The sequence below is a fragment of the Pristiophorus japonicus genome, chromosome 6, assembly GCF_044704955.1.
Source record: "Pristiophorus japonicus isolate sPriJap1 chromosome 6, sPriJap1.hap1, whole genome shotgun sequence".
NCBI lineage: Eukaryota > Metazoa > Chordata > Chondrichthyes > Pristiophoridae > Pristiophorus > Pristiophorus japonicus.
The window spans coordinates 173,689,282-173,761,370 of NC_091982.1; the positions used below are offsets into that span (position 1 = coordinate 173,689,282).

The 72,089-nt window shown below is 48.8% G+C and overlaps 1 protein-coding gene across 2 annotated transcripts; it reads right to left on the reverse strand.

Annotated features, from left to right (window-relative positions):
- Positions 1-13,711: 13,711 nt before the first annotated feature.
- LOC139265300 (histone H2B 1.2-like) lies at positions 13,712-17,962 on the reverse strand. Of its 2 annotated transcripts, XM_070882265.1 has the most exons (2): positions 17,935-17,962; positions 13,712-14,064 (listed from the first exon to the last, which is right to left on the reverse strand). In XM_070882265.1, the coding sequence occupies exons 1-2, from the start codon at positions 17,960-17,962 to the stop codon at positions 13,712-13,714; spliced, it is 381 nt and encodes a 126-aa protein (XP_070738366.1). The 2 variants fall into 2 exon arrangements, with proteins under 2 accessions (XP_070738366.1, XP_070738367.1); XM_070882266.1 differs by lacking the exon at positions 17,935-17,962 and having other exon boundaries at positions 13,712-14,086.
- Between the last annotated feature and the right edge of the window lie 54,127 nt (positions 17,963-72,089).

The following is a 72,089-nucleotide window of genomic DNA, read 5'->3' on the forward strand; positions in this document are numbered from 1 at the left end:
AGAAATTGCCCCCCCTCCCGTTTCAATGGTTTTTTACCCCAGCTGTGGTTGAGGTCACCTCTTGAGTGAAATTCCGCTCTTTGTTGTTGTTTGTAATTCGGATCTGGATGTTGTTCTTAATGGGGGTGGTGACTACACGAGAGGGGCGGATATGCGGCAGTGGCAACGTCTGAGGGGCGAACCCGGGGGCATAATTGTCCGGCTGACATGGCAATCAGCAGACAAAAAAACATGGTGGCAGCGGCTGTGCATCCTACCCTTTAAGGGAAGCCGCACCACCATTGCAGAAGGCCACAGCCTCACCGGACAACCGGAAAAAAGCTTGTTTTGGCACTGCCAGGCAGGCCGAAAATTTTCAGAGGGGAATGTCACCGTCGGGGATGTAGATTGGCGGTGGCGGGGGAGCGGCGAGAGATTGTGGTGTAAGAGCCGTGAGAGATCGTGGCGGAGATGCGGCAGATGTTTGTGGCGGAGGAGCGGCAGATGTTTGTGGCAGAGGAGCGGCGAGAGATTGTGGCGGATGTGCAGCAAGTGAAGGCACGGGGCCCAGAAGAGCCGAGGGCCCGGGGCAGCATGGGCCTGCCCACACTGCGATATGTGTGCGCACTAGGTCCGTGCAGCAGAGCAGGTCTCCAGTTGTCCTGGTTTACCCTTGCCACTGGATAAAGGCCTAGCTCTGTCAAGCCTGTGTGGTGGTTGGTGTGCAACAGTCACCACACGTTAAAATAATCCATGCACAGGCATCTTCCACCCCTTCAATTGGAGTTCAGGACTGGAATATCGGTTCCTTCATTGAAACATCTGTGAACTCTTTTGGAAGCAAGTCATCCTTGTTTGAGGGACCGCCAATGATGAGATCGGCAGTGCGCACGGTGATGACACACTTAAGGCGGATCGGCAGTAGTGGAGCAGTAGGGGGGGGGATCAGTGCACCACCGGGAAACCTCAGACGGGCAATTGGGCTAGCAGCGGCCATTCCACGAAAAGTTGCCGGCCACTCTACTCTGCAGTGTGGTTGCCGATTTGCAGTAGTAACAGGCCTTGAGGGGAGAGGCAATTTTGGCCCCCAAATTTTTTAAAAGTTGAAAATCATTAGCGTATTGCGTTAACTTTATCAACTTTCAAAAGTTAGCGCCCCATTTCTCCCCCTTTTGCTCCAGAACTACTGCGCCACTAGCCATGCTGTTCCAGTACAGCTAGAACACTGGCATTTACCTGACAATGTGGAAAACTGCCCAGGTATGTCCTGTCCTCAAAAGGTAGGATAAATACAATCCAGCCAATTACTGCCTCACTAGTCAACTCTCAACCATCAGCAAAGTGTTGGAAGGTGCCGTTGACAGTGCTATCAAGTGGTACTTACTCACCAATAACCTGCTCACCAATACTCAGTTTGGGTTTTGCCAGGACCACTCGGCTTCAAACCTCATTACAGCCTTGGTCCAATCATGGATGAAAGAGTTAAATTCCAGAGGTCAGGTGAGAGTGACAACCCTTGACACCGAGGCAGCATTTCACTGAGTGTGGCATCAAGGAGTCCTAGTAAGATTGAAGTTAAGAGGAATCAGTGGGAAAACTCTCCACTGGCTGGAGTCATACCGAGCACAAAGGAAGCATGTTGTGGTTGTTGGAGCTCAATTATCTCAGCCCCAGGACATCACTGCAGGAGCTTCTCAGGGCAGTGTCCTAGGCCCAACCATCTTTAGTTGCTTCATCAATGACCTTCCCTCCATCATAAGGTCAGAAGTGGGAATGTTCGCTGATGATTGCACAATGTTCAGTTCTATTCGCAACTCCTCAGATAATGAAGCAGTTACGTTCAGAATAACTCCACAAGACTGTATATTGTAAGCTCAAACTGTTGTGACCTAGGTCTCTTTAATGTAACTCCAGAGTGAGGAAGCAGCATGGTAGCCTGCCTTTTATACCTGGTTGCCCAGGGTGTGCAAGTGACCCTTGGGTCTCCCACAGCTGCGCCCCCTGGTGGCAAGTCTGACACATTGGTAATGTTTACATACATGACATCATTCCCCCCAAAGTTTTAAATACAAGTTATTTATAAGTTGAGGCGATCCGGGGCTCTATGTTCCCGGTTTGATTGCCTGAGTTGAAGTCCTGGCATGGGTGAGTTGGTCGGATCATTGCTGCACTGCAGCACGGCTGGTGTGATCGGACTGTCGGGCATGGTGGGTTCATCCTCATGGTTGACCGTGAGGTCGATTGCTGGTTGGGTGTGTGGGTGGATCATTGATGGTAATGTCCTCTTCAAACTGTTCTTGGTTGTCAGTGAACCGCAGTTTGGTCTGATCCAAGTGCTTTCTGCAAGTTTGTCCATTCAAAAGTTTGACAACAAACACTCTATACCCCTCCTTGGCTAAAACAATGCCAGCAACCCATTTGGAACCATGACCGTAATTAAGAACAAACACAGGGTCATTAACCTCAATGTCACGTGATACAGCCACACAATCGTGGTACACATATGCCAGTGACGCCGGGTTTGTACATGATCATTGAGATCCGGGTGGACTAAGGAGAGCCTGGTTTTGAGCGCTCTCTTCATTAGCAATTCTGCAGGGGGAACCCCGGTAAGCGAGTGGGGTCGCGTGCGGTAGCTGAACAGGATCCGAGATAACTAGGTCTGCAGGGAATCGTCCGTCATGCATTTCAAGCTCTGCTTGATGGTTTGGACTGCCCATTCCGCCTGACCATTGGATGCGGGCTTAAGCTGCGCAGACCTGACATGCTTGATGCCATTGTGGGTCATGAATTCGTTGAATTCCGAGCTGGTGAAACATGGTCCATTGTCACTAACAAGGGCATCGGGCAAACCATGGGTGGCGAACATGGCCCGGAGGTTTTCAATGGTGGCAGTGGATGTACATGACATTATACATTCAATCCATTTAGCGTAAGCGTCCACTGCTACTAGGAACACCTTTCCTAGAAAGGGGCCAGCGAAATCTACATGGACCCTGGACCACGGTTTGAAGGGGCCATGACCACAGACTCAGTGGGGCCTCCTTTGGTGCATTGCTCAACTGTGAGCAAGTGTGTCATGTATCCTACATGGTTACTGTTTGTACTATTACAAGGTATGCCACCAGGGGGCACCTCAGTGAGAGACTTGTAGGTTACATGCACAGGTGTGCCAGGCCTAGTATAAAAGGCAGGCCACCAGGTGTGATCCTCACTCTGGAGTTACCAATAAAGGACTAAGGTCACTACAGTTCAAGTACAATGCATTGCCTCGTGGAGTCATTGTCAGAGCATCTAACATAACAAAGTGTTACATTGATGCATGCATGACTTCAATTCCGAGTCAATGCCGGGCCACCAAATGTGCGTCCTGGCGATAGCCTTCATCATGACTATGCCAGGGTGAGTACTGTGAAGGTCACGTATAAACGTTTCCCTGCCTTTTTTTGTCAAAACTACACGATTCCCCCGTAGGAGACAGTCCAAATGGATGGACATTTTATCCTTGCATCAGTGGAATGGCTTAATTTCGTCTTGCATTTCCCCGGGAACCGCTGACCAGCTCCCATTGAGGACACAGCTTTTTACTAGTGATAGCACAGGGTCCTGGCTAGTCCAGGTCCTGATCTGGCGAGCCTTGACGGGTGACCCTTCGTTCTCAAAAGAAGCAAGTCTGTGGGTTGCGCCATTTCCACCCCGGTGGTGGGCAATGGTACCCGACTGAGGGCATCAGCACAGTTCTCCGTGCCTGGTCTGTGACGGATTACATAGTCATACACAGATAACGTTAGTGCCCATCTTTGGATGCGGGATGAAACATTGGTGTTAATACCTTTGCTTTCTGAGAACAGCGAAATAAGTGGCTTGTGGTCGGTTTCGAGCTTGAACCGGAGTCCAAATAGGTATTGGTGCATTTTCTTAACCCCGTAAATGCATGCTAATGCTTCTTTCTCAACCATATTGTAGGCTCTTTCAGCCTTGGATAAGCATCTGGATGCATATGCAACCGGTTGCAGTTTGCCTGACATATTGGCTTGCTGTAACACACAACCGACCCTGTACGAAGATGCATCACAAGCTTGTACTAAACGTTTACATAGTTCATACAATACAAGTAACTTGTTAGAACATAGCAGGTTTTTGGCCTTGTTAAAGGCTGTCTCTTGAGATTTACCCCAAATCGTCACCTTTGCGTAGCAATAAATGCAAAGGCTCCAGCAAAGTGCTCAACCCCAGTAGAAAGTTACCAAAATAGTTGAGGAGTCTCAGGAACAACCACAGCTCTGTCACATTCTGTGGTCTGCGTGCATTCTTGATGGCCTCCGTGGGTCTGATGTTGTCCACCGCATTCTTTCTCCCCAGAAATTCGACCTCTGGCGCCAGGACAACACACTTTTCCTAGAGCATTTCATCCTGAGTCCCACTCTGTCCAGTCGCTTTAGAATCTCTTCCAGGTTGTGCAAGTGTTCGGTGATGTTGCGGCCAGTGATCAAGATTTCGTCTTGAAACACCACGGTGCGCAGAACCGATTTCAGCAGACTCTCCATGTTCTTCTGGAAGATGGATGCAGCCGAGCGAATCCAAAAGGGGCATCTGTGGTACATGAACAGTCCTTTTTCGAAGGTTCAGCCATGTGTCATGTAAGCAGAGGTTAGATCCAGCTTAGTGAATGACTTCCCCCCCCTGCTAGCGTTGCGAACATGTCATCCGCTTTGGGTAGTGGGTATTGGTCCTGTAACGAGACTCGGTTGATTGTTACCTTGAGGTCCCTGCAGATTCTGACCGTCCCATTGCTTTTCAACACTGGAACAATTGGACTGGCCCACTCATTGAACTCGACTGGCGATATGATCCCCTCTCGTTGAAGTCTGTCCAGCTCGATCTCGACTTTCTCTCGCATCATATATGAAACCGCTCAGGCCTTGTGATGAACGGATCATGCATCAGGGACTAGATGGATCTGCACTTTGGAGCCTGTGAAGTTGCCGATGTCTGGCTCGAATAACAACGGGAATTTGTTTAGTACTTGGGCGCACGAGACGTCATCCACCAAAGACAGCGCTTTGATGTTGTCCCAGTTCCATCGGATCTTTCCTAGCCAGCTTCTGCCGAACCGCGTTGGGCCATCGCCTGGTACAATCCATAGTGGTAAATCATGCACAGCTCCATCGTACGATACCTTCATTGCCACACTGCCAATGACTGGTATGAGTTCTTTGGTGTAAGTGCGCAGCTTGGTGTGAATCGGGCTTAGTTTTGGCCTTTGTGCCTTGTTGCCCCACAGTTTCTCAAAAGCCTTCTGGCTCATAATTAACTGATTCACCCCCGTGTCCAATTCCACGGAAACTGGAATGCCATTTAATTTGACTTTTAACATTATCAGAGGGCTTTTGGTGGTGAAGGTGTGTACCCCATACACTTCCTCTTCAGCCTCGGGTTGAGTTGCCTCTCTTACTCATTCAGCGTGATCCACGCCGGATCAGTCATCTTCTGCCGACTCTACCACATGGTGAGTCGCAGCATGTTTGCACATTCGCTGGAGGTGCCCCATTGTTCCACAGCCCTTGCACACGTAGAGCTTGAATCGATATTGATGGGCTCGATGATTATCCCCGCAGCACCAACATGGTGTTAATGGATTCGCATTCACGCCCCACAGCGGGCTCTGAGTCATCCTAGGTCTGACCTCTGTGGGCGTGTAGGCCCTGCCATGTACAGTTCTGCCTGCTGAAGGTCTTATTTTATGCACAGTACTTGCCGGTGAGCTTCGATGCTGCAATGATATCTGTTTAGTGTTATTGTTCGTGGACATGAAAGCCTGGGCTATTGTGATGGCCTTGCTCAGATCTAGGGATTCGGCAGACAGCAGTTTGCGAAGAATGACCTCGTGGCTGATTCCAAGCATGAAAAAGTCCAGCAACACTTCCCCCAAAAATCCAGCAAATACGCATGATCCCGTAAGGCGTCTTAGGTCGGCGACATAGCTCACCGCGTCCTGGCCCTCGGAGCGATGGTGCGTATAAAAGCGATACCTGCCCTTCAAGGTGCTCTCCTTCAGCTTGAGGTGTTCCCGAACAAGCGTGCACAACTCTTCATATGTGTTCTCCATTGGGTTTGTTAGTGCTAGCAGATTTTTGATGAGGCCATATATCGTGAACCCACAAACGGTGAGGAGAATCGCCCTGCGCTTGACCACGTTATGTCCGTATCCAGCTCGTTGGCCACGAAGTACTGGTCAAGACGCTCAACAAAGGCTTCCCAATCAACGCCCTCAACAAATCTCTCAAGAATACCAATGGCAGCCATAACCGCGTGGAAGTTCGTGATCTGTTGCTTGTCACCAATTGTTACATTCAGAATAACTCCACAAGACTGTATATTGTAAGCTCAAACTGTTGTGACCTTTGTCTCTTTAATGTAACCACAGAATGAGGAAGCAGCATGGTAGACAGCCTTTTATACCTGCTTGCCCGGGGTGTGCATGTGACCCTTGGGTGCACCCACTGGTGGGAAGTCTTACACATTGGTAATGTTTACATAGATAACAGAAGCAGTCCGATCCCCAACCCCAAAGCAGGGGTGTCTGATCCCTGACCTTGGGGAGGGGTGGGCCACCGGTGGGTGAGCTTGGGGGTCTGGGAGGAAGCACTCCTGCTCCTTTTGGCCCATAAGGCTTATTCCCTGCGGCTGTGCCCACCTCGCTGCAGTTACCAGGAATCACGAGGCTGGCACTGGCAGCACCATGCAAGGATTGGATTAACAGCCCTCACTGTCCAGGCCCATATGACAATTGCACAAGGTGTTGGAAGGCCACCGCTGCCTTTGTAATTGGGCCAAAGACCGCCCTAAGGGAAGGAGTTCCAGAGCTTAGGGCCTAGGCAGCTGAAGGCACGGCCACCGATGGTTGAGCAGTTATAATCAGGGATGCTCAAGAGGGCAGAATTTGAGGAGCGCAGACATCTTGGGGGGGGAGGGATTTGGGGGGGGGGGGGGAGGGATTTGGGGGTGGGGGGGGTGCAGAGGTTGAAAGAGATTACAGAAATCGGGAGGGGCAAGGCCATAGAGGGATATGTAAACAAGGATGAGAATTTTCAAATTGAGACGTTGCTTAACCAGGAGCCAATGTAGGTCAGCGAGCACAGGGGTGATGGCCGAGCGGGACTTGGTGCGAGTTAGAAACACGGGCTGCTGAGTTTTGGATGATCTCAAGTTTACGTAGGGTAGAATGTGGGAGGCCATCCAGGATCGTGGTGAAGTAGTCAAGTCCAGAGGTGACAAAAGGCAAGGATGGTGGAGAGTTTCAGCAGCAGAAGAGCTGAGGCAGGGGCGGAGACGGGCGATGTTACGGAGGTGGAAATAGATGGTTTTAGTTATGCTGCGGATATGTGACCTATAGCTCATTTCAGAGTCAAATATGACACCTAGGTTGCGAACAGTCTGATTGGGCTGTAGACAAATGCTAGGGAGAGGGATGGAGTCGGTGGCTAGGGAACGCAGTTTGTGGCAGGGACCAAAGACAATGGCTTCGGTCTTCCCAATATTTAATTGGAGGAAATTTCTGCTCATCCAGTACCGGATGTTGGACAAGCAGTCTGACAATTTAGAGACCATGGAGGAGTCGAGAGAAGTGGTTATGAGGCAGAGCTGGGTGTCGTCACGTACATGTGGAAACTGATGCCGTGTTTTTGAATGATATCGCCAAGGGGCGGGCAGCATATCGTTGAGAAATAGGAGGGGGCCAAGGACAGATCCTTGGGGACACCAGAGGTAATGATGTGGGAATGGGAAGAGTAACCATTGCATGTGATTTTCTGGCTATGATTAGATAGATAAAATTGGAACCAGGCGAGTGCAGTCCCACCCAACTAGACGATGGTGGAGAGGCGTTGGAGGAGGATGGAGTGGTCAACCGTGTCAAAAGAACATAAGAACATAAGAATTAGGAACAGGAGTAGGCCATCTAGCCCCTCGAGCCTGCTCCGCCATTCAATAAGATCATGGCTGATCTGGCTGTGGACTCAGCTCCACTTACCCGCCCGCTCCCCGTAACCCTTAATTCCCTTATTGGTTAAAAATCTATTTATCTGTGACTTGAATACATTCAATGAGCTAGCCTCAACTGCTTCCTTGGGCAGAGAATTCCACAGATTCACAACCCACTGGGAGAAGAAATTCCTTCTCAACTTGGTTTTAAATTGGCTCCCCCGTATTTTGAGGTTGTGCCCCCTAGTTCTAGTCTCCCCTGCCAGTGGAAACAACCTCTCTGCCTCTATCTTGTCTATCCCTTTCATGATTTTAAATGTTTCTATAAGATCACCCCTCATCCTTCTGAACTCCAACGAGTAAAGACCCAGTCTACTCAATCTATCATCATAAGGTAACCCCCTCATCTCCGGAATCAGCCTAGTGAATCGTCTCTGTAACCCCTCCAAAGCCAGTATATCCTTCCTTAAGTAAGGTGACCAAAACTGCATGCAGTACTCCAGGTGCGGCCTTACCAATACCCTATACAGTTGCAGCAGGACCTCCCTGCTTTTGTACTCCATCCCTCTCGCAATGAAGGCCAACATTCCATTCGCCTTCCTGATTACCTGCTGCACCTGCAAACTAACTTTTTGGGATTCATGCTCCCCAGGTCCCTCTGCACCTCAGCATGTTGTAATTTCTCCCCATTCAAATAATATTCCCTTTTACTGTTTTTTTTCCCCAAGGTGGATGACCTCACACTTTCCGATATTGTATTCCATCTGCCAAACCTTAGCCCATTCGCTTAACCTATCCAAATCTCTTTGCAGCCTCTCTGTGTCCTCTACACAACCCGCTTTCCCACTAATCTTAGTGTCATCTGAAAATTTTGTTGCATTACACTCTGTCTCCTCTTCCAGGTCATCTATGTATATTGTAAACAGTTGTGGTCCCAGCACCAATCCCTGTGGCACACCACTAACCACCGATTTCCAACCCGAAAAGGACCCATTTATCCCGACTCTCTGCTTTCTGTTCGCCAGCCAATTCTCTATCCATGCTAATACATTTCCTCTGATTCCGCGTACCTCTATCTTCTGCAGTAATCTTTTGTGTGGCACCTTATCGAATGCCTTTTGGAAATCTAAATGCACCACATCCATCGGTACAGCTTTATCCACCATGCTCGCTATATCCTCAAAGAATTCCAGTAAATTAGTTAAACATGATTTCCCTTTCATGAATCCATGTTGCGTCTGCTTGATTGCACTATTCCTATCTAGATGTCCCGCTATTTCTTCCTTAATGATAGCTTCAAGCATTTTCCCCACTACAGATGTTGAACTAACCGGCCTATAGTTACCTGCCTTTTGTCTGCCCCCTTTTTTAAACAGAGGCGTTACATTAGCTGCTTTCCAATCCGCTGGTACCTCCCCAGAGTCCAGAGAATTTTGGTAGATTATAACGAATGCATCTGCTATAACTTCCGCCATCTCTTTTAATACCCTGGGATGCATTTCATCAGGACCAGGGGACTTGTCTACCTTGAGTCCCATTAGCCTGTCCAGCACTACCCCCCTAGTGATAGTGATTGTCTCAAATTCCTCCCTTCCCACATTCCTGTGACCAGCAATTTTTGGCATGGTTTCTGTGTCTTCCACTGTGAAGACCGAAGCAAAATAATTGTTTAAGGTATCAGCCATTTCCACATTTCCCATTATTAAATCCCCCTTCTCATCTTCTAAGGGACCAACATTTACTTTAGTCACTCTTTTCCATTTTATATATCGGTAAAAGCTTTTACTATCTGTTTTTATGTTTTGCGCAAGTTTACCTTCGTAATCTATCTTCCCCTTCTTTATTGCTTTCTTAGTCATTGTTTGCTGTTGTTTAAAATTTTCTCAATCCTCTAGTTTCCCACTAACCTTGGCCACCTTATACGCAAAAGGCTGCAGATAGGTTAAGAAGGATGAGGAGTGATGGTTTACCTTTGTCACATTCACAAAGGATGTCATTTGTGACTTTGATGAGAGTTTCGGTACTATAGCAGGGGCGGAAACCAGATTGGAGGGATTCAAACTTGGAGTTCTGGGAAAGATGGGCACGGATTTGGGAGGCGACAACATGTTCAAGGACTTTGGAAAGGAAAAGGAGGTTAAAGATGGATCAATAGTTTGCAACCACAGTGGGGTCAAGGATTGTTATTTTGAGGAGAGGAGTGCTGACGGCAGATTTGAGGGAGAGGGGGACAGTACCTGAGGAGAGAGAACCGTTAACAATGTCAGCTAACTTTATTACTTCACTTAATTACTTCACTTAAAGGAGCCTTTGAGACTCCCACATCATGTGGTTGGGGTTGCCAACTCTGGTTGCAGGCGTTGGTGGAGATTTGATTACATCACCATATGACATCTGATCGTGTAATGCTTGATCATGTGACATCTGATCACATGACTTCTACCCATGTTATTGCATTTATCTTACAATGGTTGGGTCCCCCATGGTTGAGTATTTTTGCTTGTGGCTTCGTGCCAGCAGCTGTTATGCGACAAGTTCCAAGAACCAGGAAGCCACCCATGAGCAGTGGAGGATGGGAAACTGAAGGCAGGGAAGAGAGAAAACCGAGGGCGGAGAAGCTGAGGGTGGGGAAAAGGGGAAGCTGAGGGCGGAGAAGCCGAGGGTGGGGGAGCGATTCGCAGAGGAGAAACAAGAGGTGCGAGGAACTTTGCTCGTGACATAGTACACACTTTACAACTATTTTAAATAAAACTATAAAGCCGAGTGCCCCCTTATTAAAGGGGCACTAGAACCGATAAATTAACAAATAAAACTTTGTGAACCTTAAACGGTCAAATTAAAATTTGGTTGCTGGGGTTCGTGATGCACTCCAGTTCCTCTGGTGCCTACCTCTCGCAGAAGGCCACAAGCCTCCCAGTAGACACTGCGTGCTCCATCTCCAGGGACACCCTGGCACAAATGTAACTGCGGAAGAGAGGCAGGCTGTTGGGCTGAACAACCCTCTTGACTGCCCGCTGCCTGGTCCGGTTAAAAACATAGAAACATAGAATTCTACAGTGCAGAATGAGGCCATTTCAGTCCATCGTGTCCACGCCGGCCGACAAAGAGCCACACAGCCCTTGATCAGCTTACATATAGAACAATGAACAATGGCGGAAAGGTAAAGAGCATTTGGCCCAACCTGTCCGCCCCAAGCAACTGCGACATCTCTTGCACCGAAACATTCTACACTCCACCCCAACCGGAGCCATATGATCTCCTGGGAGAGGCAAAAAAACAGATTAAAAACCCAGGTCAATTGGGGGAAAAAAATCTGGGAAAGTTCTTCTCCGACCCATCCAGGCGATCAAAACTAGTCCAGGAGATCACCCTGGCCGTATTCGATTCCCTGCACTACTTACCATCGTATCTGCGCCAGCCAACAAGAGGTTATCCAGTCTAATCCCAATTACCATCTCTAGGTCTGTAACTCTGCAGGTTACGGCACTTCAAGTGTCCATCCAAGCACCTTTTAAATGTGGTGAGGGTTTCTGCATCCCTTCCAGGCAGTGAGTTCCAGATCCCCACAACCCTCTGCGTGAAGAAGCTTCCAGGCTGCCGCTTGCCTTTTATGGCCCCGACCTGCCGCTGATGGTCTCTCAGAGGTCGGGGCCATCGCTGATGTGATTCCAGGGCTCTCCCCTTCCGTTAAAGGGGAGGGCATGCTGTGAGCTCTTCTGGGTTTTCAGCGACCTACACTAGGCCACCGGGACTGCCGGGCTGCATGATCGCAGCACGGATCCCACGAAAATCCACATGGAGGCCGGACCCGTAAGTCGGAGGACAACTCGAAATGCTGCCGTGCACCTCCCCTTTAACTTTCGCCCCGCGAGCGGAGTGCGGCTTGGTTCGTGACCCGCGAGGCTGGCGCTGACTTCGCCACGGTAGCCTCACGGGGCGCTGCCCAATTTCCGCCGCGGGGCAAAAAGGGGTCGCCCGGAATGAATTGGGTTTGCCGCACACGGCGATGACTTCATCGTCGGAGGTGCAGCGGCCCGGGGCACTACCGGCAGGATCACTGCGCTACCGGTTTTACACCTCTGCTAACTCCCGAGCTACTTTGCGGGAGCTCGTAGTGCCACTGCATCCGCCCCCCCCATCCCCAGAAATGGTTTGTGCCTCATTAGTGCCCCCTGGAGGCAGTCGCAAACCACACAAATTTCTCCCTTTTTTTTTTACATTGGGGAGTTTCTATCCTCACCACGGACAAAATGAAACTGAAACCTGTATATATACATCGTGAGCATTTTGCCACTTACACAGCAAGGGAGTTTCACCGGGCAGCAGAACACCTCTCAGATATTAAGATGGATTCAAAGAAAGTCTACCAAGTATTTGTGAAGGGACTCGCAGGGCAAACAGTAACAGTGGACATTGCAAGCTCAGAAGAAGAATTTAATAACACCACCATCCTGCAGTTTAAGGAGGCGATAATTTCGAAGCTCCCTGTATGTAACATTTGTTACTTAAATGGCAGAATATTATTACTGTTTCACATTGCCTGCAATTTATCTGGTGGTGTAATTTAAAAAAAATGGTTCATCATGATCGAGGTAGCTTATTAAATGTATTGTGTTGTATAAATCTAATTCATATACATTATATTTATATATGCATCTATCATCTGCAGATGGCCCAAACGAACGACGCTTGATATATAATAATTCACAACTGGAAGATAAAGACCCTTTCTCGGAATACAAGATAGTCAATAAAAGCACCATTTCCATGGTAGTCCGCCTCAGGGGAGGGCACATTGGACTATCAGAGAATTTTGATTGGAACAGTTTATCTGAAAAACGTTTAAAACTATGAAAAAAGACTTCTTGCAAGAAACCATTCAGAAGCAATGTTTTTCGGAGTTATTTCTTGTGTAATGTAATGGACAATGTAACTCAAGTTGCTGAATATCCAGGTTAAACTGTACTATTGCTTTAATTATAATAGGTTATTTTAAATTTTTGATCAATAGTGTTATTCGATAAAAAGTGAAAGTTCGTGATCTCTGTAATTGGGTAACATTTAGCACTGTCAAAGAATTGCAATACATGAAGTATTTATTTTATAAACTCTTGTGTATTGTTAAGATAAACCCTCACAATTACTGCCACTCCATTAAAGTGATATTTGGTTAAAATGTTCTCTGTAGCGACACATGCAATATGTGTGATCCTTTATATTGGTGCAACTTAACAGGAAAATTCCACGGAATGACCAGGAGTTACCCGGAATCAGGGTTACCGCTCCCTTGCTCTGGGGTATCAACCCTGCTCTGTGCTTTCCCCGCGACCGAGGGCTGGAAAGTGGCGAATCCGGAGGCTTGGGAATCACGGGCATTCGGGGAATCACTGAACTCACCAGGGTTCTGGAATCACTGAACTCACCAGGGTTCTGGAATCGGGGCAGCTTGAAATCAGGAGGTGGAGCTCTGAAACTGAGGGGCTCGAGAGCAGAGGGAAGCGAAGGAGACTGGGGGATTCAACAGGATTGGGGACTGACGATCATGGGAAAAGATGGAGACTCTGGGGAAAGATGGTGAATTAGGGGATGGGAGGTCGTGGGAGAGAAGGGGACTAGTGGTCATGGGATTGGGGCTCAAGCGGGTGGTGGGTGAGGGGACCAGTATTTCCCACAGAGCCAGGAGCAGTAGCAGGGTGGTGAGTGGGAGTGGCACTGAGAGAGGTTTGTTCTATCAGGACAGCGTGGAGTTTTACTTGGAGCTGGTATACTTGGTCACTGCCTTTGTCCCTTCCGACATGGCGTGATTGGCCAGCTCCCTGGGCAGCAACAGGCGCACGGCGGTCTGGATCTCCCGGGAGCTGATGGTGCGGCGCTTGTTGTAATGGGCCAGGCGGGAAGCCTCACCCGCGATGCGCTCGAAAATATCGTTCACAAACGAGTTCATGATGCCCATAGCCTTGGAGGAGATGCCGGTGTCGGGGTGAACTTGCTTCATCAATTTGTAGATATAGATGGGGTAACTCTCCTTCTGCGATTTTCTGCACTTCTTGCCGCCCTTCGGTGGTGTTTTCTTGATGACTTTCTTGGCGCCTTTCTTCGAAGCTGGTTTATTTTCCTCGGACATTGTCTTGTTGAGAGAGGAGCAGTCTGTAAAGGGGCAGGTGAAACCTTACTGTGGGTAAACGGTGATCGATTGTTTCCTCTGGAGGGCGAATGGGGAACTAGGGGGTGGAAAACAAGGAAGAAACAAGGGCAAGGAAGAAGAAATTTCTTGAACTCAGATCTATTAGACTGTGGGATACTTCACCACACATGACTGTTGAGGTAGAGACGAAAACCTCATTTCAAAGAGAATGGGATATATATTTGCAGAGCAAGAATATAAAAAGATCTTGGGTGGGGGGAGGAATTGGGGTTAGAGGAGAGAGCACTAGCACTGGAGCTGAATGGGCTCCTCCTGTGCTGTAATTTCTATCATTCTATGAAAACTTGCTATTACAGGTATCGAGTCTGAGCTCAGGAAGTTGTTTAAAATGTTGGTGCTGAGCTGAATTTAGGATGACCTGCCCTGTGAGAAGTGCCGAAACACCAAGCCCGCTGCCCTATGTGCGATCTCTCGGTTTGCTCTGTGTCGTGAAGTGTGACTTTAAGTCCAAGTACAGACTAGTTCTGACTGAGATTCCCAGTTCGGAGTTGTCACCTTCAAATGGAACAGGAGTTCAAACCAGAGTCCAAGGAGATAGAAAGAGAAATCGGACCTGTTAAAAGTGGCCGACTGGGGAGCCTGACTGCGCCTTGTGGAGTGCAGGGCGATTCTGGCGACAGTTCCAGGGTGAATATCAGCGGGTTATAGGGTTAGTACAAGTTACAGGTAGAATATTGGGGCATTACACCGATTACTATCAGTGAGTTAATGTATTACTGTTGGTTAAGATGGGAATCTGAGATTTACCAGTTTTACTATTAGTTACCTGTATCAGCAAAATTTCCGTGAGTTACCATACCCTAATATATAGGACTGTATAACTATGTGTAACCCTCACTACATTTGCCTAGAAGCATTGTGAATTGTGTACTATGTCAGGTACTTTATACGAAAACATGTCCTGAGAGTGTGTAGCTTTATGTATAATATAAACTTACAAAGAAGTAAATCAGAAAATGATCATAATGGTTCGGATTTTGCCCTCAGCATCAATAGGAACTGCGCTTGTTGTTCATCATGCTAACAGCTGCACAGAAGATTTGGCGAGCTTTTGAGCAGCAACTTGTGCTATTTAGAGATAAGTTCCAGCCTGGCGCTTCTCCAGGGCTCTGTCTGTGAGCAGGTCAAGTAACAACGAGGCTCTTCACCCAATCCGACTGTAGAATACTCACTGAGACACACAGGCTGGAATTTTCCCTTTGAAATGTGTGTGGATTTGGGAGTAGAGAGTAAGGGGGAAAAGTCGGTGGGCGTGGTCTATAGGCCCCTAACATTGGTTACATTGTTGGATGGAGTATAAATCAAAAAATAATGGAGGTTGTAATAAAGGAACGACAATAATCATGGACGATTTTAACCTTCATATTAATTGGACATAGCAAGTTGGTCAGGGTAGCCTTGAGGAAGAGTTCATAAGAATGTATCTGGGATAGCTTCCTTCAACAGTACATTGTGGAACCAACCAGGGAGCAGGCTATCTTAGATCTGGTACTGTGTAATGAGACAGGATTACTAAATGATCTCATAGTAAAGGATCCTCTAGGAATGAGTGATCATAACATGGTTGAATTTCAAATACAGTTGGAGGGTGAGAAAGTTGGTTCTCAAACCAGTGTCCTAAGCTTAATTAAAGGAGACTACAAAGGTATGAAGGCAGAGTTGGCTAAAGTGGACTGGGAAAATAGATTAAAGTAGGGGACAGTTGATGAGCAGTGGCAAACATTTAAGGAGATATTTCATAACTCGCAACAAAAATATATCCCAATGAGAAGGAAAGACTGTAAGAGAAGGGATAACCATCCGTGGCTAACTAAGGAAATAAGGGATGGTACCAAATTGAAAACAAGGGCATACAATGTGGCCAAGACTAGTGGGAGGCCAGAGGATTGGTAAACTTTTAAAAGACTAAAAAAATGATAAAAAAAGGGAAGATAGATTATGAAAGTAAACTAGCACGAAATATAAAAACAGATAGTAAGAGTTTCTACAGGGACATAAAATGGAGAAGAGAGGCTAAAGTAAATGTTGGTTCTCTAGAGGATGAGACTGGGGAATTAATAATGGAGAACAGGGAAATGGCAAAGACTTTGAACAAATATTTTGTATCGGTCTTCACGGTAGAAGAAACTAAAAACATCCCAATAGTGGATAATCAAGGGGCTTTAGGGAGGGAGGAACTTAATACAATCACTATAACTAATGAAGTAGTACTCGGTAACATAATCGTACTAAAGATGGACAAGTCCCCTGGATCTGATGGCTTACATCCTAGGGTCTTAAAATAAGTGGCTGTAGAGATAGTGAATGCATTGGTTGTAATCAACAAAAATTCCCTGGATTCTGGGGCGGTCCCAGCAGATTGGAAAACCGCAAATGGAACGCCCCTATTTAAAAAAGGAGGCAGACAAAAAGCAGGAAACTATAGAGCAGTTAGCCAAACATCTGTTGTTGGGAAAATGCTGGAGTCCATTGTTATGGAAGCAGTAGCAGGACATTTGGAAAAGCCTAATTAAATCAAGCAGAGTCAGCATGGTTTTATGAAAGGGAAATCATGTTTGACAAATTTACGGGAGTTCTTTGATGATGTAGCGAGCAGCGTGAATGAGGGGGAAGCAGTGGATGTGGTGTATTTGGATTTCCAGAAGGCATTCCATAAGGTGCCACATAAAATTTACTGTACATGATAAAAGTTCACAGGGTTGGGGATAATATATTAACATGGATAGAGGATTGGCTAACTAACAGAAAACAGAAAGTTGGGATAAATGGGTCATTTTCTGGTTGGCAAACAGTAACTAGTGGGGTGCCGTAGAGACTGGTGCTGGGTCTCAACTATTTACAATCTATATTCACTTGTCATACAATATATGACTTGGATGAAGGGACCGAGTGTAATGTAGTCAAATTTGCTGATGATACAAAGATGGGTGGGAAAGCAGATTGTGAGGAGGACACAAAAAATCTGCAAAGGGATATAGACAGTTTAAGTGAATGGGCAAACATTTGGAAGATCAAGTATAATGTGGGAAAATGTGAGGTTATCCACTTTGGCAGAAATAATAGAAAAGCAAATTATAATTTAAATGAAGAAAAATTGCAAAGTGCTGCAGTACAGAGGGACCTGGGGGTCTTTGTGCATGAAACACAAAAAGTTACTACGCAGGTGCAGCAAGTAATCAGGAAAGCAAATGGAATGTTGGCCTTTATTGCAAGGGGGACAGAGTATAAAAGCAGAGAAGTCCTGCTACAACTGTACAAGATATTGGTGAGGCCACACCTGGAGTACCGCGTACAGTTTTGGTCTCCGTATTTAAGGAAGGATATACTTGCATTGGAAGCTGTTCAGAGAAGGTTCACTAGGTTGATTCCGGAGATGAGGGGGTTGACTTATGAAGATAGGTTGAGTAGGTTGGATCTATAATCATTGGAGTTCAAAAGAATGAGAGGTGATCTTATTGAAATGTATAAGATAATGAGGGGGCTCAACAAGGTGGATGCAGAGAGGATGGGGCCAAGTTTCAGCCTGAGTTGCTCCTGTTTTTTTGGAGCAACTGGTTTAGAATGGAGTATCTTAGAAATTTGAATTCTCAGCATTGAATTTGCTCCAGTTCTAGTCAGTTAGAACAGTTTCACTTTGGAACAGAATTTTTTTTCAAAAGGGGGCGTGTCCGGCCACTTACGCCTGTTTTCAAAGTTTAGGCAGTGAAAACTTACTCCAAACTAACTTAGAATGGAGTAAGTGAAGATTTTTGTACATTCGAAAAAACCTTGTCTACACTTTAGAAAATCAGGCATAGGTTACAAATTAGGCATAGGGAATGGGGGGGGGAGGTTTAAAGGGAAGTTTACAAACATTAAACACTTCACTTTTACAAATAAAGAGCCATCATCAATAATAAATGATAAATACATCAATAAATCAACCAATAAATCAATCCAAAAAAATTAATAAAAAATATATATTTTTTAAAAAATTAATAAATAAAACATTTTCTACTTACCGACTGCAGCACCGAGAGTCCTCCAACAATGTGCTGGGACGGCCCCCCCAGTGTGTCTCTATCCTCTGTCTGTCTGTGTGTGTGTCTCTCACTCTCTGTCTGTCAGTGTCTGTGTTTCTGACAGCGAGGGGAGGGGGAGGGGGAGAAGGGGGGGAGCAGGAGAAGGGGGGGAGCAGGAGAAGGGGTATGGTGGGGAGAAGGGGAGTGGAGGGGGAGAAGGGAGGTGGAGGGTGAGAAAGGAGGAGGGAGGTAGAGGGGGGTGGGTGGAGGGGTGGAGGAGAGGAGGGGCGAGGAGAAGGGGGGGAGAAGGGAGAGAGGATGGACGGAGGGAAGGAGAGAGGATGGAGGGAGGGAAGGAGAGAGGATGGAGGGAGGGAAGGAGAGAAGAGGGAGGGAGGGAAGGAGAGAGGAGGGAGGGAGGGAAGGAGAGAGGAGAGGGGAAGAAGAGAGGAGGGAGGGAGGGAAGGAGAGAGGAGGGAGGGAGAGAGGGAAGGAGAGAGGAGGGATGGAGGGGAGGAGAGAGGGAAGGAGAGAGGAGGGAGGGAAGGAGAGAGGAGCGAGTGAGGAGGGAGGGAGAGAGGGAAGAAGAGAGGAGGGTGGGAGGGAAGGAGAGAGGAGGGTGGGAGGGAAGGAGAGAGGAGGGAGGGAGGGGAAGGAGAGAGGAGGAAGGGAGGGAAGGGGAGAGGGAGGGAGGGAAAGAAGGAGAGAGGAGGGAGGGAGGGAAGGAGAGAGGAGGGAGGGAGGGAAGGAGAGAGGAGGGGGGGAGGAGTGAGGGAGGGAGGGAAGGAAAGAGGGAGGGAGGGAGGGAAGGAGAGAGGAGGGAGGGAAGGAGAGAAGAGGGAGGGAGGGAAGGAGAGAGGAGGGATGGAGGGGAGGAGGGAGGGAAGGAGAGAGGAGGGAGGGAAGGAGAGAGGAGGGAAGGAGAGAGGAGGGAGGGAGAGAGGGAAGGAGAGAGGAGGGAGGAAGGAAGGAGAGAGGAGGGAGGGAAGGAGAGAGGATGGAGGGAGGGAAGGAGAGAAGAGGTAGGGACGGAAGGAGAGAGGAGGGAGGGAGGGAAGGAGAGAGATGGGGGGAAGAAGAGAGGAGGGTGGGAGGGAAGGAGAGAGGAGGGAGGGAAGGAGAGAGGAGGGAGGGAGAGAGGAAGGAGAGAGGAGGGATGGAGGGGAGGAGGGAGGGAAGGAGAGAGGAGGGAGGGAAGGAGAGAGGAGGGAGGGAGAGAGGGAAGAAGAGAGGAGGGTGGGAGGGAAGGAGAGAGGAGGGTGGGAGGGAAGGAGAGAGGGAGGGAGGGAGGGGAAGGAGAGAGGAGGGAGGGAGGGAAGGAGAGAGGGAGGGAGGGAAAGAAGGAGAGAGGAGGGAGGGAGGGAAGGAGAGAGGAGGAGGGAAGGAGAGAGGAGGGAGGGAGGAAGGAAAGAGGGAGGGAGGGAGGGAAGGAGAGAGGAGGGAGGGAGAGAGAGGAGGAGGGAAGAGATGGGGAGAGGAGGGAGGGAGGGAAGGAGAGAGGAGGGAGGGAAGGAGAGAGGAGGGAGGAAGAGAGGGAAGGAGAGAGGAGGGATGGAGGGGAGGAGGGAGGGAAGGAGAGAGGAGGGAGGGAAGGAGAGAGGAGGGAAGGAGAGATGAGGGAGAGAGGAGGGAGGGAGAGAGGGAAGGAGAGAGGAGGGAGGGAGGGAAGGAGAGAGGAGGGAGGGAAGGAGAGAGGAGGGAGGGAGAGAGGGAAGGAGAGAGGAGGGATGGAGGGGAGGAGGGAGGGAAGGAGAGCGGAGGGAGGGAAGGAGAGGAGCGAGAGAGGAGGGAGGGAGGGAGAGAGGGAAGAAGAGAGGAGGGTGGGAGGGAAGGAGAGAGGAGGGTGGGAGGGAAGGAGAGAGGAGGGAGGGAGGGAAGGAGAGAGGAGGGAGGGAGGGAAGGAGAGAGGGAGGGATCCAAGAAGGAGAGAGGAGGGAGGAGGGGAAGGAGAGAGGAGGGGGAAGGAGAGAGGAGGGAGGGAGGGAGGGAAGGAGAGAAGAGGGAGGGAGGGAGGGAGGGAAGGAGAGAGGAGGGATGGAGGGAGGGAAGGAGAGAGGAGGGAGGGAAGGAGAGAGGAGGGAAGGAGAGATGAGGGAGAGAGGAGGGAGGGAGAGAGGAGGGAGGGAGGGAAGGAGAGAGGAGGGAGGGAGAGATGAGGGAGAGAGGAGGGAGGGAGAGAGGAGGGAGGGAGGGAAGGAGAGAGGAGGGAGGGAAGGAGAGAGGAGGGAGGGAGAGAGAGGAGGAGGGAAGAGATGGGGAGAGGAGGGAGGGGAGGGGAGAGGAGGAAGGGGAGGGATAGAAGGAGGCTGAACAGCCGGGACCAAGACTTCGGGCTGGATTTACAGGTAGGTCGCGTCGGGTCTCGGGGGGGGGGGGTCGCGGGGTGGGGTCGCCGAGGTCCGGGGTTGGGGGGGGGGAGAGTCACGGAGGTCCAGGGGGGGGATTCGCGGAGGAGGTTCAGGGGGGAGGGGGGGAGTCGCGGAGATCCGGGGGGGGGAGAGTCGCTGAGGTCCGGGGGTGGGTCGCGGGGTGGGGTCGCGGAGGTCCGGGGGGAGGGGGTGAAGAGTCCCGGAGGTCCGGGGGGGGGGGCGGGGGGAAGGCAGAGGTCGAGTAGCAGGGGGAGAGCGGGGGTCGGGTCGAGTCCGGTCGGGTGGGAGAAGCCTTATTCACGCAGCCCCAGTGAGGCCATTCGGCCAGGGCTAGGGGCTGCGTGCTTCGGGCCCCTCCCACACAGTTTTGGGCGCCTGGAGCTACTGCACATGCGTGCCCACTGTAGCGCGCATGTGCAGAGTTCCCGGCAATTTTTTCAGTGCAGGGACCTGGCTCCGCCCCCCACAGCTCGTGCTGCGCCGCGCCCAGCTCCAGAGGGCCTGCAGGGAGCCAGAGAATAGGCACGTTTTTTTTTAGGTGCACTTTGTGGCACGAAAATCGGGCCTCCAGGTCCGGACTGCGCCGTTTTAGGCGCGGCCCGAAACTTGGGCCCGATATTTCCACTCATAGGGAAACTAAAACTAGGGGACATAGTCTCAGAATAAGGGGCTGCCCATTTAAAACTGAGATGAGGAGAAATTTTCTCTCAGAGGGTTGTAAATCTGTGGAATTCTCTGCCCCAGAGAGCTGTGGAGGCTGGGTCACTGAATATATTTAAGGCGGAGATAGACAGATTTTTGAGCGATAAGGGAGTAAAGGGTTATGGGGAGTGGGCAGGGTAGTGGAGCTGAGTCCATGATCAGATCAGCCATGATCTTAATAAATGGCGAAGCAGGCTCGAGGGCCAGGTGGCCGACTCCTGCTCCTATTTATTATGTTTTTATGTTCTGATTTTTCCAAGAAACCAACCGATAAGTTTGGTCGGAGGTGGGAAGAACTGCAGAAGGGTGGATGGGTGCAGGATGAAAGAGTCATGACAACTCTCTCGGAAGCTTGCACACACATGCATGATTATCGGTTTGTGGTTGTGGACACGCTGCACATTGAGGGAGTGGAAGCACTTACGGTTCACAAATGCTTCTGGGAGATGTGGGGGTGTCTTGATGGTCACATGTGTGCAGTCGATGATACCCTGCACCTGTGTTAAGCCAGCCAGAGCCGCAAAGCCGTGAGCCCGCTCAGTAACACTGGATGCATTAGTGGCGAAGTTTACATAAATGCCTGACTTATAAAGCATGGCATCAGTCACCTGTGTGCTGCAGAATGCCCAGCCTCTGACCCGCTCTTGTTGCCACAGTATTTATGTGGTTGGTCCAGTTAAGTTTCTGGTCAATGGTGACCCCCAAGATGTTGATGGTGGGGGATTCGACAATGGTAATGCCGTTGAATATCATGGGGAGGTGGTTAAACTCTCACTTGTTGGAGATGGTCATTGTCTGGCACTTGTGTGGTGTGAATATTACTTGCCACTTATCAGCCCAGGTCTTCCAGGTCTTGCTGCATGTGAACATGGACTGCTTCATTTCCTGAGGAGTTGCGAATGGAACTGAACACTGTGCAATCATCAGCAACCATCCCCACTTCTGACCTTATGATGGAGGGAAGGTCTTTGATGAAGCAGCTGAAGATGGTTGGGCCTAGGACACTGCCTTGAGGAACTTCTGCAGCGATGTCCTAGGGCTGAGATGATTGACTTCCAACAACCACAACCATCTTCCTTTGTGCTAGGTATGACTCCAGCCAGTGGAATGTTTTCCCCCTGATTCCCATTGCCTTCAATGTTACTAGGATTCCTCAGTCAAATGCTGCCTTGATGTCCAGGGCAGTCACTCTCACCTCATCTCTGGAATTCAGCTCTTTTGTCCATGGACGATGGCTGTAATAAGCTCTTGAGTGGAGTGGTCCTTGCGGAACCCAAACTGAATATTGGTCAGCAGGTTATTGGTGAGTATGTGTCGCTTCATAGCACTGTCAATGATGCCATCCGTCACTTTGTTGACGATTGAGAGTAGACTGATGGGGCGGTACTTGGCCAGGTTGGATTTGTCCTGCTTTTTTTGTGGACAGGACATACCTGGGCAGTTTTCCACATTGTCGGCTGGAAGCCAGTGTTGCAACTGTACTGGAACAGTTACAATGAGCTAAATTAGCCAAATTGTGCCTTTATGAATCTATCCCGGGCCTCCCACACAGGAATGTGCGCTGCTGCTGGTGCCATCTACACCTCAGGTTCCTCCTCCTCCTCGTGTTCTAACTGCTTCTCCTCCTCATCCTCCTCTGAGGAGGCTCTGCGCTCTGCTCCTCCTACAGCTCCAATCATCACTGCTGCACTTTGTTGTGCAATTCGCAGCATACAACGATCATTCTGGAGACCCTGGCTGGTGCATACTGAAGGGCTCCTCCAGATATGTCCAGGCATCTGAAGCACATCTTCAGCATCACGATTGCTTGCTCTAGTACACATCTGGTCATGATCTGGCTTTGATTATAGTGCTCCTCTGCCTCATTGCTTGGCCTCCGCAAGGGTGTCATCAGCCATGTCTTCAGTGGAGAGCCCTTCAGTTTTAATCTACCAACATTTTCTGGATTCTGGGGAGGATTGGAAAACTGCAAATGTAATGCCCCTGCTTAACAAAGGAGGCAGACAGAAAGCAAGAAACTACAGACCAGTTAGCCTAACATCTGTCATTGGGAAAATGCTGGAGTCCATTATTAAGGAAGCAGTAGCGGGACATTTGGAAAAGCATGATTCAATCAAGCAGAGTCAGTGTGGTTTTATGAAAGGGAAATCATGTTTGACAAATTTGTTGAAGTTCTTTGAGGATGTACCGAACAGGGTGGATAATGGGGAACCAGTGGATGTGTGTATTTCGATTTCCAGAAGGCATTCCATAAGGTGCCACATAAAAGTTTACTGCAGAAGATAAAAGATCACGGGGTTGGGGATAATATATTAGCATGGATAGAGGATTGGCTAACTAACAGAAAACAGAAAGTCGGGATAAAGGATCATTTTCCGGTTGGCAAACAGTAACTAGTGGGGTGCCGTAGGGATCGTTGCCGGGGCTTCAACTATTTACAATCTATATTAATGACTTGGATGAAGGGACCGAGTGTAATGTAGCCAAGTTTGATGATGATACAAAGATGGGTGGGAAAGCAAATTGTGAGGAAGACACAACAAATCTGCAAAGGGATATAGACAGTTTAAGTGAGTGGACAAAAATTTGGAAGAAGTATAGGGCCCAAGTTTCGAGCTGAGCCTAGAAAGGCACAGCCCCGACCTGGATGCCCATTTTTCGTGCCACAAAGTGCGCCTAAAAAAAACTTCCAGATTCTCCGGCTCCCTGCTGGTCCTCTGACCCTCGGCGCAGTGCAGCAGGAGCTGTAGGGGGCGGAGCTAGGTCCCTGCACTGAAAACAGTGCCGGGACCTCTGCACATGCTCGCTACAGTGGGCGCGCATGTGCAGTAGCTCCAGGCGCCCGAAACTGTGTGGGAGGGGTCTGAAGCACGCAGCCCCTAACCCTGGCCGAATGGTTGTAGCAGGACTTCTCTGCTTGAATACTCCATCCCCCTTGCAATAAAGGCCAACATTCCATTTGCCTTCCTGATTACTTGCTGTACCTGCATACTAACTCATTGAATGGCGGTGCACGCGCGAAGGGCTGAATGGCCTACTCCTGCACCTATTTTCTATGTTTCTATGTATTGGTGAGGCCACACCTAGAGTACTGCGTACAGTTTTGGTCTCCGTCGTTAAAGAAGGATATACTTGTATTGGAAGCTGTTCAGAGAAGGTTCACTAGGTTGATTCTGGAGATGAGGAGGTTGACTTATGAAGGTAGGTTGAGTAAGTTGGGCCTATACTCATTGGAGTTCAGAAGAACAACACCAGCAACACAAGCAGCAGCAGCAACCACACCAGCTGCCTTCTCCTCACCAATCTGCACAGGGATGATACCTCGCTGGAGATGATACGCCCAACACAGGTTATATAGGCAGAGGACATAACTGAACTTCAGGATGTTCAGGCTATTGTTTCAGGTTGTGTCAGACACTTGTAGCTTACTGGAAGAAGACCTGGTGGACACACTTACCAATTACTTTGCCTCAGACTTCTTCCAGGGATCTGCAGCAGACATTTCCAGAATCTCGCAGTCAACTGCCAACACATGCATCACACAGGTGACTGATGCCATGCTTTATAAGTCAGGCATTTATGTAAACTTCGCCACTAATGCATCCAGTGTTACTGAGCGGGCTTTGCGCTCTGGCTGGCTTAACACAGGTGCAGGGTATCATCGACTGCACACATGTGACCATCAAGACACCCCCACATTACCCAGAAGTGTTTGTGAACCGTAAGTGCTTCCACTCCCTCAATGTGCAGCGTGTCCACAACCACAAACCGATAATCATGCATGTGTGTGCAAGCTTCCGAGAGAGTTGTCATGACTCTTTCATCCTGCACCCGTCCACCCTTCCGCAGTTCTTCCCACCTCTGACCAAACTTATCGGTTGGTTTCTTGGAAAAATCAGAACATAAAAACATAATAAATAGGAGCAGGAGTCGGCCACCTGGCCCTCGAGCCTGCTTCGCCATTTATTACAATCATGGCTGATCGGATCATGGACTCAGCTTCACTTCTCTGCCCACTCCCCATAACCCTTTATTCCCTTATCGCTCAAACATCTGTCTATTTCCACCTTAAATATATTCAGTGACCCAGCCTCCACAGCTCTCTGGGGCAGAGAATTCCACAGATTTACAACCCTCTGAGAGAAAATTTCTCCTCATCTCAGTTTTAAATAGGCGGCCCCTTATTCTGAGACTATGTCCCCCAGTTTTAGTTTCCCTATGAGTGGAAATATCCTCTCTGCATCCACCTTGTTGAGCCCCCTCATTATCTTATATGTTTCAATAAGATCACCTCTCATTCTTCTGAACTCCAGAGTATAGGCCCAACTTACTCAACCTACCTTCATAAGTCAACCCCCTCATCTCCAGAATCAACCTAGTGAACCTTCTCTGAACAGCCTGTAGAATTTACCAATATCTCACAAAGATTCCAGGTACCTTTCCCCTACAGAGGAGAAGAATCCCTTTCTGGGCTTTTAAAATGAGTTTAAAGGGGCAGACGAAGCCTGCGGGGGATAAAAGGGGATGCATTCATGGAGACCCCCCCCCCCCCAGTGTTTGGACTCATAGGAAAGGGAATTCAAAATGGACCTAAATTACAGAAGCTTGAGATCCCCTAAACATCTATGGGAAGGAGCATATCAATTTTAAGATTCTACAACATTTTGGCTGCAAAAAAAAAGTTACCAAATACAGGAGGTGGGGCCAAATTCGTGTATTAAAGACCCCAGACTGTCTGGGGGAACTATTCACCCTCTAAGAGATAATCGAATTACCCAATCAAGCACAATGGAAATCATGGTCAAGAAACTGGACAATTCTAAAACAATGCAAAACCAGTGATAGCACATTCTCACACCCTAATCGAGTTACTGCTGACAAAGGAGACATTTGAAAATCAATGGACAGAACAGTTCAAACAGAGCCCAAGAGATTTGATGGGAGATAACGGAGCCTTTTTTTTGGAATATATCTATCCCCCAGTTTTTTACAAGGAGAGACCAGCAAGGAGCAGCACGCAGAGGAGCAGAACTAAAAGCTACCAGAACACAGGAAAACTAGCAGAACTCAAAACTAGCAGAACAAAAAGCTAGCAGAACACAGAAAGCAGAGCACAGACTGGAACACAGACAGACACAAGCAGCCGGAGCTGGGGAGTGAAGAAATGGAACAGTGAAGGAACCTACAAGAAATCGTCAAGGACCGACCGAGCACGAGGCCCACGAAATGGAAGGTTGTCAGCAACCAAATTGACAAACCCGGGCTACCACAACCAGCGAAACGACCAACCAAAACTAACTCAGCAAAAACCGAAGAATCGACATTTATTTCCACTCTACAATCTACTTCGGAACGACCAACGGGTGAGAAATTACCAAAAGGGACTAACTAAACTATTCCTAACCAAAGAAAGTGGGTACTTACCCGATACATCCAAAACGCAACTTACCGCATCAACGGACGCACCCCAACCAAAGACTACGCAGTCCGAAGTCCTCTCCTCCGTCCGGGGTACGGCTCGCCTAGAAGGCCAAGTGCAGCGAACCCCGAAACCACGATTCACCGGCAACTGTCAAAAGGGATTGGTGAGCATAGCCCCTGAACCCACAGAGCTATAACTTCGTTAGTTAGGGGAATTGGGAGAGGGGAGGCTGGGATAACTTGTGTAAATGTATCTGCATTTGCCTTTTTACCCCATTTAGAGTTTAAGCTGTATTCTTTTTCCCACAGGCTGTAATTGGACAATTTATTCAATGTGTTGTACCCCTCAGTGTGTATTGGTCTGTGTGTGTTATTAAAGGTGTGCCTTTTACTTCTTTGTAAACACAATAAAGCCATACCTGCTTCCTACCTTGAAACCGATTGTCTGTCCAAGTCTGTCACTGTCCCTTCATAATTCCAGTGTCTAGAACCAAGGGTGTGGGAGCGATTCGGAACCGCTCATATAAGGTCAGAAGGGAAAGCTGACCCCCTGCAAACCACCCCTTACAAGCCTCCAATGCAAGTATGTCCTTCCTTAAATACGGAGACCAAAACTGTATGCAGTATTCCAGGTTTGGCCTCACCAATACCCTGTACAGTTGTAGCAGGACTTCTCTGCTTTTATACTCTATCCCCCTTGCAATAAAGGCCAACATTCCATTTGTCTGTCTGATTACTTGCTGTACCTGCATACTAACTTTTTGTGTTTCATGCACAAGGACCCCCAGGTCCCTCTGCACTGCAGCACTTTGCAATTTTTCTCCATTTAAATTATAATTTGCTTTTCTATTATTTCTGCCAAAGTGGATAACCTCACATTTTCCCACATTATGGGCCCAAGTTTTGGCCTCAGTTACTCCTGATTTTTTGGAGCAACTGGTGCAGAACGGAGTATCTTAGAAATTCAAATTCTCGGCATTTAGTTTGCTCCAGTTCTAGTCAGTTAGAACAGTTTCACTTTGGAATAGAATTTTTTTTTCAAAAGGGGGCGTGTCCGGCCACTTACGCCTGTTTTCAAAGTTTCGTCAGTGAAAACTTACTCCAAACTAACTTAGAATGGAGTAAGTGAAGATTTTTGTACGCTCGAAAAAACCTTGTCTACACTTTAGAAAATCAGGCGTAGGGAATGGGGGGAGAGAGGTTTAAAGGGAAGTTTACAAACATTAAACACTTCAGTTTTACAAATAAAGAGCCATCATCAATAATAAATGATAAAAACATCAATAAATCAACCAAGAAACCAATCAAAAAAAATTAATCAGAAATAATTTTTTTTTAAAAATCAATAAATAAAACATTTTCTACTTACCGACTGCAGCACCGGGAGCCCTCCAACAGCATGCTGGGATGCCCCCCCCCCCCCCACCCAGTGTGTCTCTGTCAGTGTCTCTATCTCTCTGTCTGTCTGTCTGTGTGTGTCTCTCACTCTCTGTCTGTCAGTGTCTGTGTTTCTGACAGCGAGGGGTGGAGAGGATGGGGAGGGGGGGTGGAGGGGAGGATGGGTGGTGGAGTGGGGAAGAGGGGGTGGGCGGGGAGGGGGGTGATAAGTGAGGGAGGGGAGGGTGGGTGAGGGGAGGGGGTTGAGAAGGGAGGGAGGATGGGGAGGGGGGGGTGAGAAGGGAGGGGGGGTGAGAAGGCAGGGAGGGGAGGGGGGGTGAGAAAGGAGGGAGGAGAGGGGGGAAGAGAAGGGAGGGAGGGAGGAGGGGGGGTGAGAGAAGGGAGGGAGGGAGGGGAGGGGGGAAGAGAAGGGGGGGAAGAGAAGGGGGGGAGAAGGGGGGAGAGAGGGAGAGAAAAGTGAGCGAGAAAGAAAGGAGAGGGAGGCTGAACGGGCCGGGCCCAGCCGGGCCCAAGACTTCGAGCTTAAACTTTCCGGATTGACAGGTAGGTGGCGTCGGGTCCGGGGTCCGGGGGGGTCGGGAGCGCGGATCGGGGGGAGCGCGGTTCGGGGCGGAGGGGAGGGGAGGGGGGGTCGGTCGGGGGGGGGGGCGGAGATCGGTCGAGGGGGGGGGAGGAGATCGGTCGGGAGCGGAGGTCGGTCGGGGAGGGGGGGGACGGTCGGGAGCGGGGGAAGCGGAGGTCGGGTCGGGGGGGGGGGCGGTCCGGTGAGGGGGGTGGGAGCGGGAGTCAAGTCGGGTCGGGTCCGGTCGAGAGGAAGCAGGAGCTGGGCGTGGGAGGTAGCCTTATGCATGCAGCCCCAGTGAGGCCATTCGGCCAGGGCTAGGGGCTGCGTGCTTCAGGCCCCTCCCACACAGTTTCGGGCGCCTGGAGCTACTGCACATGCGCGCCCACTGTAGCGAGCATGTGCAGAGGTCCCGGCACTGTTTTCAGCGCAGGGACCTAGCTCCGCCCCCTACAGCTCCTGCTGCGCTGCACCGAGGGTCAGAGGACCAGCAGGGAGCCGGAGAATCTGGAAGTTTTTTTTAGGCACACTTTGTGGCACGAAAAATGGGCATCCAGGTTGGGGCTGTGCCTTTCTAGGCTCAGCTCGAAACTTGGGCCCTATACTTCTTCCAAATTTTTGTCCACTCACTTAAACTGTCTATATCCCTTTGCAGATTTGTTGTGTCTTCCTCACAATTTGCTTTCCCACCCATCTTTGTATCATCATCAAACTTGGCTACATTACACTTGGTCCCTTCATCCAAGTCATTAATATAGATTGTAAATAGTTGAAGCCCCGGCAACGATCCCTACGGCACCCCACTAGTTACTGTTTGCCAACCGGAAAATGATCCATTTATCCCGACTTTCTGTTTTCTGTTAGTTAGCCAATCCTCTATCCATGCTAATATATTATCCCCAACCCCGTGATCTTTTATCTTCTGCAGTAAACTTTTATGTGGCACCTTATGGAATGTCTTCTGGAAATCGAAATACACACATCACTGGTTCCCCATTATCCACCCTGTTCGGTACATCCTCAAAGAACTTCAACAAATTTGTCAAACATGATTTCCCTTTCATAAAACCATGCTGACTCTGCTTGATTGAATCATGCTTTTCCAAATGTCCCGCTACTGCTTCCTTAATAATGGACTCCAGCATTTTCCCAACTGGTCTGTAGTTTCTTGCTTTCTGTCTGCCTCCTTTGTTAAGCAGGGGCATTACATTTGCAGTTTTCCAATCCTCCCCAGAATCCAGAAAATGTTGGTAGATTAAAACTGAAGGGCTCTCCACTGAAGACATGGCTGATGACACCCTTGCGGAGGCCAAGCAATGAGGCAGAGGAGCACTATAATCAAAGCCAGATCATGACCAGATGTGTACTAGAGCAAGCAATCGTGATGCTGAAGATGTGCTTCAGATGCCTGGACATATCTGGAGGAGCCCTTCAGTATGCACCAGCCAGGGTCTCCAGAATGATCGTTGTATGCTGCGAATTGCACAACAAAGTGCAGCAGCGATGATTGGAGCTGTAGGAGGAGCAGAGCGCAGAGCCTCCTCAGAGGAGGATGAGGAGGAGAAGCAGTTAGAACACGAGGAGGAGGAGGAACCTGAGGTGTAGATGGCACCAGCAGCAGCGCACATTCCTGTGTGGGAGGCCCGGGATAGATTCATAAAGGCACAATTTGGCTAATTTAGCTCATTGTAACTGTTCCAGTACAGTTACAACACTGACTTCCAGCCGACAATGTGGAAAACTGCCCAGGTATGTCCTGTCCACAAAAAAAGCAGGACAAATCCAACCTGGCCAAGTACCGCCCCATCAGTCTACTCTCAATCGTCAACAAAGTGACGGATGGCATCATTGACAGTGCTATGAAGCGACACATACTCACCAATAACCTGCTGACCAATATTCAGTTTGGGTTCCGCAAGGACCACTCCACTCAAGAGCTTATTACAGCCATCGTCCATGGACAAAAGAGCTGAATTCCAGAGATGAGGTGAGAGTGACTGCCCTGGACATCAAGGCAGCATTTGACTGAGGAATCCTAGTAACATTGAAGGCAATGGGAATCAGGGGGAAAACATTCCACTGGCTGGAGTCATACCTAGCACAAAGGAAGATGGTTGTGGTTGTTGGAAGTCAATCATCTCAGCCCTAGGACATCGCTGCAGAAGTTCCTCAAGGCAGTGTCCTAGGCCCAACCATCTTCAGCTGCTTCATCAAAGACCTTCCCTCCATCATAAGGTCAGAAGTGGGGATGGTTGCTGATGATTGCACAGTATTCAGTTCCATTCGCAACTCCTCAGGAAATGAAGCAGTCCATGTTCACATGCAGCAAGACCTGGAAGACCTGGGCTGATAATTGGCAAGTAATATTCACACCACACAAGTGCCAGACAATGACCATCTCCAACAAGTGAGAGTTTAACCACCTCCCCATGATATTCAACGGCATTACCATTGTCGAATCCCCCACCATCAACATCTTGGGGGTCACCATTGACCAGAAACTTAACTGGACCAACCACATAAATACTGTGGCAACAAGAGCGGGTCAGAGGCTGGGCATTCTGCAGCAAGTGTCTCACCTCCTGACTCCCCAAAGCCTTTCTACCATCTACAAGGCACAAGTCAGGTGTTTAATGGAATAGTCTTCACTTGCCTGGATGAGTGAAGCTCCAACAACACATCACGAAGTTCGACACCATCCAGGACAAAGCAGCCCGCTTGATTGGCATGCCATCCAGCACCTTCAACATTCACTCTCTCCACCATCGGCTCACCGTGGCTGCAGTGTCTACCATGTATAAGATGCACTGCAGCAACTCACCCCAGCTTCTTCGGCAGCACCTCCCAACCCCGTGACCTCTACCACCTAGAAGGACAAGGGCAGCAGGCGCTTGGGAGCACCATCACCTGCAAGTCTCTCTCCAAGTTACACACCATCCTGACTTGGAAATATATTACCATTCCTTCATCGTCACTGGGTCAAAATCCTGGAACTCCCTCCCTAACAGCATTGTGGGAGTACCTTCAGTACAAGAACTGCAACGGTTTAAGAAGACGGCTCACCACCACCTTCTCAAGAGCAATTAGGAATGGGCAATAAATACTGGCCTTACCAGTGATGCGCACATCCTGGAACGAATTTAAAAAAATTTCACCTTTGCACCCATAAGGCACCAGGAGGTTCAACAATTCCCCCCCCCCCACCACCACCAAAACCACAAAGTGTCCTAAAATGACCAAACCATTCGTCACACAAACACTGATTGCTCAAGGTTACGTAATGTCTTACGAATCACTCCAAGTGTCAAGATCACTTCCCAGATAGCAGGCAAAAATGGATAAGATGCGAATGTGGTGCAAATACATGAATTTATGTGGCTCATAAATACAACTGAAACTTGACTGTCTTACAATATACCCATGTACACACCCTGGTGTACCTACAATTATGGCTTTCTTCTTTTCAACAACAACAACAACTTGTATTTATATAGCGCCTTTAACGTAGTAAAATGTCCCATCAGCACTTCACAAGAGTATTATAAAGCAAAAAGTTTGATGTTGAGCCACATAAGGAGAAATGAGGGCAGGTGACCAAAAGCTTGGTCAAAGAGACAGGTTTTACGGAGCGTCTTAAAGGAGGAGAGAGATGTGGAGAAGGAGGGAGTCGCAGCATGTAGGGAGGTCCTCTTCCCTTCCAAAGGGCAGAAGAGACCTCCTCAGGAGACCTAAACAGCCTTGTTGCACATTGCAGAGGAGGGCACAAAGCAGGGATGTCGTCTGGAGAACCTGGATGCAGTGTCGCAAATTTTCGAATGATCTTAGTAAATCACTAAACGTTAGTACAAAGCCACACTCAACCTCATCCTGCTGTGCCTCTCATCACATCCCCATCACTCTGCCTTCCTTACCCTACTTCTACACAATCCTTATTCACACCAACTTATCTTGCATCTCCATCCGTGCACCATCCCTCTATCTAAATGATCACATCCCCATCTCACGAGCCATCCCACACCCCTTATCCTAGAGCAATCATACCAACAAATAATACAAAAGGGTAGCCACTTGGGTGCTTTATTCAATGTTCATGTAAAGTTTATGTTAATGTGCTGTCAAAAATGTAAACCTTTATTTTGAACATTTTGTGTTTTTGGACTGATTTGTATGTATCTTTGGAAGTGGCTTAGTGAGTTGCAGTGAATGGTGAGACATAACGGTACCCTCTGTAATGGTGGTGAGTATGAAATGGCTTGGACACTGTAGGGATGCTTTATGGTGTTGGTGTGGGTTGGTGCCAACCTGACACATCATGTGGCAGCCAGGCTGTACAGTGCCAAGGGAAGTAAATCTGGCCATGGTGAGGCCATTCCTGGCCTCCCGGGCTGCAGCGTGGTTGGCTGTTAATGTCCTCTGCCTGTGCAGCATCAGCTCCAGCATCTACAAGGCATGTCAGGAGTGTGATGGAATACGCTCCACTTGCCTGGATGAGTGAAGCTCCAACAACACTCAAGAAGTTCAACACCACCCAGGACAAAGCAGCCCACTTGATTGATACCCCATCCATCACCTTAAACATTTACTCCCTCCATCACTGATGTACCATGGCTGTATCTACAAGATGCACTGCGGCAACTCATCAAGGCTTCTTCGGCAGCTCCTCCCAAACCCACAACCTCTACCACCTAGAAGGACAAGGTAGCAGGTGCATGGGAACACCACCACCTCCACATTCCCCTCCAAGTCACACACCATCCTGACTTGGACGTACATCACCATTCCTTCATCGCCGCTGGGTCAAAACCTTCACTACACGGACTGCAGTGGTTCAAGAAGGCGGCTCACCACTGTTATGTTCAGAATAACTCCACAAGGCTGTATTGTAAGTTCAAACTGTTGTGACCTTGGTCTCTTTAATGTGACTCCAGAGTGAGGAAGCAGCATGGTAGATTTCCTTTTATACCTGCTTGCCCAGGGTGCACAGGTGACCCTTAGGTCTCCCACAGGTGTGCCCCCTGGTGGTAATTCTTACATATTGGTGAGGGTTACATACATACAGAACATCACTCCTCCCCAAAGTCTTATGTACAAGTTATTTACAAGTTGAGGCGATTTGGCGCTCTGCATTCCCGGGTCGATCGCCTGGGTTGAAGTCCTGGCATGGGTGAGTTGGTCGGATCATTGCTGCATGGCTGCGCGGCTGGTCTGATCAGACTGTCGGGCACGGTGGGTTCATCCTCGTGGTTGGCAGCGAGGTCGATTGTGTTAGTGGGTCGCTGGAGGCCAGGTCCTTTCACAATGGTTCCTGGTTATCTGTAGTTCGCTGTTTGGTCTGGTCCAAATGCTTTCTGCATTTGCCCATTACATGGCTTCACAACAAACACTCCATTTTCATCACAAACACTCCATTCCCCTCTTTGGCTAATAGAGTGCTAGAAGCCCATTTGGGGCCATGAACATGGTCTACATCATTTATTCTGATGTCGCATGGAGGAGCCGTGTGATCATGGTACATTCTCTGCTGATAGCATACGGAAGACTCGGATCTGAATGATTCAGTCCGGTGATTGTGTAGCACCGGGATAGCCGGGTCTGTAGGGAGTCTACTGTGACACGCGTACTGCTTGGCTTTATGATTTGGGCTGCCCGCTCCGGACTATTGTTGCTGACCCTAAGGTCTAGCAAGCCAAGGATGGCCGATATGGCCTTGAGACTTTCAGTAGTGGCATGGAGGCCCCGGACCACCGACTGTGTGTAGTCTCCCTGCCTTTCTTTGCAACATTGCAGGGTTGCCCCATAAGGGGCAATCTGATGGGATGAGCATTTCGGCTTTGCGACGGATAAGCTGCAACATCCCGTCTAGTGGTTCGCCGTTAGCAGGCGGTAACGTGGGATCCTGGCTGGTCCAGGTCCTAAACTGGGGAGCCATTACGGTTGACCCCTCGCTTTCTAGCACTTCCATAACAATGAGCAGGTCTGCGGGCTGCGCCATTTCCACCCCGGTGGTGGGCAACAGTAACCAACTGAGAGCATTGGTGCCACTCTCTGTGCCTGGCCTGTGGCGAATCATGTAACAGTGCACAGACAGTGTTAGACATATTCGAAACAAAGCATTGATAATAGTGCCTCTACTCTCCAAAAACTGTGAGATTGGTGGCTTGTCTGACTCGAGCAAATATTGGGACACTCTTTGGTACGTCTCTTTTGTCCCGTGACCGCAGGCTACTGTCTTGGTTAACTTATTGGATACATGTACAATCGGTTGGGGCTCGCCCGCTACTTTGGTTTGCTGTACAACACGCCCGACCCCGTGTGATAACACATCAGTTGCTACAAGTACTTTGTCAGATACATATACGACCGGTTGGTGTTCGCCTGCTACTTTGGTTTGTTGTAAGGTACCTCCGACCCCATATGATAATACATCATTAGCCACGAAAGAGCACTCACATGGGTTACACAGTGCAAACAACTTATTGGAACGTAATGGGTGCCTGGTCTTCTCAGTGGCCGCCCCTTTACCTTTGCCCCAAGCCCAGTCGTCTTCCTCACTGGGCAACACATGCCTCTGTTTCGTTGCAGCGACATCCCGTGGTCTGGATGCTCTCTCGTCCCGTAGTCTGGACACACTCTTATCCTGTGGTCTGGACGCTCTTTCGTTCCGTGGTCTGGTCGCACTCTTGTCCGTGTCCGTGATGCCGATTGCCGTGATCTTCCTCCCCGGGGATTTTGCCTCTGGCGTCGGGAAGACGCATTCGCATCTTTTGGGCCGGAGTCCCGCGCTGCTTGGTCGACCTAGAGCCTCTTCCATTGTTGCGAAGAGGTCGTCAGTTTCGGGTGGTGTGTACCGTGCCTGTACCGCTGCTCGGTTGATCTTTACCTCCTCGTGGTTGTGATGAGCGACCTGTGCCTCGGGAATCTGCAAATGGATCTGCACTTCGATGCCTGGTTCAGCTGAAAGATGGGGGTTTGCTCAGCCTTTGAGCAAGGGAGACGTCGTTCGCCGGAGAAGGTACACAGAGGTCTTCCCAATTTCGTCGAATCTTCCCCATCCATCTTCTACCAAGCAGCGTTGGCCCATCACCTGAAACAATCCACAGTGGTAAATCGTACACCGCTCCCTCGTGGGATACTCTTATGTCCGCACTACCAATAACTGGTATCAGTTCCTTGCTGTAGGTGTGCAGTTTTTCCTGAATCGGGATCAGCTTAGGTCGTTGTGCTCTATTGCCCCACAGCCTCGCAACTGCCTTCTGACTCATTATTGATTGACTCGCCCCCGTGTCCAATTCCATGGAGACTGGAGTGCCGTTGAGTTTAACTTTTAACATTATCGGAGGGCTTTTGTTGGTGAAGGTGTGTATCTCATATACTTCCTCTTCATCCTCAGGTTGAGTTGCCTCTCCTACCCGTTCAGCGTGATCCTCGCTGGATCAGTCGTCCTCTCCTGACTCTGCCACGTGGTGAGTCACAGATCGTTTGCACATTCGCTGGTTGTGCCCCATTGCGCACCTCCACATTCCCCTCCAAGTCACACACCATCCTGACTTGGACGTACATCACCATTCCTTCATCGTCGCTGGGTCAAAACCTTCACTACATAGACTGCAGCGGTTCAAGAAGGCGGCTCACCACTGTTATGTTCAGAATAACTCCACAAGGCTGTATTGTAAGTTCAAACTGTTGTGACCTTGGTCTCTTTAATGTGACTCCAGAGTGAGGAAGCAGCATAGTAGATTTCCTTTTATACCTGCATGCCCAGGGTGCACAGGTGACCCTTAGGTCTCCCACAGGTGTGCCCCCTGGTGGTAAGTCTTACATATTGGTGAGGTTTACATACTTACATAACAACCACCATCTTCTCAAGGGCAATTATGGATGGGCAATAAATTCTAGCCTTGCTAGTGGCGCCCACATCCCATGAAAGAATTTAAAAAGATGATTGCAGAGAAGGGTGGTGTAGTTGTTGGTGCTGCTGGTGTGCCTGGTTCTGCTGGTGTTGTGGCTGACCGTGGTCAGATTCTGAGGACCAAGGTCAAATAGTATAAATGGTACCCATGCTGATGGAATAGATGGCAGGTGAAGTTGAGATGACAGAAGCAATCTGTCAATGGTGAGAGAGGTTGTTCCAATGAGGTGACACTGGATAGAGAGTTTGCTCCAAAAACTTTCAGCCTTCATAAAGCTCAATCTTTGTTCCAAATGGAGTAAGCAACAGCGTCTGAGCTTGGAAAGTGAACAGCTGTGAGGTGGGAGCTTTTATAGTACATTTCAAGCTGTCAATAATCAGATTCAATGGTCATTCAACTCCCGCCTCAGCTTAAGAGACGTGAACCCCGACCAGCATGGACCCCATGGCCAAACAATTAAAGAGAAAAGGTAAGGTTAAATGTATTATTAATGATCTGTCAACTAGGCAATAATCAGCTTAATTTGGTCTCCCGCCACTGCATGTTGGGTCCCCTCAGTGCTGATAGACCCGACATTGGGAAAGGTGAGTGGTGGCGAGTTGACAATGGGGTCCTGACCCACTGTCAAATATAAAACTTTACCACCAGACCCGCCACTGATCCCACTTACTGAACCCCACACCCCCCCGGAGAATTATGGCTTCTATGATTACACTAGGGTGAGCGTCTGTGGTGGATAGTCAGATGGGGATGTGAGTAGGTACATAGGCAGAGAGGAATGTGTGCACCTGCAGTGTAGGTTAGTGTGAGAAATGATGTGCAGGAGTAGGCTTGCAAAGGCAGAATTATGAGGTGACACGTACATCAGGATGTAGTTGACTATGGCATTGTACGCACCTTTCCTTCCCTCATGAGGTCATTAAATCTTTTCCTGCATTGAATCCAGAATCTGGTGACAACATTCCTGCTGCTCACTTCATCGGCGATCTCCAGTCATGCCCTCTTTATCTCTGTGGCTGGCCTCTTCCTCCCGTCACATGCGAAGAGGGCCTTCACGCGGGCTCTCACTTTCTGGAGCAGTATTTCCAGGGAGGCATCATTGAATTTTGGTGCAGCCTTTTGCCGCTGAGCTTGCATTTTTCTTTACAAATATTTCAACCTTTACAATCAAACCACTTACTTCCTCTGACACCAACCTCTCCAGCACCTCCACCAACCTTCAACTGTTATCTGTACAATGCTCATTTAAATAGATGAGATGAAATTGAGGCATCCATGACTTCATCAGACCTGCTCCACTTAATTGGCCGGGAAAGCCGCACAACTAATTTAACTGGAGTAGTTCAGTTAAAGTAGTTCAGGAGTAGGCCATTCGGCCCTTCGAGCCTGCACCGCCATTCAATGAGTTCATGGCTGAACATGCAACTTAAGTACTCCATTCCTGTTTTCTCGCCATACCCCTTGATCCCCCTCATAGTAAGGACTACATCTAACTCCTTTTTGAATATATTTAGTGAATTGGCCTCAACAACTTTCTGTGGTAGAGAATTCCACAGGTTCACCACTCTCTGGGTGAAGAAGTTTCTCCTCATCTCGGTCCTAAATGGCTTACCCCTTATCCTTAGACTGTGACCCCTGGTTCTGGACTTCCCCAACATTGGGAACATTCTTCCTGCATCTAACCTGTCTAAACCCATCAGAATTTTAAACGTTTCTATGAGATCCCCTCTCATTCTTCTGAACTCCAGTGAATACAAGCCCAGTTGATCCAGTCTTTCTTGATATGTCAGTCCCGCCATCCTGGGAATCAGTCTGGTGAACCTTCGTTGTACTCCCTCACGGGTCACGGGAATGCTGGTCATGGGAATGTGGGAAGGGAGGACCTTTGGATAATCACTATCACTAGGGGGGTAGTGCTGGATAGGCTAATGGGACTCACGGGAGACAAGTCCCTGGTCCGGATGAAATGCACCCCAGGGTATTAAAAGAGATGGTGGAAGTTATAGCAGATGCATTCGTTATAATCTACCAAAATTTTCTGGACTCTGGGGAGGTACCAGCGGATTGGAAAGCAGCTAATGTAACGCCTCTGTTTAAAAAAGGGGGCAGACAAAAGGCAGGTAACTATAGGCCGGTTAGTTTAACATCTGTAGTGGGGAAAATGCTTGAAGCTATCATTAAGGAGGAAATAGCGGGACAACTAGATAGGAATAGTGCAATCAAGCAGACGCAACATGGATTCATGAAGGGAAAATCATGTTTAACTAATTTACTGGAATTCTTTGAGGATATAACGAGCATGGTGGATAGAGGTGTATTGATGGATGTGGTGCATTTAGATTTCCAAAAGGCATTCGATAAGGTGCCACACAAAAGGTTACTGCAGAAGATAAAGGTACGCGGAGTCAAAGGAAATGTATTAGCATGGATCGAGAATTGGCTGGCTAACAGAAAGCAGAGAGTCGGGATAAATGGGTCCTTTTTGGGTTGGAAATTGGTGGTTAGTGGTGTGCCACAGGGATCGGTGCTGGGACCACAACTGTTTACAATATACATAGGTGACCTGGAAGAGGGGACAGAGTGTAGTGTAACAAAATTTGCAGATGACGCAAAGATTAGTGGGAAAGCGGGTTGTGTAGAGGACTCAGAGAGGCTGCAAAGAGATTGAGATAGGTTAAGTGAATGGGCTAAGGTTTGGCAGATGGAATACAATGTCGGAAAATGTGAGGTCATCCACCTTGGAAAATAAAACAGTAAAAGGGAATATTATTTGAATGGGGAGAAATTACAACATGCTACAGTGCAGAGGGACCTGGGGGTCTTTGTGCATGAATCCCAAAATGTTAGTTTGCAGGTGCAGCAGGTAATCAGGAAGGCGAATGGAATGTTGGCCTTCATTGCGAGAGGGATGGAGTACAAAAGCAGGGAGGTCCTGCTGCAACTGTATAGGGTATTAGTGAGGCCGCACCTGGAGTACTGCGTGCAGTTTTGATCACTTTACTTAAGGAAGGATATACTAGCTTTGGAGGGGTTACAGAGACGATTCACTAGGCTGATTCCGGAGATGAGAGGGTTACCTTATGATGATAGTTTGAGTAGACTGGGTCTTTACTCATTGGAGTTCAGAAGGATGAGGGGTGATCTTATAGAAACATTTAAAATCATGAAAGGGATAGACAAGATAGAGGCAGAGAGATTGTTTCCACTGGTCGGGGAGCCAATTTAAAAATGAGTTGAGAAGGAATTTCTTCTCCCAGAGGGTTGTGAATCTGTGGAATTCTCTGCCCAAGGAAGCAGTTGAGGCTAGCTCATTGAATGTATTCAAATCACAGATAGATAGATTTTTAACCAATAAGGGAATTAAGGGTTACGGGGAGCGGGCGGGTAAGTGGAGCTGAGTCCATGGCCAGATCAGCCATGATCTTGTTGAATGGCGGAGCAGGCTCGAGGGGCTAGATGGTCTACTCCTGTTCCTAATTCTTATGTTCTTATGTTCTTATATTCTATGTTCAATAGCAAGAATGTCCTTCCTCAAGTTAGGAGACCAAAACTGTACACAATACTCCAGGTGTGGCCTCACCAAGGCCCTGTACAACTGTAGTAACACCTCCTTGCCCCTGTACTCAAATCCCCTCGCTATGAAGGCCAACATGCCATTTGCTTTCTTAACAGCCTGCTGTACCTGCATGCCAACCTTCAATGACTGATGTACCATGACACCCAGGTCTCGTTGCACCTCCCCTTTTCCTAATCTGTCACCATTCAGATAATAGTCTGTCTCTCCGTTTTTACCACCAAAGTGGATAACCTCACATTTATCCACATTATACTTCATCTGCCATGCATTTGCCCACTCACCTAATCTAACCAAGTCACTCTGCAGCCTCATAGCATCCTCCTCGCAGCTCACACTGCCACCCAACTTAGTGTCATCCGCAAATTTGGAGATACTACATTTAATCCCCTCGTCTAAATCATTAATGTACAATGTAAACAGTTGGGGCCCCAGAACAGAACCTTGCGGTACCCCACTAGTCACTGCCTGCCATTCTGAAAAGTACCCATTTACTCCTACTCTTTGCTTCCTGTCTGACAACCAGTTCTCAATCCACGTCAGCACACTACCCCCAATCCCATGTGCTTAAACTTTGCACATTAATCTCTTGTGTGGGACCTTGTCGAAAGCCTTTTGAAAGTCCAAATACACCACATGAACTGGTTCTCCTTTGTCCACTTTACTGGAAATATCCTCAAAAAATTCCAGAAGATTTGACAAGCATGATTTCCCTTTCACAAATCCATGCTGACTTGGACCTATCATGTCACCTCTTTCCAAATGCGCTGCTATGACATCCTTAATAATTGATTCCATCATTTTACCCACTACTGATGTCAAGCTGACTGGTTTATAATTCCCTGTTTTCTCTCTCCCTCCTTTTTAAAAAGTGGGGTTAGATTGGCTACCCTCCATTCCATAGGAACTGATTCAGAGTCTATGGAATGTTGGAAAATGACTGTCAATGCATCCGCTATTTCCAAGGCCACCTCCTTAAGTACTCTGGGATGCAGTCCATCAGGCCCTGGGGATTTATCGGCCTTCAATCCCATCAATTTCCCCAACACAATTTCACGACTAATAAGGATTTCCCTCAGTTCCTCCTTCTTACTAGACCCTCTGACCCCTTTTATATCCGGAAGGTTGTTTGTGCCCTCCTTAGTGAATACCGAACCAAAGTCATAATTAGTGCCAGATCACAATACATTTACCCACTGATCCACCAGGAATCTTCATGGAATATTCTTGGTTGGAATCCAAATGGAGTGCATTTAGGAGACCTGAAAAGGCGAACGACGTCGGCTTCTTCACTTACTTTGGAAGTGTCAATCCAATGATTATAATTAAATCCATAATGAATAGCACACATTTTCCTTTTGATCTTAAATTATTCATGTTGGGAGATGCATCAGGTTTGTGCATGTTGCAAAAGGAAAAGTGCAAAATTTACCATGTCACTTTGAAGTAACAAGTTAGTAAGTAGAAGTGGTGCTGAGGGAGAATGTTCGCTATATATTCTTCTTATGTGCTCCTGGCATATTGTGTACCCTTGGCACACAATTTTCTGTCCACTAGGCAGAAGCAACATTTTTTTTTCTCTGGCAGATATTTTCAAATGTAGACAAAGTGTCTGTAGACTCATTTTCTAGCCACCTTGCAACCTCACAAAAGTGAAAAAATGATGCACCTCATTGTAGGAGAGCACTGAAAACTCTACAGACCCCTTCCAATTCGATTGTGATCGATAGTGAATTAAAAGTGTTCTAGGAGTTTTCAGCCAAAAAAAAATTAAAGAAAGAAATACATAATTAGGCTAATTGATCTATTAAGAGTTCTGACAAATTACTACCAATCTCCAGAATCATATGACCCCGACGACGATTCCCAGTTGGATCAAACTTCTCAGCCTTCGATTGGTTAGTTGTGTTGGAAATACACTTAATGATGTATATATAAAATGATTCATCTCTAATTTCGTAATAACCCAATAAACATGTTACAAGCAAGATATTTATTTTTTACATCCTCGGGATTGCATTCACAGTGAAATAATTGGATTGGATGCCTTTAGATAAGAAAGTATAGTTATGTAAAAATTGGAGGAACGCAAGGTGAAAAAAGGCACAGCCTTGAAGATATGCATCCTAGAATGTGCAGGGAAGTCAGAAGAAATAGCAGAATGCAAACATTCTTAGATTTGGATGTGGTGCCAAAGGATTGGAGAATTGCCAGCGCAACGCTTCTGTTCATAAAAGGATAAAGTAACTATAGAGGGTAAGCCTTGTATCAGTAGTGAGTGAGTAAGCTTCGAGAAGTCACAATACAGGATTTTTAAAATGGGATAATTAAGAAAGGCTGTCATGGATTCATTAAAGGCACATCATATCTCACAAATTCAAGAGTTCTTTAAAGAAATTATGAAATATATTGATATTGGGGCCTAAATTAGTTAGCTCACCAAACTGGGCTCAATTCCAGTGGCGCACTGGAACAGAACAGCCCAAGGGCTGTCCTAAATGCATCCTCGGGCCTCATTATAATAATGCAGGCAAGCTGCAGGTGCCAATTACACACAGCTCTCCTAATGGAGCCTCTCCAATATTGACATGAACCAAGACCCACCGGTGAGTTTGGGGCGGGTGGGAGGAGAGGGCGATCTGGCCAGTGATCTGCAATTGTTTTGTGGCAACAGGAGTAGTACTCTGACTCCTTCTGACTCCAGAACTGCCACATTCTAAGTTATGGGGGCTTTTTATGAGCAGCCATCAGCAGGCCTGTTTAGACTGCTCAAAACCCAGAAATACCAGTCAGAGCTTGTGCGTCCTCTGTACTCATTTCAGGTGGCTAGCACGGCCACCAAAAAAAGGCTGCTACCAATTTAGCAGGGACCCGAACTTCCATGCAGATTGGGCGCAAGTCCCCTGCCCTGCTAAATTGATTATCAGTGTGCTCTTTTTAGGCCTTAAAATGGACACAACAATATTGAATTCAGACTCCATTGTGTCCGGTTTTGGATGCCTTACTTTAGGATAGTTGTCACGGCAATGGGGAGAATGCAGAAGAGATTCACTTGGAGTTGTTAACCTGTGGAATTCCCTGCCGCAGAGAGTTATTGATGCCAGTTCATTGGATATATTCAAGAGGGAGTTAGATATGGTCCTTATGGCCAGGGGGATCAAGGGGTATGGAGAGAAAGCAGGAAAGGGGTACTGAGGGAATGATCAGCCATGATCTTAATGGTGCTGCAGGCTCAAAAGGCCTACTCCTGCACCTATTTTCTATGTTTCTAGATGATAAGAGGCTTTAGTTTTGAGGAGGGAGTAAATTGAACAGTCATCAAAAGAAGTGAGTAGTTAGGAGATTTTTTTTCTGCAGGTGATGCTTTAGACGTGAAAGGCTCTGCCAGAAAGTGGTGGAAGCAGAATCCATAATAGCACTTAAAAGGAAAGTGGACAAATACTTGGAAAAAAATAAACATTTTAAAGGGTATGAGCTAGGGGATTGAAACTACATACGTAGCTCTTTCAGAGACCCGGCACAGTCCCGGGGGATTGAATGGGCTTTTTCTGTGGTGTAAAAATCTATGTGGGAGATGCTTGTACAGCCATATTTAATACCAATCCCAAGTTGCACAAGATGGTGGTGGTCTTATTTTGAACCAGTGGGGGCCTGGTCATGATGGATGCTTTCAAAATTGTGTTCAGAGAGCGAGTATTGTATACACCCTGTAATGTATAGAAACATAGAAACATAGAAACATAGAAAATAGGTGCAGGAGTAGGCCATTCGGCCCTTCTAGCCTGCACCGCCATTCAATGAGTTCATGGCTGAACATGCAACTTCAGTACCTCATTCCTGCTTTCTCACCATACCCCTTGATTCCCCTAGTAGTAAGGACTTCATCTAACTCCTTTTTGAATATATTTAGTGAATTGGCCTCAACAACTTTCTGTGGTAGAGAATTCCACAGGTTCACCACTCTCTGGGTGAAGAAATTCCTCCTCATCTCGGTCCTAAATGGCTTCCCACTTATCCTTAGACTGTGTCCCCTGGTTCTGGACTTCCCCAACATTGGGAACATTCTTCCTGCATCTAACCTGTCTAACCCCGTCAGAATTTTAAACGTTTCTATGAGGTCCCCTCTCATTCTTCTGAACTCCAGTGAATACAAGCCCAGTTGATCCAGTCTTTCTTGATAGGTCAATCCCGCCATCCCGGGAATCAGTCTGGTGAACCTTCGCTGCACTCCCTCAATAGCAAGAATGTCCTTCCTCAGGTTAGGAGACCAAAACTGTACACAATACTCCAGGTGTGGCCTCACCACGGCCCTGTACAATTGTAGCAACACCTCCCTGCCCTTGTACTCAAATCCCCTCGCTATGAAGGCCAACATGCCATTTGCTTTCTTAACCGCCTGCTGTACCTGCATGCCAACCTTCAATGACTGATGTACCATGACACCCAGGTCTCTTTGCACCTGCCCTTTTCCTAATCTGTCACCATTCAGATAATAGTCTGTCTCTCTGTTTTTACCACCAAAGTGGATAACCTCACATTTATCCACATTATACTTCATCTGCCATGCATTTGCCCACTCACCTAACCTATCCAAGTCGCTCTGCAGCCTCATAGAATCCTCCTTGCAGCTCACACTGCCACCCAACTTAGTGTCATCCGCAAATTTGGAGATACTACATTTAATCCCCTCGTCTAAATCATTAATGTACAGTGTAACCAGCTGGGGCCCCAGCACAGAACCTTGCGGTACCCCACTAGTCACTGCCTGCCATTCTGAAAAGTCCCCATTTACTCCTACTCTTTGCTTCCTGTCTGACAACCAGTTCTCAATCCATGTCAGCACACTACCCCCAATCCCATGTGCTTTAACTTTGCACATTAATCTCTTGTGTGGGACCTTGTCAAAAGCCTTCTGAAAGTCCAAATATACCACATCAACTGGTTCTCCCTTATCCACTCTACTGGAAACATCCTCAAAAAATTCCAGAAGATTTGTCAAGCATGATTTCCCTTTCACAAATCCATGCTGACTTGGACCTATCATATTACCTCTTTCCAAATGCACTGCGATGACATCCTTAATAATTGATTCCATCATTTTACCCACTACCGATGTCAGTCTGTAATTCCCTGTTTTCTCTCTCCCTCCTTTTTTAAAAAGTGGGGTTATATTGGCTACCCTCCACTCCATAGGAACTGATCCAGAGTCAATGGAATGTTGGAAAATGACTGTCAATGCATCCACTATTTCCAAGGCCACCTCCTTAAGTACTCTGGGATGCAGTCCATTAGGCCCTGGGGATTTATCGGCCTTCAATCCCATCAATTTCCCCAACACAATTCCCCGACTAATAAGGATTTCCCTCAGTTCCTCCTCCTTACTAGACCCTCCGACCCCTTTTATATCCGGAAGGTTGTTTGTGTCCTCCTCAGTGAATACCGAACCAAAGTACTTGTTCAATTGGTCCGCCATTTCTTTGTTCCCCGTTATGACTTCCCCTGATTCTGACTGCAGGGGACCTACGTTTGTCTTTACTAACCTTTTTCTCTTTACATATCTATAGAAACTTTTGCAATCCGTCTTAATGTTCCCTGCAAGCTTCTTCTCGTACTCCATTTTCCCTGCCCTAATCAAACCCTTTGTCCTCCTCTGCTGAGTTCTAAATTTCTCCCAGTCCCCGGGTTCTCTGCTATTTCTGGCCAATTTGTATGCCACTTCAATGGCTTTAATGCTATCCCGTGAGTATGCTCACAGGTTTGTAAAGCTGTTGAGAGGCTGCAAAGAGATTTAGATAGGTTAAGCGAATGGGCTAAGGTTTGGCAGATGGAATACAGTGTCGGAAAATGTGAGGTCATCCACCTTGGGAAAAAAAAACAGTAAAAGGGAATATTATTTGAATGGGGAGAAATTACAACATGCTGTGGTGCAGAGGGACCTGGGGGTCCTTGTGCATGAATCCCAAAAAGTTAGTTTGCAGGTGCAGCAGTTAATCAGGAAGGAGAATGGAATGTTGGCCTTCATTGCGAGAGGGATGGAGTACAAAAGCAGGGAGGTCCTGCTGCAACTGTACAGGGTATTAGTGAGGCCGCACCTGGAGTACTGCGTGCAGTTTTGGTCACCTTACTTAAGGAAGGATATACTAGCTTTGGAGGGGGTACAGAGACGATTCACTAGGCTGATTCCAGAAATGAGGGGGTTACCTTATGATGATAGATTGAGTAGACTGGGTCTTTACTCGTTGGAGTTCAGAAGGATGAGGGGTGATCTTATAGAAACATTTAAAATAATGAAAGGGATAGACAAGATAGAGGCAGAGAGGTTGTTTCCACTGGTCGGGGAGACTAGAACTAGGGGGCACAGCCTCAAAATACGGGGGAGCCAATTTAAAACAGAGTTGAGAAGGAATTTCTTCTCCCAGAGGGTTGTGCATCTGTGGAATTCTCTGCCCAAGGAAGCAGTTGAGGCTAGCTCATTGAATGTATTCAAGTCACAGATAGATAGATTTTTAACTAATAAGGGAATTAAGGGTTATGGGGAGCAGGTGGGTAAGTGGAGCTGAGTCCACGGCCAGATCAGCCATGATCTTATTGAATGGCGGAGCAGGCTCGAGGGGCTAGATGGCCTACTCCTGTTCCTAATTCTTATGTTCTTATGTTCTTATGTTCAAAGTACTTGTTCAATTGGTCTGCCATTTCTTTGTTCCCCGTTATGACTTCCCCTGATTCTGACTGCAGGGGACCTACGTTTGTCTTTACTAACCTTTTCTTCTTTACATATCTATAGAAAATTTTGCAGTCCGACTTAATGTTCCCTGCAAGCTTCCTCTCGTACTCCATTTTCCCTGCCCTAATCAAACCCTTTGTCCTCCTCTGCTGAGTTCTAAATTTCTCCCAGTCCCCGGGTTCACTGCTATTTCTGGCCAATTTGTATGCCACTTCCTTGGCTTTAATACTATCCCTGATTTCCCTTGATAGCCACGGTTGAGCCACCTTCCCTTTTTTTATTTTTACGCCAGACAGGGATGTTGTCATTCATCCATGCGGTCTCTAAATGTCTGCCATTGCCCATCCACAGTGAACCCTATAAGTGTCATTCGCCAATCTATCCTAGCCAATTCACGCCTCATACCTTCAAAGTTACCCTTCTTTAAGTTCTGGACCATGGTCTCTGAATTAACTGTTTCATTCTCCATCCTAATGTAGAATTCCACCATATTATGGTGGTAAAAACAGAGAGACAGACTATTATCTGAATGGTGACAGATTAGGAAAAGGGGAGGTGCAAAGAGACCTGGGTGTGGTGGTACATCAGTCATTGAAGGTTGTCATGCAGGTGCAGCAGGCGGTTAAGAAAGCAAATGGCATGTTGGCCTTCATAGCAAGGGGATTTGAGTACAGGGGCAGGGAGGTGTTGCTACAGTTGTACAGGGCATTGGTGAGGCCACACCTGGAGTATTGTGTACAGTTTTGGTCTCCTAACCTGAGGAAGGATATTCTTGCTATTGAGGGAGTGCAGCGAAGGTTCACCAGACTGATTCCCGGGATGGCGGGACTGACCTATCAAGAAAGGCTGGATCAACTGGGCTTGTATTCACTGGAGTTCAGAAGAATGAGAGGGGACCTCATAGAAACATTTAAAATTCTGACAGGGTTAGACAGGTTAGATGCAGGAAGAATGTTCCCAATGTTGGGGAAGTCCAGAACCAGAGGTCACAGTCTAAGGATCAGGGGTAAGCCATTTAGGACCGAGATGCGGAGGAACTTCTTCACCCAGAGAGTGGTGAACCTGTGGAATTCTCTACCACAGAAAGTTGTTGAGGCCAATTCACTAAATATATTCAAAAAGGAGTTAGATGAGGTCCTTACTACTAGGGGGATCAAGGGGTATGGCGAGAAAGCAGGAATGGGGTACTGAAGTTGAATGTTCAGCCATGAACTCATTGAATGGCGGTGCAGGCTAGAAGGGCCGAATGGCCTACTCCTGCACCTATTTTCTATGTTTCTATGTTTCTTTCCCAAGAGGCTTCACACAATGAGATTGCTAATTAATCCTCTCTTATTACACAACACCCAGTCTAAGATGGCCTCCCCCCTAGTTGGTTCCTCGACATATTGGTCTAGAAAACCATCCCTTATGCACTCCAGGAAATCCTCCTCCACCGTATTGCTTCCAGTTTGGTTAGCCCAATCTATATGTATATTAAAGTCACCCATGATAACTGCTGCACCTTTATTGCATGCACCCCTTATTTCCTGTTTGATGCCCTCCCCAACATCACTACTACTGTTTGGAGGTCTGTACACAACTCCCACTAACATTTTTTGCTCTTTGGTGTTCTGCAGCTCTACCCATATAGATTCCACATCATCCAAGCTAATGTCCTTCCTAACTATTGCATTAATCTCCTCTTTAACCAGCAATGCTGCCCCACCTCCTTTTCCTTTCATTCTATCCTTCCTGAATGTTGAATACCCATGGATGTTAAGTTCCCAGCCCTGATCATCCTGGAGCCACGTCTCTGTAATCTCAATCACATCATATCTATTAACATCTATTTGCACAGTTAATTCATCCACCTTATTATGGATACTCCTTGCATTAAGACACAAAGCCTTCAGGCTTGTTTTTTTAAACACCTTTTGTCCTTTTAGAATTATGATGTAGTGTGGCCCTTTTTGTTTCTTGCCTTTGTTTACTCGGCCTTCCACTATTGCTTTTTACCTTTCTACTATCTGTTTCTGACTCCATATTACTTCGCCCTATCTCGCTGCATAGGTTCCCATCCCCCTGCCATATTAGTTTAAACACTCCCGAACTGCATTAGCAAATGTTATCTCTCGGACATCAGTTCCAGTCCTGCCCAAGTGCAGACCGTCCCTTTTGTACAGGTCCCACTTCCCCCAGAACTGGTTCCAATGTCCCAGGAATTTGAATCCCTCCCTCTTGCACCACTGCTCAAGCCACATATTTATTCTAACTATCCTGCTCCCTCTACTCTGATTAGCACGTGGCACTGGTAGCAATCCAGAGATTACTACCTTTGAGGTCCTACTTTTTAATTTAACTCCTTGCTTCCTAAATTCAGCTTGTAGGACCTCTTCCCGCTTCTTACCTATATCGTTGGTACCTACATGTGCCACGACAACTGGCTGTTCACCCTCCCTCTCCAGAATGCTCTGCAGCCGCCCCAAGACATCCTTGACCCTTGCACCAGGGAGGCAACATACCATCCTGGAGTCTCGGTTGCGGCCGCAGAAACTCCTATCTATTCCCCTTACAATAGAATCCCCTATCACTATAGCTCTCCCACTCTTTTTCCCACCCTTCTGTGTAGCAGAGCTACCCATGGTGCCATGAACCTGGCTGCTGGTGCCTTCCCCTGGTAAGTCATCTCCCCCAACAGTATCCAAAACGATATATCTGTTTTGGAGGGAGATGACCGCAGGGAACTCTTGCACTACCTTCCTGCTCTTGCCTTATCTCTTGGTCACCCATTCACTATCTGTCCTAACCCTTACCTGCGGTGTGACCAACTCACTAAATGTGCTATCCACAACATTCTCAGCATCGCGCATGCTCCAGAGTGAGTCCATCCGCAGCTCCAGTGCCATCATGCGGTCTGTCAGGAGCTGCAGCTGGACACACTTCCCGCACACATAGTAGTTAGGGACACTGGAAGCGTCCCTGACTTCCCACATAGGACAGGAGGAGCATGACACGGGTCCGAGCTCTTCTGCCATGACTTAACCCTTAAATTAATTTACTTACTAAAATTTACTTAAACACCAAACAGCTACTTAGTAGTTCGCTGCCAATTAAACCAATCTAAAAGTCAGTCTAAAAGAGAGTTATACTTACCAGTCGAACAGCCAAACACTTACCAGCTTGGCTGTGACGTCACCTCTCGATTTCGCACCCCTCTATCTTTGTCTGCAACTGGTTGGGCTGGTCTCTGGGCCTCCATCTCCTACTCTCGCACTCCTTATCAGCTGCTCTAGTGTCAGCACTGGTCGGAAAAACAAGACAAAACACCACTTGCCACCCCCGCTTGCCCGAACTCACCCACTTACCAAACTCACAAATGCCACTCTATGCTGTTGCACTCCGTGCTCTGCACGAGCTGCCCCTTTTTAAACTAGAATTATACAGCACAGAAGGAGGCCATCGTGCTTGTGCGGTCTCTTTGAAAGAGCTATCCAATTAGTCCCCCTCCCCTGCTCTTTCCCCACAGCCTTGCAAATTGTTTCTCTTTCAGTGTTTATCCAATTCCCTTTTGAAAGTTATTATTGAATCTGCTTCCACCACTTTTTCAGGCAGTGCATTCCAGATCATAACAACTCGCTGCCGAATATATTTTTTCCTCATGTAGCCTTTGGTTCTTTTGCCAATTACCTTACATCTGTGTCCACTGGTTACCGACCCTTCTGCCACTGGAAACAGTGTTTCCTTATTTAATCTATCAAACATTCAGGATTTTGAACATCTCCCCTTAAACTTCTCTGATCTGAGAATAACCCCAGTTTCTATAATCTCTCCATATAACTGAAGACCCGCATCTCTGGTATCATCCTCCGTACCCTCTCCAAGGCCTTGACATCCTTCCAAAAGTGTGGTGCTCAGAATTAGCCACAATACTCCAGCTTGGGTTTAACCAGAGTTTTATAAAGGTTTAGCATAACTTCCTTGCTGTTGTACTCTCTGGGGACAAAATTGTCCCTTTTTATAGTCCCATTAGCACCTCTGGGCGGCGCTAATGGGGCGCAATGGCGCTTTTGCCCGGGAGAGGGGTCGCTGTCGCCTCCTGGGAAATTGCCCCAGAGGTTTGGAGGATGCTGTCCCGGCAGCACGACACATTGTGGTTAGCGCTCCGGGCCGGCGTGCAACCGGTGATGACATCATCGCCGTGCTCACCAACCCTTCTCCGGCCCGTGCCGACCCTTATCGGCCCCCACAGGAGAAATTTCCCCACGTGCCGCAAGCAGATGTCAACGCCAGCTTTGCGGGTCGTGAAGCTGGCAGACATCTGTCGCTGGGGCGCCCCTTAAAGGGGAGGCCTAAAGCGCCCTGGGCTGCCATCTTTATTTGTCAGCTGATTCTTAGGTCAGCCCGACAATGGCGACCCTTGTGTCAAACGTGCCGCCATCGTGCAGCGCGGCACTCCATTTTGGGTGCCAGGCTGCTGGCCTGGTCGATCGCATCCCTGAAGGTGAGGACCTTTGTAGCGTATCAGTTCTACGCATGGCACTGGCCTGCTCCGCGCGGTGCTGGACCCAGTGTCATGCTATTGCCCCTGGAGTACCCCTCAAAAGAAGCAGAGCGCCGGAGACAGCGCCTTTGAGGTGTGTACCAATTCCACGTCGGGGCGGGACTTCCAGACCGTGCGCAGGAAGTTCCAGCCGCGGAGGGTTACCGCCCTCAATCAGGGTGAAGAGCAACTTCTGGACCTATATCTCTTTTTGTAAAGCCAAGTGTCACATATGTCTTTTTAACACCATTCTCAACTTGTCTTGCCACCTTCAGAGACTTGTGTACGTACAGCCCTGGGTCTCTCTGTTCCTTCAACCCCTTTAAAATTGTAGCAGTTGGTTTATGTTGCCTCTCCTCACTCTTGGTACCAAAATGAATCACTTCACACTTCTCTGCATTAACTTTCATCTGATATGTGTCTGCCCATTTCATCTGTCTATCTATGTCCTCCTGAAGTCTGTTACTACCTTCCTGACTGTTTACTATATTTCCAAGTTTTATGTCATTGGCAAACTTTGAAATTATGCCCTGTATACTCAAGTCCAGCTCATTTTATATCAAAAAGAGAAATAGTCCCAACACTGACCCCTGGTGGACACCACTGTACACTTCCCTCCTGTTTGAAATTCAACCGTTCACCACCACTCTTTGCTTTCTGGCCCTTAGCCAATTTTGTATCCACACCACCACTGTACCTTAAATACCGTGGGCTTTCATTTTGCTAACAAATCTTTTATGTGGCACTTTATCAAATGCCTTTTCAATGTTTATATGCACAACATCAACTGCACTGCCCTCATCAACCCTCTCTGTTACTTCATCAAAGAACTCAATTAAGTTAGTCAAATATGATTTGCCTTTAACAAATTCATACTGTCTTTTATTCATCAACTCATATTATTCTAAGTGCCAATTAATTTTATTTCAGAATATTGGGGCCAAAATTGCCCCTTTCCTTAAGGTCTCTTAACACTGGAAATGGGTGGCCACACTGCAAAGTGCAATGGCTGCCGACTTTTCGTGTAATGGCCGCCATTATCAAAATTCCGCTCCCAATATCCCAGTGGTGACCCAGCCCCCCCCCCACCGCTCCGTTGCTGCCAATCCGTGCTAAGTATGTCATCACAGTGCACAGTGCTGATGTTCCCCCCCACAACGCCAAAATTTCACTTGAAAATCTTCCTCCCGCTGGGCCGTGCCAAAACCTGCTTTTTTCCGACGGCGCAATGAGGCAGTGGCCTTCTGCAATGGCGGTGCGGCTCCCATCGAAGGGGAGGACGCACTGCCACTGCCGCCATGTTTTTTATTGTCAGCTGACTAGCCGACTGCCGTGTTGGATTGATAATTATGCCCTTCAGCCATGCCGCCAATGGGCAGCCTGGCACCCCCTCTTGGTAACCAGGCCTGGAGTTTAGAAATCGCGGAGCTCTCCCCTTTAAGCGAAGGGGAGAGCCATGGTGACGCGGCGCCGTGATGACATCATCAGCGGCGGCCGCTCCGCTCCACCCTTACTTCCACCCCTCTAGTGTTCTCACTGCCCCACTTCCAGCCCCATTATGGCCCACTTCCAGTCCGCCTGGCAAAAAAAGCCAAAGAGCGGAACATTGCTCCAGAGGCCACCTGAACCACTGCGGCGGTAAAAACAGTAGAAACGGGTTGTGCGCGCCCCGTTTTGGGCGGGGGAAATTTCGGTCCCATTGTCTCTAAAAGTTTCCCCATCAGTCGTTAGGCTGACTGGCCTGTAGTTGCCAAGTTTATCCCTTCCCCTTTTGTGAACAAGGGTGCAACATTTGCAATCCTTCAGTCCTTTGACACCACTCCCATATCTGAGGAAAATTGGAAGTTTGTGGCCAGACCCTCCTCAATTTCTACCCTTTTTTCTCTCAGCAACAAACGAAGACCGAGGAACTTTTCTACTTTGAGCACTGCCATCATTTTAAGTACCGTGGGCCCCGAAATTGGTGAAAGCTCCACTCAATACCACCCAAAGGAACGCTGAGATCCTGACGGTACTTTGGGCGGAAGTTTAATGGAAAAATCTTGGAAAGACTGCCCAACGGCAAAAATGGGACTTACACTCTGAATCTGGGCGGCAGCGGGCGATAGCTCCCATTCTCAGCGGCAAATGCAATGCTCGGCAAAGTGCCGCCGAGGATTGAGTCGGGCCCAGGGACGGGGGGAACTGATAAAACTAACATTTTTCACAAAATAAAAAAAACACCAGAAATCCTTCAGGGGGACTCCATCCACCCGAATCCCTGCAAAAGAAATAAAGAAAAGAAGTGGACTAACCATATTTTGCAGGTTTTCGTACTTACCATTGAGGTCAGACCTGTCTCCACGCGGCTGTCCTTCCCCCTGCTGCAACGGAGGACCGCCCGGACCAAACTGGCAGCTCGGCGGGCGGGAGGACACGTCTGGGTGGTGCATGCCGGCGCACATCAGTGGGCGGTCCCCAGCGGCCTTCCCTCCCTGCCAACGGGAGGCCACCAAATACACTCGGAGGGGAGACCGCCCAGAAAACTCGGCAGCAGTGGACAGTAAGTTCACCAATTTCAGCCCCATTGGCTTTATCTATTTTTATACGATCCAATTTCTCGACTACATCCTCCTTTACTGTGACATCTGGCAGCATCCTCTTCTTTATTAAAGACAGATGCAAAGTACTCATTTAGTATCTCAGCCGTGTCCTCTGCCTTCACAAGAAGATCTCATCTTCAGCTCATCATCATCATCATAGACAGTGGGACAGATAGTTGTTGAAGGAAAGGGTGGGTGGGGAGTCTGGTTTGCCGCACGCTCCTTTCACTGCCTGCACTTGTTTGCTGCATGCTCTCGGCGACGAGACTCGAGGTGCTCAGCGCCCTCCCGGATACTCTTCCTCCACTTAAGGTGGTCTTAGGCCAGGGATTCCCAGGTGTCAGTGGGGATGTTGCACTTTATCAAGGTGACTTTGAGAGTGCCCTGTAAATGTTTCCTCTGTCCACCTGGGGCTCGCTTGCCGTGTAGGAGTTCCGAATAGAGTGCTTGCTTTGGGAGTCTCCTTTGACTACCCTTTGTCCTGCTTCCCGATACTGTTAAATAACAGATTTCCGAAATTTATATAAAAACAAATAGCAAGAGTTTCTATCGGTATATAAAAAGGAAAAGAGTGGCTAAAATAAATGTTGGTCCCTTAGAGGACAAGACCGGGGAATTAGTAATGGGGCACATGGAGATGGCAGAAACTCTGAACAAATATTTTGTATCAGTCTTTACAGTAGAGGACAATAACAATATTTCGACAGTGGATAGTCAAGGGGCTGGCTATAGGGGGGAGGAACTTAACACAATCACAGTCACTAAGGAGGCGGTACTCAGTTCGATAATGGGACTAAAGGCAGATAAATCCCCTGGACCTGATGGTTTGCATCCTAGGGTCTTAAGAGAAGTAACGGCAGGGATTGTGGATGCAGCGGTTGTAATTTACCAAAATTCCCTGGATTCTGGGAAGGTCCCAGCAGATTGGAAAACTGCAAATGTAACGCCCCTATTTAAAAAAGGAGCAGACAAAAAGTAGGAAATTTTAGACCAGTTAGCCTAACATCTGTGGTTGGGAAAATGTTGGAGTCCATTATTAAAGAAGCAGTAGCAGGACATTTGGAAAAGCAAAATTCAGTCGGGCAGAGTCAGCATGGATTTATGAAGGGGAAGTCATGTTTGACAAATTTGCTGGAATTCTTTGAGGATGTAACGAACAGGGTGGATAAAGGGGAACCAGTGGATGTGGTGTATTTGGACTTCCAGAAGGCATTTGACAAGGTGCCACATAAAAGGTTACTGCACAAGATAAAAGTTCACGAGGTTGGGGGTAATATATTAGCATGGATAGAGGATTGGCTAACTAACAGAAAACAGAGAGTTGGGATAAATGGTTCATTGGCTTGAATTTTAACTTTCAACAAAACACTTCACTGCATTGTAAATTTTCATGATTTACTCATAGGCAGAAAATACTGTATTAGAACTAGAAGACATGACCTGACAGGCATTGAGATACGATGAGTATCTGTAAAATGAGAATTACATAGGATTTATGGCACAGAAACAGGCCACTCGGCCCAAACAGTCCATGCCGGTGTCTATGCTCCACTCAAGCCTCCTCCCATCTTTCCTCATCTAAATCTATCCGCATACCCCTCTGTTGTGTATCTGTAAAGCATGCACTCCCATGTTCCGCCACCAGGGAGTGCATCCCCTGAAGCCCCAAGGAATCCCAGCATCCCTTGGGAGCATAGTATATAAGCCGGCCCCTAAGGCCTGTTCCTCACTCTGGAGTGTCTTATTAAAGACTGCGGTCACAGTTAGTTTAACCTCCCTGTGTGCAGTCTCATCTGTGTTAGGAACACAATAACTGGCGACGAGTATACGAATCCAACGCAAAGATGCAGCAAACTGTGGGCATTCTGGAGAAGTTCTTGGAGGGTGAGGACTGGGAAGCCTATGTTGAACGGCTAGACCAGTACTTTGTAGCCACGAGCTGGACGGAGAAGGAAGCGCTGCAAAAAGGAGAGCGGTCCTCCTCACGGTCTGCGGGGCACCGACCTACAGCCTCATGAAGAATCTTCTGGCTCCGGTGAAACCCACAGATAAGTCGTATGAGGAGCTGTGTACACTGGTTCAGGAGCATCTTAACCTGAGGGAGAGCGTGCTGATGGCAAGGTATCGATTCTATACGTGCAGCGATCTGAAGGTCAGGAAGTGGCGAGCTGCGTCGCCGAGCTAAGGTGACTTGTAGGACAATGTGAGTTTGATGGTTACCTGGAGCAGATGCTCAGAGACTTTAATGTACTGGGCATTGGCCACGAGACCATCCTACGAAAACTTTTGACTGTAGAGACACCGACCCTCAGTGAGGCCATTGCGATAGCACAGGCGTTTATGTCCACCAGTGATAACACCAAACAAATATCTCAGCACACAACTCAGCTAGCAATGTTCATAAATTAACTGGAACTGTGTTTGCGAGCAGAAATGTACAGGGCAGAAACCACGAGCCTGCAACTGCAGCAGGTGACCCAGATGACTCAGAGTCCGCAACAAAGGATGAATGCAAGGCAATTCACACCTTGTTGGCGTTGTGGAGGCTTCCATTCAGCCTATTCATGCCGCTTCAAAGGGTATGTTTGCAAGAGCTGTGGAACAATGGGGCACCTCCAACGAGCTTGCAGATGAGCTGCAAGCTCTGTAAAACCTGCTAACCCCAACATGGCAGAGGAAGATCGGTCCATGGTGGATCAAAGCAATTTCGAGCCTCAGAGAGAGGAGGCAGATGCTGAAGTACACGGGGTGCACACATTTTTGACGAAATGTCCACCTATAATGCTAAATGTAAAATTGAATGGCTTACCCGTAGCCATGGAACTGGACACTGGCGCTAGCCAATCCATCATGTAAAAGATGTTTGAGAGACTGTGGTGCAACAAGGCACTCAGACCAGCCCTGAGCCCCATCCAAACGAAACTGAGAATGTACACCAAAGAGCTCATCACTGTCCTGGGCAGCACCATGGTCAAGGTCACCTACGAGAGCACAGTGCACAAACATGCCACTCTGGATTGTCCCGGGCGATGGCCCCACACTGCTTGGAAGGAGCTGGCTGGGCAAAATCCGCTGGAATTGGGATGACATCCGAGTACTATCACATGTCGATGAGGCCTCATGTACTCAGGTTCTGAACAAATTTCATTCCATTTTTGAGCCAGACATTGGAAACTTTTCTGGGGCGAAGGTGCGGATCCACTTGGTCCCAGAGGCACGACCCATTCACCACAAGGCGCAAGCAGTACCTCACATGATGAGGGAGAGAGTGGAAATCGAACTGGGCAGGCTACAACGTGAGGGCATCATCTCCCCAGTGCAATTCAGCGAGTGGGCCAGCCCAATTGTTCCAGTACTCAAAAGTGATGGCATGGTCAGGATTTGCGGCAATTATAAAGTAACTATTAATTGTTTCTCACTGCAGGACCAATACCCGCTACCTAAGGCAGACGACCTATTTACGACGCTGGCAGGAGGCAAGACGTTCAGCAAGCTCGACCTGACTTCGGCCTACATGACGCAGCAGCTGGAGGAGTCTTCGAAGGGCCTCACCTGCATCAACACGCACAAGGGACTGTTCATCTACAACAGATGCCCGTTTGGAATTCGGTCGGCCGCAGCGATCTTCCAGAGAAACATGGAGAGCCTACTCAAGTCGGTACCACACACAGTGGTCTTTCAGGTCGGGACACCGCCGAGCACCTACAAAACTTGGAGGAGGTCCTCCAGCGACTGGATCGCGTAGGGCTGCGGCTGAAGAGGCCGAAATGAGTCTTCATGGCAACAGAAGTAGAGTTTTTGGGGAGAAAGATCGCGGTGGACGGCATTCGGCCCACAGACGCCAAGACAGAGGCTATCAGGAACGTGCCCAGGCCACAGAACATCACGGAGCGTCGGTTGTTCCTGGGACTCCCCAACTATTTTGGTACCTTCCCTTAAGCACCCTTTTAGAGCCCCTACATGTGTTATTGCGCAAAGGTGAGAACTGGGTATGGGGAAAAAAACAAGTAATTGTTTTTGAGAAAGCCAGAAACATTTTATGCTCCAACAAGCTGCTTGTATTGTATAACCCGTGTAAAAGACTTGTGCTAGGATGTGACGCGTCATCGTACGGAGTTGGGTGTGTAGTACAACAAGTTAACGTTGCGGGGAAGTTGCAACCTGTCGCCTATGCCTCCAGGAGCTTGTCTAAGGACGAGAGGGCCTACAGCATGATTGAGAAAGAGGCATTAGCGTGTGTGTTTGGGATAAAGAAAATGCATCAGTACCTGTTTGGCCTCAAATTTGAGCTGGAAACTGATCACAAGCCCCTCACATCCCTGTTCGCTGAAAACAAGGGGTTAAATACTAATGCCTCAGCCCACATACAAAGGTGGGCACTCACGCTATCAGCGTATAACTATACCATCCGCCACAGGCCAGGCACCGAGAACTGTGCGGATGCTCTCAGTCGGCTACCATTGCCCACAACGGGGGTGAAAATGGCGCAGCCTGCAAACTTATTGATGGTGGCGTAGCCTGCAGACTTGTTGATAGTTATGGAAGTGTTTGAAAATGATAAATCACCTGTCACGGCCCGCCAGATTAGGACTCGGACCAGCCAAAATCCTCTGCTGTCCCCAGAAAAAACTGTGTACTGCATGGGAGCTGGGCCAACATCCCCGTTGAAATGCAAAAGCCAATCAAGCCGTTCCAGTGGCGAAAGGACGAGCTGTCCATTCAGGCAGACTGCCTGTTGTGGGGTAACCGCGTAGTGCTACGAAAAAAGGGCAGGGAGATGTTCATCTCGGATCTCCACAGTACACACCCGGGTATAGTAATGATGAAAGCGATAGCCAGATCCCACGTGTGGTGGCCCGGTATCGACTCTGACTTAGCGTCATGTGTACGGCAATGCAGCGTATGTGCTCAGTTGAGCAACGCGCCCAGAGAGGCACCACTAAGTTTGTTGTCCTGGCCCTCCAGACCATGGTCGAGGATTCATGTCGACTATGCCGGCCTGTTTCTCGGTAAAATGTTCCTGGTGGTGGTGGATGCTTTTTCAAAATGGATTGAATGTGAAATAATGTCGGGAAGCACCGCCACCGCCACCATTGAAAGCCTGAGGGCCATGTTTGCCACTCACGGCCTGCCTGACATACTGGTCAGTGACAACGGGCCATGTTTCACCAGCGCCGAATTTAAAGAATTCATGACCCGCAATGGGATCAAACATGTCACCTCGGCCCCGTTTAAACCAGCCTCCAAAGGGCAGGCAGAGCGGGCAGTACAAACAATCAAACAGAGCCTTAAATGTGTCACAGAAGGCTCACTCCAAACCCGCCTGTCCCGAGTACTGCTCAGCTACCGCACGAGACCCCACTCGCTCACAGGGGTGCCCCCGGCTGAGCTACAAATGAAAAGGACACTTAAAACCAGACTCTCGCTGGTTCACCCCAACCTGCATGATCAGGTAGAGAGCAGGCGGCAGCAACAAAATGTAAACGATGGTCGCGCCACTGTGTCACGGGAAATTGATCTGAATGATCCTGTGTATGTCCTAAACTATGGACATGGTCCCAAGTGGATTGCGGGCACAGTGATAGCTAAAGAAGGGAGTAGGGTGTTTGTAGTCAAACTAGACAATGGACAAATTTGCAGAAAGCACCTGGACCAAACGAGGCTGCGGTTCACAGACTGCCCTGAACAAACCACAGCAGACACCACCTTTTTCGAGCCCACAACACACACCCAAAGGATCAACGACACCACGCCGGACCAGGAAATCAAACCCATCACACCTAACAGCCCAGCAAGGCCAGGCTCACCCAGCAGCCCTGCAGGGCCAACAACACGCCAGCCCAGCGAGGGCACAGCCAACATACCAGAACAGACATTTGTACCGAGGCGGTCCACCAGGGAAAGAAAGGCTCCCGACCGCCTCACCTTGTAAATAGTTTTCACTTTGACTTTGGGAGGGGGAGTGATGTTGTGTATCTGTAAAGCATGCACTCCCATGTTCCGCCACCAGGGAGCTCATCCCCTGAAGTCCCAAGGGATCCCAGCATCTCTTTGGAGCACTGTTTATAAGCCGGCCCCTAAGGCCTGTTCCTCACTCTGGAGTGTCTTATTAAACTCTGAGGTCACTGTTACTTTAACCTCCCTGTGTGCAGTCTCACCTGTATTAGGAACACAATACTGTGCATCCCAGGCACTTTGACATCTGAGTGTTAAATTTGGCGTCAGCCTTGGCTCAGTTAAGCATTGGCCGTGGCTCAGTTCACAACAGAAGAACAGAAGAAACAGGAGCAGGATTAGACCATTCAGCCCTTCGCGCCTGCTCCGCTATTCAATAAGACCATGGCTGACCTCCTGCCTCAACTCATGTTGAGTTGGAAAAGGAGCCACCAATGGCCACTGATTGGAAAAATTGAGGGTGAAATTCAAATTCTGGCCATGCAATCTGCACGTTGTAAAATGGGCATTCGACTTCCAAATATCACGTTGCAATCTGTGTCGCTTGATCTGGACCACAAGTGCGGCAAACACCATATTGGTTCAGGTGACTTTTAGTTGTCCACGATGCCTGCCTGAAACTGCCATTAGGGTGCTTATGCCAGTTGTAGGACCTCAAATGGGAAATTTAGTCGAAGTAGGCAGATATTGTGCTGGGAAAAAGAGACCCACTGTTCGGGGTCAGGGCAGGTGATCTGCTCATCAGAAACTCTATCCAATTGTCAAACAACTAATGTCCTGTGATCTTTCATCCTCCATTACAGGAATATAATGCCTTCAATAATCATCAGTCACAAAATATAGGCAGAGGACAGCCTTCAATTCAAGCAGTTGTATTTCAGGAGGAAGATCCTGGGGAGGCAGACAGAACTGTTGGACATGATGCAGCGAGAAAGCCTGTGGCAGCTCAAGGTTTGTTGGACTCATCAGGAGCATTCTATTAGCGTGGACTGTGGACCAGAGCAGCTATTGCAAGAAACCTGACTGGCATCATGCAAATGCGGCTGTGAGACTTCCAGTTAAAAGCCCACAATTCTAATATGTTTCTTTTATTTTTCCCCTTTAGATCAGTCACAGCAAAATTCCACAGAGGAAACGGTAAAGGAAGTAATTCTGCCGACTTATACTTGTACTGAACACGGGCCGGTTCCCTTCTACTTCTGCCCTAACAACCCCGAATTATTCATGGTGTATTTCCCCCTTTCTCCCTCACTCACTGGTTCAAAGAAATCCACACAGGCTGGTGGGGAGTCTCCGGGTGTCGGGGGGGGGGGGGGGGTGGTGGGGTGGGAGGATGGGGGGGTGGGAGGCAGTGTAGAATCCATATGGTTCCGATGATGGTTTGTCATCATGTGAGCCGCAGAACAAGAGGATGTAGGGAGGAGTCCCAGGTGTTAGTGGAGTCTGACAGTGGGCAGGGGAGGAGTCACAGAAGTCAACCCATACTTGGGAGCCTCAGATCCCCAGTGCCCTTCTCAAAAACATGGATACTGGATGGACGTCATATTTATGTGGGGGCTCTGTGGATCATCTCAAAGGACCTGAAACAGGTGGCAGATCTTATGATAGGGTCGGTACCATCCATTCTCCCTGTATCTGAGATACATTTGAAACAGTGCCAAATTATTTGGAATGAGTGACAGTTCCATGAACTTCTGCATTCATGCACCCCAACTGAGAGTCCTCCAGAGTGGTTAGTGACTGCCACATGGAGGCATTGACCACTGTCCAACAGGCCTCAAGAGAACCATGTCAACCTATTTCCAAATACCTCAGCATGCCATTTTTCAAGGTCTGTCATCGCACTGATCAGTAGACAGGCAGATCGAGGACCCAGTACACCTGGTGAGGTACGAGTCACCCTCATGATGCTGTCCTTATTCTTGAGGTGAGCTGACGGGAATCTTTCAGTCAGCGCTCCCCTCAGATACCTGCTCATGTAGCTGGCAGGAGACAGCACCAGGTTGCCCAAGCAACGACAGTGATGACGCAACTTGGAGGACAATTCTGGATCTCACAAGCCCTCAGATAATGTTACGTTTGTGTCATAAATGACATGATACCATCGTGCAGCTAAGCACCACAGGCTGCGTCATCACTGCAGTTGCATGGGGAACCTGGTCCTGTCTCCTGCCATAAGTCAGTATCCGAGGGGAGAACTGACTGAAACGTTCTCATGAGCTTTCTTCAAGAATCAGGATACCATCACAGCATCCCCCACCCTCTGTTTGCCGGAGCTGGAGCTCCAAAATAGATTTAAGAACAGTGAGTGGGGAGTTACATGGTGGGCTGTGGGTGAGCATAGAAACATAGAAACATAGAAAACAGGTGCAGGAGAAGGCCATTCGGCCCTTCGAGCCTGCACCGCCATTCAATGAGTTCATGGCTGAACATGCAACTTCAGTACCCCATTCCTGCTTTCGAGCCATACCCCTTGATCCCCCTAATAGTAAGGACTATATCTAACTCCTTTTTGAATATATTTAGTGAATTGGCCTCAACAACTTTCTGTGGTAGAGAATTCCACAGGTTCACCACTCTCTGGGTGAAGAAGTTTCTCCTCATCGCGGTCATAAATGGCTTACCCCTTATCCTGAGACTGTAACCCCTGGTTCTGGACTTCCCCAACATTAATAAGAACATAACAACATAAGAATTAGGAACAGCAATAGGCCATCTAGCCCCTCGAGCCTGCTCCGCCATTCAATAAGATCATGGCTGATCTGGCCGTGGACTCAGCTCCACTTACCCGCTCGCTCCCCGTAACCCTTAATTCCCTTATTGGTTAAAAATCTATCTATATGTTATTTGAATATATTCAATCAGCAAGCCTCAACTGCTTCCTTGGGCAGAGAATTCCACAGATTCACAACCCTCTGGGAGAAGAAATTCCTCCTCAACTCGGTTTTAATTTGGCTCCCCCGTATTTTGAGGCTGTGCCCACTAGTTCTAGTCTCCCCGACCAGTGGAAACAACCTCTCTGCCTTCACGGAGACAAGGAGTCACGGAGACACAAAGACACAAAGTCACTAGGACACAGAGACACTAGGACACCGGAGACACAGAGAAACAGAGACACAGAGACACGAGGACACGGAGACACAGAGACACAGAGATACAGAGACACAGTGACACTAGGACACGGAAACACAGAGACACAGAGACACTAGGACACGGAGACACAGAGACACTAGGACACGGAGACTCGGAGACACAGAGACACAGAGACACTAAGGACACAGAGACACAGAGATACAGAGACACAGAGACACTAGGACACGGAAACACAGAGACACTAGGATACGGAGACACGGAGACACAGAGACACAGAGACACGAAGGACACAGAGACACAGAGATACAGAGACACAGAGACACGAGGACACGGAAACACAGAGACACAGAGACACTAGAATACGGAGACACGGAGACACAGAGACACAGAGACACAGAGACACAGAGACACTGAGACACTAGGACACGGAGACTCGGAGACACAGAGACACAGAGACACAGAGACACTAGGACACGGAGACACAGAGACACAGAGACACAGAGACACTAGGATACGGAGACACGGAGACACAGAGACACAGAGACACGAAGGACACAGAGACACAGAGATACAGAGACACAGAGACACTAGGACACGGAAACACAGAGACACAGAGACACTAGGATACGGAGACACAGAGACACAGAGACACAGAGACACAGAGACACTGAGACACTAGGACACGGAGACTCGGAGACACAGAGACACAAGATACAGAGACACTAGGACACAGAGATACGGAGACACAGAGACACTAGGACACGGAGACACGGAGACACAGAGACACAGGGACACGGAGACTCGGAGACACAGAGACACTAGGACACGGAGACTCGGAGACACAGAGACACAGAGACACTAAGGACACAGAGACACAGAGATACAGAGACACAGAGACACTAGGACACGGAGACACGGAGACACAGAGACACAGAGATACAGAGACACTAGGACACGGAGATACGGAGACACAGAGACACTAGGACACGGAGACACGGAGACACAGAGACACAGAGACACTAGGACACGGAGATACGGAGACACAGAGACACTAGGACACGGAGACACGGAGACACAGAGACACAGGGACACGGAGACTCGGAGATACAGAGACACTAGGACACGGAGACTCGGAGACACAGAGACACAGAGACACTAAGGACACAGAGACACAGAGATACAGAGACACAGAGACACTAGGACACGGAGACACGGAGACACAGAGACACAGAGACACTAGGACACGGAGACTCGGAGACACAGAGACACAGAGACACTAGGACACAGAGACACAGAGACACAGAGACACTAGGACACGGAGACACGGAGACACAGAGATACTAGGACACGGAGACTCGGAGACACAGAGACACAGATACACTAGGACACGGAGACACGGAGACACAGAGAAACAGAGATACAGAGACACTAGGACACGGAGACACGGAGACACAGAGACACTAGGACACGGAGACACGGAGACACAGAGACACAGAGATACAGAGATACAGAGACACAGAGACACTAGGACACGGAGACACGGAGACACAGAGACACTAGGACACGGAGACACGGAGACACAGAGACACAGAGATACAGAGACACTAGGACACGGAGACACGGAGACACAGAGACACTAGGACACGGAGACTCGGAGACACAGAGACACAGAGACACGGAGACTCGGAGACACAGAGACACGGAGACACAGAGACACTAGGACACGGAGACTCGGAGACACAGAGACACAGAGACACGGAGACTCGGAGACACAGAGACACAGAGACACTAGGACACAGAGACACAGAGACACAGAGACACTAGGACACGGAGACACGGAGACACAGAGATACTAGGACACGGAGACTCGGAGACACAGAGACACAGAGACACTAGGACACGGAGTCACGGAGACACAGAGACACAGAGATACAGAGATACAGAGACACTAGGACACGGAGACACGGAGACACAGAGACACTAGGACACGGAGACACGGAGACACAGAGACACAGAGACACTAGGACACAGAGACACGGAGACACAGAGACACAGAGACACAAGGACACGGAGACACAGAGACACGAGGACACGGAGACACAGAGACACAGAGACACAGAGACACCAGGACACGGAGACACTGAGACACTAGGACACGGAGACACAGAGACACAGAGACACTAGGACACGCAGACACTGAGACACTAGGACTCGGAGACACAGAGACACAGAGACACTAGGACACAGAGACACGGAGACACAGAGACACAGAGACACAAGGACACGGAGACAGAGAGACACTAGGACACGGAGACACAGAGACACAGAGACACAGAGACACTAGGACACCGAGACACTGAGACACTAGGACACGGAGACACAGAGACACAGAGACACAGAGACACAAGGACACGGAGACACAGAGACACGAGGACACGGAGACACAGAGACACAGAGACACAGAGACACCAGGACACGGAGACACTGAGACACTAGGACACGGAGACACAGAGACACAGAGACACTAGGACACGGAGACACTGAGACACTAGGACACGGAGACACAGAGACACAGAGACACTAGGACACAGAGACACGGAGACACAGAGACACAGAGACACAAGGACACGGAGACAGAGAGACACTAGGACACGGAGACACAGAGACACAGAGACACTAGGACACGGAGACACTGAGACACTAGGACACGGAGACACAGAGACACAGAGACACAGAGACACTAGGACACGGAGACACTGAGACACTAGGACACGGAGACACAGAGACACAGAGACACTAGGACACAGAGACACGGAGACACAGAGACACAAGGACACGGAGACACAGAGACACTAGGACACGGAGACACAGAGACACAGAGACACAGAGACACTAGGACACGGAGACACTAGGACACGGAGACACTGAGACACTAGGACACGGAGACACAGAGACACAGAGACACTAGGACACAGAGACACGGAGACACAGAGACACAAGGACACGGAGACACAGAGACACTAGGACACGGAGACACAGAGACACAGAGACACAGAGACACTAGGACACGGAGACACAGAGACACTAGGACACAGAGACACAGAGACACAGAGACACTAGGACACGGAGACACTGAGACACTAGGACACGGAGACACAGAGACACAGAGACACTAGGACACAGAGACACGGAGACACAGAGACACAAGGACACGGAGACACAGAGACACTAGGACACGGAGACACAGAGACACAGAGACACAGAGACACTAGGACACGGAGACACTGAGACACTAGGACACGGAGACACAGAGACACTAGGACACAGAGACACAGAGACACTAGGACACGGAGACACTAGGACACGGAGACACTGAGACACTAGGACACGGAGACACAGAGACACTAGGACACAGAGACACAGAGACACTAGGACACGGAGACACTAGGACACGGAGACACAGAGACACAGAGACACAGAGACACTAGGACACGGAGACACTGAGACACTAGGACACGGAGACACAGAGACACTAGGACACAGAGACACAGAGACACTAGGACACGGAGACACTGAGACACTAGGACACGGAGACACAGAGACACAGAGACACTAGGACACGGAGACACTGAGACACTAGGACACGGAGACACAGAGACACAGAGACACTAGGACACAGAGACACGGAGACACAGAGACACAAGGACACGGAGACACAGAGACACAGAGACACAGAGACACTAGGACACGGAGACACAGAGACACAGAGACACAGAGACACTAGGACACGGAGACACTGAGACACTAGGACACGGAGACACAGAGACACAGAGACACTAGGACACAGAGACACGGAGACACAGAGACACAAGGACACGGAGACACAGAGACACAGAGACACAGAGACACTAGGACACGGAGACACTAGGACACGGAGACACAGAGACACAGAGACACAGAGACACTAGGATACGGAGACACGGAGACACAGAGACACTAGGACACAGAGACACAGAGACACTAGGACACAGAGACACGGAGACACAGAGACACAAGGACACGGAGACACAGAGACACAGAGACACAGAGACACTAGGACACGGAGACACAGAGACACAGAGACACTAGAATACGGAGACACGGAGACACAGAGACACTAGGACACAGAGACACAGAGACACTAGGACACAGAGACACGGAGACACAGAGACACAAGGACACGGAGACACAGAGTCACAGAGACACAGAGACACTAGGACACGGAGACACAGAGACACAGAGACACAGAGACACTAGGACACGGAGACACTGAGACACTAGGACACGGAGACACAGAGACACAAGGACACGGAGACACAGAGACACAGAGACACAGAGACACAAGGACACGGAGACACAGAGACACAGAGACACAGAGACACTAGGACACGGAGACACTGAGACACTAGGACACAGAGACACAGAGACACAGAGACACTAGGACACAGAGACACGGAGACACAGAGACACAAGGACACGGAGACACAGAGACACAGAGACACAGAGACACTAGGACACGGAGACACAGAGACACAGAGACACAGAGACACAGAGACACAGAGACACAGAGACACTAGGACACAGAGGCACGGAGACACAGAGACACAAGGACACGGAGACACGGAGACACAGAGACACAGAGACACAGAGACACAGAGACACAGAGACACAGAGACACAGAGACACTAGGACACAGAGGCACGGAGACACAGAGACACAAGGACACGGAGACACAGAGACACAGAGACACAGAGACACAGAGACACAAGGACACGGAGACACAGAGACACAGAAACACAGAGACACTAGGACACGGAGACACTGAGACACTAGGACACGGAGACACAGAGACACAGAGACACTAGGACACAGAGGCACGGAGACACAGAGACACAAGGACACGGAGACACAGAGACACAGAGACACAGAGACACAGAGACACAAGGACACGGAGACACAGAGACACAGAGACACAGAGACACTAGGACACGGAGACACTGAGACACTAGGACACGGAGACACAGAGACACAGAGACACTAGGACACAGAGACACAGAGACACAGAGACACAGAGACACAAGGACACGGAGACACAGAGACACAGAGACACAGAGACACTAGGACACGGAGACACTGAGACACTAGGACACGGAGACACAGAGACACAGAGACACTAGGACACAGAGACACGGAGACACAGAGACACAAGGACACGGAGACACAGAGACACAGAGACACAGAGACACAAGGACACGGAGACACAGAGACACAGAGACACTAGGACACGGAGACACTGAGACACTAGGACACGGAGACACAGAGACACAGAGACACTAGGACACAGAGACACAGAGACACAGAGACACAGAGACACAGAGACACAAGGACACGGAGACACAGAGACACAGAGACACAGAGACACTAGGACACGGAGACACTGAGACACTAGGACACGGAGACACAGAGACACAGAGACACTAGGACACAGAGACACGGAGACACAGAGACACAAGGACACGGAGACACAGAGACACAGAGACACAGAGACACTAGGACACGGAGACACAGAGACACAGAGACACAGAGACACAGAGACACAGAGACACTAGGACACAGAGGCACGGAGACACAGAGACACAAGGACACGGAGACACAGAGACACAGAGACACAGAGACACTAGGACACGGAGACACAGAGACACAGAGACACAGAGACACAGAGACACTAGGACACGGAGACACAGAGACACAGAGACACAGAGACACAGAGACACTAGGACACGGAGACACTGAGACACTAGGACACGGAGACACAGAGACACTAGGACACAGAGACACGGAGACACAGAGACACAGAGACACAAGGACACGGAGACAGAGAGACACTAGGACACGGAGACACAGAGACACAGAGACACAGAGACACAGAGACACTAGGACACGGAGACACTAGGACACGGAGACACAGAGACACAGAGACACAGAGACACTAGGACACGGAGACACTGAGACACTAGGACACGGAGACACAGAGACACAGAGACACTAGGACACAGAGACACGGAGACACAGAGACACAAGGACACGGAGACACAGAGACACTAGGACACGGAGACACAGAGACACAGAGACAAAGAGACACTAGGACACGGAGACACGAGGACACGGAGACACTGAGACACTAGGACACGGAGACACAGAGACACAGAGACACTAGGACACAGAGACACGGAGACACAGAGACACAAGGACACGGAGACACAGAGACACTAGGACACGGAGACACAGAGACACAGAGACACAGAGACACTAGGACACGGAGACACTGAGACACTAGGACACGGAGACACAGAGACACTAGGACACAGAGACACAGAGACACAGAGACACTAGGACACGGAGACACTGAGACACTAGGACACGGAGACACAGAGACACAGAGACACTAGGACACAGAGACACGGAGACACAGAGACACAAGGACACGGAGACACAGAGACACTAGGACACGGAGACACAGAGACACAGAGACACTCGGACACGGAGACACTGAGACACTAGGACACGGAGACACAGAGACACTAGGACACAGAGACACAGAGACACTAGGACACGGAGACACTGAGACACTAGGACACGGAGACACAGAGACACAGAGACACTAGGACACAGAGACACGGAGACACAGAGACACTAGGACACGGAGACACTGAGACACTAGGACACGGAGACACAGAGACACAGAGACACTAGGACACAGAGACACGGAGACACAGAGACACAAGGACACGGAGACACAGAGACACAGAGACACAGAGACACTAGGACACGGAGACACAGAGACACAGAGACACAGAGACACTAGGACACGGAGACACTGAGACACTAGGACACGGAGACACAGAGACACAGAGACACAGAGACACAGAGACACGGAGACACAGAGACACAAGGACACGGAGACACAGAGACACAGAGACACAGAGACACTAGGACACAGAGACACTAGGACACGGAGACACTGAGACACTAGGACACGGAGACACAGAGACACAGAGACACTAGGACACAGAGACACGGAGACACAGAGACACAAGGACACGGAGACACAGAGACACAGAGACACAGAGACACTAGGACACGGAGACACAGATACACAGAGACACAGAGACACTAGGACACGGAGACACTGAGACACTAGGACACGGAGACACAGAGACACAGAGACACAGAGACACAGAGACACGGAGACACAGAGACACAAGGACACGGAGACACAGAGACACAGAGACACAGAGACACTAGGACACGGAGACACAGAGACACAGAGACACAGAGACACTAGGATACGGAGACACGGAGACACAGAGACACTAGGACACAGAGACACGGAGACACAGAGACACAAGGACACGGAGACACAGAGACACAGAGACACAGAGACACTAGGACACGGAGACACAGAGACACAGAGACACTAGAATACGGAGACACAGAGACACTAGGACACAGAGACACGGAGACACAGAGACACAAGGACACGGAGACACAGAGACACAGAGACACAGAGACACTAGGACACGGAGACACAGAGACACAGAGACACAGAGACACTAGGACACGGAGACACTAGGACACGGAGACACTAGGACACGGAGACACAGAGACACAGAGACACTAGGACACAGAGACACGGAGACACAGAGACACAAGGACACGGAGACACAGAGACACAGAGACACAGAGACACTAGGACACGGAGACACAGAGACACAGAGACACAGAGACACAGAGACACTAGGACACAGAGGCACGGAGACACAGAGACACAAGGACACGGAGACACAGAGACACAAGGACACGGAGACACAGAGACACAGAGACACAGAGACACTAGGACACGGAGACACAGAGACACAGAGACACAGAGACACAGAGACACTAGGACACAGAGGCACGGAGACACAGAGACACAAGGACACGGAGACACAGAGACACTAGGACACGGAGACACAGAGACACAGAGACACAGAGACACTAGGACACGGAGACACAGAGACACAGAGACACAGAGACACTAGGACACGGAGACACAGAGACACAAGGACACGGAGACACAGAGACACAGAGACACAGAGACACTAGGACACGGAGACACAGAGACACAGAGACACAGAGACACTAGGACACTAGGACACGGAGACACAGAGACACAGAGACACAGAGACACAGAGACACGGAGACACAGAGACACAAGGACACGGAGACACAGAGACACAGAGACACAGAGACACTAGGACACGGAGACACAGAGACACAGAGACACAGAGACACTAGGACACTAGGACACGGAGACACAGAGACACAGAGACACTAGGACACAGAGACACGGAGACACAGAGACACAAGGACACGGAGACACAGAGACACAGAGACACAGAGACACTAGGACACGGAGACACAGAGACACAGAGACACAGAGACACTAGGATACGGAGACACGGAGACACAGAGACACTAGGACACAGAGACACGGAGACACAGAGACACAAGGACACGGAGACACAGAGACACAGAGACACTAGGACACGGAGACACAGAGACACAGAGACACTAGAATACGGAGACACTAGGACACAGAGACACTAGGACACAGAGACACGGAGACACAGAGACACAAGGACACGGAGACACAGAGACACAGAGACACAGAGACACTAGGACACGGAGACACAGAGACACAGAGACACTAGGACACGGAGACACTGAGACACTAGGACACGGAGACACAGAGACACAGAGACACTAGGACACAGAGACACGGAGACACAGAGACACAGAGACACAGAGACACTAGGACACGGAGACACTGAGACACAAGGACACGGAGACACAGAGACACAGAGACACAGAGACACTAGGACACGGAGACACAGAGACACAGAGACACTAGGACACGGAGACACTGAGACACTAGGACACGGAGACACAGAGACACAGAGACACTAGGACACAGAGACACGGAGACACAGAGACACAGAGACACAGAGACACTAGGACACGGAGACAC

What these genes read in the sequence shown, in the direction of transcription:
- LOC139265300 (XM_070882265.1), bottom strand. Translation starts at nt 17,962, where the DNA reads ATGCCTGATTTTCTAAAGTGTAGACAAG. An exon ending in TTTTCTAAAGTGTAGACAAG is followed by an intron (nt 14,065 to 17,934) that starts GTTTTTTCGAAT and finishes AAAATAAACCAG; the next exon opens with CTTCGAAGAAAGGCGCCAAG.